Source organism: Leptodactylus fuscus, chromosome 1 (genome assembly GCF_031893055.1).
Source record: "Leptodactylus fuscus isolate aLepFus1 chromosome 1, aLepFus1.hap2, whole genome shotgun sequence".
Taxonomy (NCBI): domain Eukaryota; kingdom Metazoa; phylum Chordata; class Amphibia; order Anura; family Leptodactylidae; genus Leptodactylus; species Leptodactylus fuscus.
The window spans coordinates 198,924,536-198,994,615 of NC_134265.1; the positions used below are offsets into that span (position 1 = coordinate 198,924,536).

At 43.6% G+C, this 70,080-nt stretch overlaps 2 protein-coding genes across 2 annotated transcripts; both read right to left on the bottom strand.

The window, feature by feature from the left end:
* Positions 1 to 9,917: 9,917 nt before the first annotated feature.
* On the bottom strand, positions 9,918 to 22,052 carry YJU2 (YJU2 splicing factor homolog). The gene is made up of 8 exons (XM_075264308.1): positions 21,983 to 22,052; positions 19,020 to 19,120; positions 18,786 to 18,930; positions 18,274 to 18,408; positions 16,781 to 16,962; positions 16,558 to 16,678; positions 15,384 to 15,648; positions 9,918 to 10,526 (listed from the first exon to the last, which is right to left on the bottom strand). Exons 1-8 carry the CDS (start codon positions 22,004 to 22,006, stop codon positions 10,432 to 10,434), a joined length of 1,068 nt encoding a protein of 355 aa, XP_075120409.1. The 5' UTR covers positions 22,007 to 22,052; the 3' UTR covers positions 9,918 to 10,431.
* A 9,574-nt stretch (positions 22,053 to 31,626) lies between these two features.
* On the bottom strand, positions 31,627 to 54,969 carry MYDGF (myeloid derived growth factor). Its single transcript, XM_075281842.1, has 6 exons — positions 54,802 to 54,969; positions 45,228 to 45,278; positions 44,190 to 44,251; positions 43,994 to 44,075; positions 36,669 to 36,723; positions 31,627 to 31,788 (listed from the first exon to the last, which is right to left on the bottom strand). The coding sequence occupies exons 1-6, from the start codon at positions 54,934 to 54,936 to the stop codon at positions 31,709 to 31,711; spliced, it is 465 nt and encodes a 154-aa protein (XP_075137943.1). The 5' UTR covers positions 54,937 to 54,969; the 3' UTR covers positions 31,627 to 31,708.
* Positions 54,970 to 70,080: the final 15,111 nt, after the last annotated feature.

Here is a 70,080-nt window from a genome sequence, read left to right on the forward strand (position 1 = left end):
TCAAAAGATAATGTTCCCCAGACAAGGGCATACTAGAGGAAGTGCAACAGTCGCACCTGCCCTGGACCCTGATTCCACATAACATATACCACTATTGTAAATGGCAAAATAGGGATCATAGATTGTGCAATGGGCCTAGAAGCTTCCAGTTACGCTTCTGTCCCAGAGCTGTGTTTTCAGTATTCAGAAGTGGTACCTGACTGATATTATAAAGTGAATGGAGCAAATGAGTAGTTAGAGGTGGAATCAGCAGGCATGAATCTGTGAGAAATTTTTCTCTTTATATTAAATCACCTTGGAAAACACCTAGAAAATCTGTGTTTTGAAGCATCTGAAAAACTATTTGGTCTCAGAGGAGACAGAAGGATATTCAGGTGCAAACTTGAGTTTTTGCATCATCACGTAGTGGTTGGAGACTGGCGGTGCTCATTCTGTACTTCGATCTGCTCGTTCTTTTGGCAGGAACATTCTAGCTCGACATCTAGAGTACAAAGAAAACAGTTTGTAAATGCAGGAACACTCTGCAGGGACTTACAGCCAGACAGGGACAACTGCAGAACCATCTGCAGGAAAATAATAGCCAAACGTACGTGTAACTAAATGAGAGTTACAGAGGCAGGAACACATTCTGCAATTTAAAGTACTCTCTTTCCACCCTGTCCTTACAAAGTAGACTTACCATGAAGCACTCAGGGAGCAACTGTCTGACAGAGGAGCAGAGCACACTTTGAGTGAATGCTGGCATTAGAAGGGAGGAGGTATCACAGGGTCCAGAAGTCTTGCAGATGTGCAGGATGCCTAACAGGGCACAGCCATTTTGGAAATTGGCAAAGGAGAATAGGCCAGCACCAGGTATAGGAACTTACTGGAACTAGTGTGCTTAGTGGTGTCCTGCATGCCAGCTGACTGAAAGATATACAAGCGATGATTCCGGGGGATGAGCTCAAAGATCTACAGGTATTCCTGTATTCAACAGAGGATTACCCTCAGTGAGACAAACAGGATGACAATACCCTACAGCAAGGCACACGCCAGGAGTTAGAGGTAAATCTGCTAAATGTAAAATGCCATAAGAGATGATATGTAGGTCCTCTAGGATAGAAGAAAAGACATATTGTATATACCCGAGTATAAGCCAACGCGAATATAAGCCAAGGCCCCTAATTTTACCTAAAAAAACTGGGAAAACTTATTGACTCGAGTATAAGCCGAGGGGGAAAAATCCACCATTGCAGATAAAAAGTCTGGTCATGTGCTTTGCAGATCAGTAACTCCATGGGGATCATAGTAATAGCAGTTAACTCCATCATGTCTCTCACATTAACCCCCTGTGTGCCTCACATAAGAGTTACTGATATGTGGGACATATGGAGGTAATAATTAGGTATCTTCATAATTAAGGTCCTTCATTAGTACCCACATGTGTCTCACATATTAGTAACCCTTATATGGGGCACACGGGGGTTAATATGAGGGACATGATGGGGGGTAACTGCTATTAATGTGAGGCACATGGAGTTACTGAAACTAAATTAATAACCCCAAATGCCTGATATTAATAGAAATAGTAACTAAAGGAAGGTACCTGTGTGTTTTACTTACACTTAATTCTAGCTTCCTCTCCTCGATACGACAGACATCTCTGAGACACAATGAATCCTGGCCACTGACTTATCTGAAGATGTTACATACCACTGGCTATAGGACCTTTGATGACATCACAGTCACATGACCTAATGACAAGCCAATCACAGAGCAGTAGCACTAAAGGACCTCCCCCTTCGTTTAATTCATACAGGTCCTTCCGGTTTTCTGTGCTCCGTGGACCCTGACTCAAGTATAAGCCGAGGGGGGCATTTTCCAGCAGGAAAATGTGCTGAAGAGTCGGCTTATACTCGAGTATATACAGTATGTAGTTACTGTCTCAGGGGTGCTTGTATGTCAGCTCAAGCAGGAATTGATTGTTGTTACTTGCTTACTGGTCACTCACATGTTTTTCTTGTGTCCTAGTTGGGGTGAGGAAGAGGCAAGGCTAACCATTTGTTTTCATGCTGCCTGAGTATATTAAGGAAAGAAATGAATTACACAAGTGCAAAGAGAACAACATGCTAAAGTTCGCTGTTAATACACAAAAAGCAGAACTTTATGTGTTGACACAAAAAATCTCTAGATAAAATGCAAATAACCTCTCAGTCAATGTATAAACTAGCAACATGTCTCTTTGTGTTTGTCACAATTTATACATTGGATTTTTTTGCTTTTGTTTTGATATACACTTTGCATTTTACCTATAAACATTTATTCCCAGTGATTTTTGGCATATCATTCTCTTAATGTTTGAGGTGTTCATTTTATTATACTTTTGTTATTTTAATTGACAAATAAAATATTTTATTGTGTCATTTTTATTGTTTTCATTTTAGCTTGTTTTTCACTCATTTGTTAAGTAGGATATGCGGTAATGATTATGTTTTTATCAAATAGTTTTTATTAACAATTTTACAGTTTTTGTTTTGTTTTTTTTTAAAGTACTGAGGGTTATTTACCTAGGTATACATAATTTCTTTCTTCTTTTTCTTTCTGCTGTTTTTTGTTGCTTGCAATTTATAATAATTTTGTTTCTACTGTAAAACCTTATTCAGATTGCTGTTTCACAGCTCATTGTTTACAAAATACTGGATTGTGTCTAGACCGATTAAACGTGAAATAACTTTACCAAAACCTTTTGCGAATACTTTTTCAACATTTACAACATGTACTTCATTCTGTTTTATCAAACAGTCATCATTGACACCAAAAAAAATACCAACATTTTTTCATGTTGGTGAATAACTGAAAAAATTATTAAAAAATAACGATTCTATTTTTTCTATTATTTGATCAATTTTTTTGTTATTATTCGTAAACATGAAAAAATGTTGGCATGTTTTTCGTTCTCTGTGTCATATTTGGTTAAGGGATATAATATTTCCCATTGACTATTGGTTGTCATTACATTTATATTTAATAATTATTATTTAGTGCATTAAAATGTCTACGGCGGTTTAGGGATGACATTTGTGCATTAGAGGTGCTCTATGGAGAGAAGAATACATACCAAGTGGACTCCCCGAACAGAATACCGAAAACAGATGTGAACCAGGCCTGAGTGACTAATGATGATATCCAGAGGTGATTACAATATTGCGACCAAAGGAGAAGGTTATTGAGTGAATGAGAACTAGAAAGATGGGTGCTGAGGGTGTAGTGGGCAGGCTAGGGGAACAGGGAGAGGGTGTTTGTGAGAAAGGGAGGGGGAGGGACTGAGAGAGGAAGGTGGTGTGAAGCATCATTGTAGTTGTAGGAAAACAGAACAGAAAACTACTTATGTAAAAAAATGCAGAAGATGCCAGGAGCTCACAGAGAAACCCAGAAATCACTCAAAACACTGCTAAAGGTATTTGGGTGCACTTATTAACCTATTAATAGAACTAACAGACCTTTTTTGAATACTTATTTTTTTGCCCGGAAAACCCTTTTAATTCAGATGTTTTGTTCAAGCCCTTTTGAAGAAGCACCAAGAATCAGGCAACCTTGAGAGCTGTAGACTGGGAAGTATATACGAAATATAGGCATCTGGAAACCAACATAAAGACTTGACAATACTATAGCCTCAATTCTCCAATAAAAGAAGTTAATGAGATAAATTCATTAAAGGGATTCAATCAATAAAAAGCAATTTTTTGTCCCTAACATGTAGGAATAGCCTTAAGAAAGGCTATTCTTCTCCTACCTTTAGATGTCTTCTCTACGCCGCCGTTCAGTAGAAATCCCGTTTTTCTTCTGTATGCAAATGGGATCTCTCGCAGCACTGGGGGCGTTCCCAGTGCTGCAAGAGAAATCTCCAGCGACACCTCTATCTTTGCCTGGAACGGCCTCTGCCTGCGTCTTCTTCCAGCGCTGGCTTCAAACTTCTAGCTATGCGCAGTCAGCTCTGCCGTTGGGCCTCGGGCACAACCGACTGCCCATGCCCACAGCAATTTTCTTGTGGCAGCTTAAACCAGTTTACTGTGTAAGCAGCCACAGGAAAATTGCCGCGGGCAAGAGTTCTACTGGGAGGCTTTTTTTGGAGGCTGATTTTGAGACTGATTCCTGACCGAAAAGCTCTGTGAACTCAGCCTAAGGGTGGACTCACATGGGGTATTTTGGACCGGAATTTGACACGGAGGCTGCCTCAGGTTCCGGTCCAAAATACGAGTAGCTGCGATTGGATGACAGTCCTTTTTTTGTTTAGATTGTGAGCCCCATATAGGGATCACAATGTACTTTTTTTTTTTTTCCTATCAGTATGTCTTTGTAGAATGGGAGGAAATCCACACAAACACGGGGAGCACATGCATACTCCTTGCAGATGTTGTTCCTGGCGAGATTCAAATTCAGGACCCCAGTGCTGCAAGGCTGCAGTGCTTACTAGAGATGAGCGAGTACTGTTCGGATCAGCCGATCCGAACAGCACGTTCCATAGAAATGAATGGATGCACCTGGTACTTCCGCTTTGACGGCGGCCGGCCGCTTAACCCCCCGCGTGCCGGCTACGTCCATTCATTTCTATGCGAGCGTGCTGTTTGGATCGGCTGATCCGAACAGTACTCGCTCATTTCTAGTGCTTACCACTGAGCTGTGTTGCCCAAGGAGCCGTCTTTTTGGTCAGGATTTTGAAATGGATTCGGCCTCAAAATCCTGATCAAAATCACCCGTGGTCTCATTTCCAGTCAGTCTTCTGCAAATAAATGTTAGGTCAATATTGTTTAAGGTGAGTAAGTGCCCTATGTTTGATTGCAGTAGTAAGGCCCGCCACATTCTATGAGAAGAGGTTGAGGTCAGAGGGTGTGGTAAATGCCTCACCTAATCAATGTGCTTTGGGCGCCATCTTGGGGTTCCATAACTTCCCCACCCCAATCGTCCCAGCAATCAACTCGGAATATTTCTCCCTCCTGCATTCCTGAACGGCCTATTCTATGACTCTGTTCAACACACTTTGTGTATGTACAAGTTGCTCTGAATTGAGGGCTCTAGGAAGATCCTGCCAGAAGGGTGATTCGATTTGATATTGCGATCCATGACAGATTCTGGTTTGCCACAATTTTGTAACTTTTTACAGTCACTGTTTTCCAATTGCTTTGTTCACTATCTTTCTGGGTATTCTTTATCCGAGGAAATGGAGAGAAACATAAATAGCTTTGCCTAGCCAGTTAATCGATAGTCCACCTATGGGTCAAGGGTGACCCAGCCGAGCTAGGAAGCAAAATTTCTTTCATGTCGCAGGGTCTTAGGTGACCGTGGTTTGTTCTGGTGGAAGTCCCTGCCGCAAGTGACCGCTGAGGCGACACATGACTGACGTTCCATATCCCTTCCTTAGGCAAATCACTGTGACTTCCAGTAAAATAAGACCCGGACTGTACAACGGCCTGGGATGGGTATTTTATTATTATTATTATTCACCTCCACAGAAAAAAAAAAAAATCTTGGACAACCCCTTTAAGATTTTAAGATCATGAGACAGCTAATGTTAGCTCAGCTTCCTCATAACTGTACATAGATTGCTTGCTGACTAAGTAACTACAGAAAAACTGCCATGCAGGGGCGTAGAGGCGGCGGAGGCAGCTGCCACAGGGCCCGGGCTACCGCTGCGTTTTTTTTCTTTTACTAGGCCGTTACGGGCCCTATTCACTTGCCGATCCTGGCTAGGCCGGGATCGGTAAGTGACACCTCGGGCCCCACAAATACTATCATTATACTCAGGGGTCTTTGCAGACCCCCGAGTATAATGATCGGAGGCCTGGGAGAGGTAAGGGAACGTAACAAACACTGTTACTTACCTCTCCACGATCCTGCCAGGCCTCCTTCCTGACGTCCTTTCTGATGTCTGCGTCCGGGTCATGTGTCGACGAAATTTCAGAAGGACGGTAGTGGAGAAGACAGCGAAGGAGCCGGGGGACAGGTATGAAACAGTAATTTTTTATGTTTTTATTCCCCCGGGTCTCCGATTATTATACTCTGGGGTCTGAAAAGACCCCAGAGTATAATAATTGTTTATGGGTGTCCACTAAGGGGTATAATACTGTGTGCAGGGGCCACTATGGGGGATAATACTGTGTGCAGGGGACACTATTGGGGATGATACTGTGTGTAGGGGCCAGTAAGGGACAAAATACTGGGTGCAGGGGCCAGTAAGGGACATAACACTGTTTGCAGGGGCCACTAAGGGACATAATACTGTGTGCAGGGGCCACTATGGGGGATAATACTATGTGCAGGGGCCACTAAGGGACATAATACTGTGTGCAGGGGCCACTAAGGGACATAATACTGTGTGCAGGGACCAGTGAGGGATAAAATACTGTGTGCAGGGGCCAGTAAGGGACATAATACTGTGTGCAGGGGCCACTATGGGGGATAATACTGTGTGCAGGGGCCACTAAGAGACATAATATGGTGTGCAGGGGCCACTAAGGGACATTATACTGTGTGCAGGGGTCACTAAGGGACATAATACTGTGTGCAGGGGCCACTAATGGACATAATACTGTGTGCAGGGGCCACTATGGGGGATAATACTGTGTGCAGGGGCCACTAAGGGACATAATAGAGTGGAGGAGGGGGCCGGTCGAGGTCTTTGACGTCAGTTTTGTTTGGGGGGTGGGGGGGCATGTCAAAAGTTTGCCACGGGGCCCCGCCATTCCTAGTTACGCCACTGCTGCCATGGATGTAGATAAAGCTTTAATGATGGCTAAGGGATGGGATAGTCAGTGGTGTGATTCATCCATGGTAGAATTTCCTCTCTGAAGAAACCATCTTGCAAACCTTGTGTTAGCTGGCTGAGCCGTATTCTCACAATTTGACACTGGAAAATAGATTCTAGAAACTAAATGTCAATCGACTTGAACCTTTCACCAATATCAGTTTATCTGATATAGGCCAATCTTGATGTAGATATTCAGCAAACAGAGAATGACCTATAAAGCTCACTCTTGAATTTTAAGAAAATAATAGTCCCTCTTTATTAGGTTATTTGTTGAATTCTTTAAAAAATATCATCATCATATTCTTCTTCCTCTGACCATATTCCACAGGTCAAGAGCAAGACTGCATAATACAGGTGTGGCCTAGCCAACCTTACATAGGTAGTAATAGATTTATTGTTCTTAATTACTGCTTATTAACCTGTCTCTTCTACTGCTACTCAGGTAGTTATTAACCCATTGGTGTGCTGCCTATGGATAATCAGAAATTCCATTATCGTTAATAAAAGCAAAGGCCTGCCTCATTATCCAACACCTCCATTTTCAGTGACGTCCTTGTGCAATGGTTTCCAGCCAAAGCTGATGATGGCTGGTAAGAAATGGATCACTCTGTGACTGCAAGATTTCAGCAACTCACTGTTTCAGCTACCCTGCAAAATCAGCTGTTTCCAAGAGGTGTTGGGAAAGGTCCTTGGGCAATGAGCACCCTGGAGGCTGCTTTTTGAAATTGTGCTTATTTTCTCCTTTTTTGAGACAACCATTTAATCCTCTCAATGCCAGGGGTTTTCAGACTCCAAGGCAATTCTCATAGTTTTGATAGACAAATAAAACCTAAATTGCAACATAAAAAAATAAATAAACATATTAACCCACCCTCCCCCATACCTATATGTTTTCTTAAAGGGGCTCTATCATTAGATTTAAGGCTATTCAGGTGCTGCTAATCATTTTTAAAAAGACTCCCCCCCCCTGTTTTTGTTAATTACCTTTGAAATGGTTATGTAAATCAGTCTCTTTGTGCACGGTGGGCGTTCCGTACACCCCTCGAGCATCATCTTGCTTTTGCTGCATAACTCCGCCTGCTCCTTCTTAGTCACCGCCTACAGCACTATCCTTCCCGGCGGTTTCTATTGAAATTTTGCATGTGCACAGTAGCGCTCTCTCTGGAGCGCTACTGCGCACACTCCAGCGCCAGCTCGCAATGTTCTCTACAGGAAAATGGCGCTGAAGCGTGCGCAGTAGTGCTCTGGAGGGATAGCCCCACCCCGGAGAACTGGAGGGAACAAAAATTTGATATGGAGCTGGAAATGTAAAAAAAAAATAAAGTATCACCCTATAAAATGCAAGTGCACCCCTAAACCCTATATATTTCTTGAAAGTAGACAGCCTGAAGATTACATATGTCTCAAAACCTTCATGCAACTTTGTGACAGACACAAATCATTTTTTGAAAAAATGCACTAAAACCTATATTTGTACCTAGAACTCCTATTTAATTTTACATTCACACACAAAACACATATAAAATAATACATCAAGGTGTACGAAATTTATATATATACTGCAAATATCAACTACCATCCATAGGATAGGATAGGTTATAAGTTACTGATCCTTAGAATGAGGTCCTGTCCCCCATCCATGTAAATGGAGTAGCTAGTCATGTGTGCACATTTCTGTTGCATTCATTCTCAGTGGGACTGCTGAAGATTGCCTAATGCGACTTGGAGCGCCCTTCCACATGGAAGACTGGACCCCCTCTTTAGGATCAGCGGCGTCCATCAGTTAAAACCCAACCGATCAGCAAGTTACAACATATTCTGTGGATCATAACTCGCTTTCGTGCACAACCCCTGTGGTTCCACAATTAGGGGTTTTTACAGAATAAAACGGAAAAGCTCTATAATGTATTTTTTTTGTTTGTTATTTATTGTCAGTACAAAAATACCAAGGTTAAATCTAAAGGTAAGTTCACACAGTTTTTTATAGGAGGATTTTGAAGCAGAATCCGCCTCAAATAACATCTCCCTATTCATTTCAATGAGAGTCATAAGCAGAAAAAAAATGCGACTTGACTTATCTTCAGGCATATTCCATCTTGAAATTGAAATCAATGGGAGGTAGAAAAAAATGTGACACTGTTTTTTGCAAAAACCAGGGACTTTTTTAAGCAGAGTATCCAGGTCCATATAGACCGCATTGTGTTATAATGTTCTAAAAAGAAACAACAACTTTTCAGACTTCAAACACTCTTAGGTTGAGGCCCCACGTTGCGGAAACTCAGCTTTTTTTTTTTTTTTTTTTTGCAGATTTTGCTGTGGTTTTATGAGCCAAAGCCAAGAATACCTACAAAAGAAATGGGACATATATAGGAAGTACTTATACTTCTAGTTCAAGTAGCTCAACTGGCTCCAGTCTTTTCATAATTTAGACTTACTTTCATGTGCCAAAATTAAAATCTATACTGGTCAGGAACTTGCGTAGATTTTGAGTATAACTCAGGCCAGCTTTCTGGTTTGAGTTACAGTATTTGTTGGGCCCGATCCCGACCTATCTTTTACTCTGGTTACTTTCGTAAAAAGTGGCAAGCACAGTGACAACAATATAGAGCATCCTTAGTGCAAGAAAGGGTCGTAATCCAAAGGTATGCAACACTTATTCTGATCTACACAAGAGAACGGTGCAGATGGGTTAGTTATATTCCCCAAATGTATAAAAAAAAAAAAAAGTCTCAGAAGCGCTTGAAATAGTAAATACATTATAAGGTTAATACTACAAAGTTACTCATGTCAGATTTGGAAAATGGGCTATGTACTAAAGGCCAAAAAAAGGATGCAGCAAGGGGTTAACACAGAAGATAACAATGCCTCAATTATAGAAACAGTGGTTTCTGCTTATCCGACTATTAACCAAGCAGAACATTTATGTATTATATTAGGGTATATACAATTATATATTATGGATGATTTGGAAATAGTTGTCAACTGAAACGAGAAGAAATTAATTTTGGAATGGAACAGAAATTACAAAGATTTCAAAACATGTTTATTAATAAAGTGGACCCTGCTTTAAGAAAAGCTTACATATTTAATTCTCAGAAGGATGTTGAATAAAAATCTATTGTAATGCAGAATATAATAAACACCAAACAAAAAGCTGTTTTAAAATATAAGAATATTAGAACAATTAGAGCACAAATGACTCAAGACAACTGAACACATAGGGGATGATGGATAAAAAAAAAAAAAAAAAAAAAAACATACAAAGAAAGATGGAGCAGACTGACACAGTAACCCATGAATTTTCAGTTATTTCTATAGCATACTAGAAAATATGAAAGCAGGGAGGATGCGCCTCATTTATGACAAGATGAACACCTCATCATAAATGGCGCACACTCTCCAACAGCTCTTTGCTGGTGCACGTTGCCCTCTGACATTTGACATAAATGCCGAAATCCCCTTTTTGCAGAAGTGGTGAAAGTGGTGAAAGGGGTGCAAAAGTAAAGAAAAAAAAAAAAGTTGTCAGTTACCACAAACCATTTCAACTTTTTATGCCTTGTATGCCAGACATAAATAAATATGTCCCATACTCTCTGCATCCAATGATTCTGGAACCCCGATAACTTTTCTTTGTCATCTGCTCTTCTCTACTCGCTGTCTTCACTGTCAGAATACGCGCCCAACAAAGATAAGGAAGATGCTCCTTTATTTAATGTAGCACTAGGGGTGTGAGTGGCGTTTCCTGTAAAAGAGGAATAAATTGCAATTACTAAACACTTTTACGGCACCAAGGAAAGCAGGAATTTGAAATGTAATAGGCAAGTATCAGCAGATTGTAAATGTCTTCTAATCTCAGACAAAGGGGTTTTGTAGCTACTTCTTTCCTCTGCCCAAACTAACACTAGGCAATGACAGACGCTGATGAACACCAAGCAGGACAGTCACTGAGGCAACTATTTGATGCTCACCAAGTATTGTGCACCTCTTCAGCAATTGTACTGCCCAGCATGCTACAGAGCCGCTCAATGACCAAAGTCAGATCAAGAGGAAGAGAAAGACTGCACAATTGCTTCAGTATGAGGTAAATGTCTGAGATATCTGGTCTTACTGGCAGAATTGATGAGCTAAGCAGGAAAATCCAAATGTAGCAAGTCCAAATGCCAAGGACATGGAAAACCACTTTATAAAACAAGCAGAAAAGTGGTCTTTTATAGGAGTAGTCCTCTCAAAGAAAGTATAGAGAATGCAAGTTGAAGTGTCTAATAGGGTAGGTAGACATATACAGGCCCCCCTCCCCAAACAATTACAAAAGAGCCAACATCATGTACTTTATGCTTAGGCAATTTACACAGAACCAGGTATCACAACAGTTTATTACATAGAACAAGCTTTCACATCAGCATATTACACAAACTCAGGGTTTGACTGGGTGTAATAAAACCACCATGATAGCAAACCCATACACATAATCATAGGGGGCCCCAACTCTGTCTATTCACCCCTCCCCCCATTTTCTATTTGAAGATAGACCCATAATTCTTCGTCCCCAGAACTGAATTTTTCTAAATCTTGGTCCCCAGCATGGCTCACCTTCTCATTTTTAATTTCCAGCATGGTATCCCCTTATTTATTTTTTTTATTCAAGATTTATTGATTTGATTTTTATTGTACAAAAGCAGGAAATACATGTAACAATCTGGTATAAACACATGGGTTTTTTTGGTCAGGATTTTGAGGCTGTATCCGCCTCAAAGTCCTGACCAAAAAGATGCTCATTCTTCAGGCAGAGTCGCTTCACGATTCGGCCTGTAGACACTCCCTCCTCCCGACTAGGCCCATTCATTGGACCTAATCCGAAGTGGAGTGCACGACAGGATGCTGGTGCAGTGCACCATTATTCAGCCGCGGCTACCCATTTTTTGGTCTGGAACCTGAGGCAGCCTCCGCCTCAGGTTCCGGACCAAAGAACCCCATGTGAACTTACCCTTAGTTTTGTTAAAAGGAGGGGGGTCCCCTTTACATCTTGGTCCTTGACATGGTCCCCCTTCTAGACCCCAACATTGATATCCCTCGCATTTCCTGATCCCAACATAGCTCCCCTTTTCCACTTGCACGGCCACTATACAATGTATGGCTCTTTGGCAGGGGTCCCATACAGAACCCCCCCGATTTTTAACTGATGACCTACCATAAAAATAGATCATCATTTATACATGTTGGACAATATTTTTAAAGCTCACCTTGGAGCACCCCAAGAATGCCCATTTTGATATGATATCATATCTTTGCTTATGTGTAATACTTGTTCTTTTACACTGGAATGTTATAACCGCTCAACCCATTTGGCTCAAATTTTCAACATAGTTCCTAGGCAGGATTGAACGATAGGCTACTTTTCGTCACAATCGCAGACATACGTTTTTGCCAGGACCCCCACAAAACCACAACTCATACCACCAGCTCTGCAATCCCACACACTTTTTAGCATAGCAAGCCACAAACTCCCTATTGCCCTCTCGGGCCTACCTCCTAACCCCAGGCAGGGGAGGAGGCCGAGGTAGCGGGGGTGGGTGCAAAGGGGTCGGGGGGTGGAGGAAGTTTAGAAAGGGGACGCAATGACACCTAGATGGGCAAACGGATTTGGCTGAAATTGCGCACATACATACCTTGGGTCCCGGATTGAACGATAGGCTACATGGAATTCCCGTACCCCACCGCAATTCACTCCCGTGACCGATGCTTTTCACTTTTGAATTCGCTGCAGGACCTGGGACGCTGTAGGACCTGGGATGATGTCATCCCAGCCCCATCAGCAGCTCACCGGGATGGGTGACGCTTCTCTATGTGGGCGGAGCTATCGGCCGGCCGGCGTCCACAAGAACATGGCGGCTCTCAGAGGTCCAGAGCATCCTGAACCAGCGCCCGTACAATGGGGCAGCGAGAAGTGCGTACGCTGCCCCGCCTGTGTGGGCTTACCACAGAACCGCAGTGCTCTGCCGCGGCTGGACAGGGGGGTCGCCTGCGCCGCGGTCTGGAATGCCGGTTCGGCCTGCTGCTGTTGGGAGTGAGGAGGTTGCCGGTCCAGTGGGGGACGCGGGAATGGGGGGACCTGGGCATGTAAACCCGGGGGCCACTGGAAGGGGGATGGGGACAAGGCCGCCACAGCGCCCACAGATGGAATGGGGGCACATGCCTTGCCGCGGGAGGGGGGCCCTCATAGGCACCCCTGTAACATCGGTGCACGGGGAGCCCAGGCTTTGGTGAGGCCGTGGGCACACGTTGGTGGGGGGGAAAGGTGACACAGGGTCTGGGGGGGGAAAGGGGTCACTGGGTAGATAAGACAGGGAAGGGGGCATGGGGTAGGTAACACGGGGGTAGGGGGCATGGGGTTGGGGGGGGGGGAGGGGACATATCAATGAAACTTTTTAATGCCTTTACTGTTAAGCTGGGTTCACACTAGCGTAGGTGACCGACAGCTAGTGTCCGCACAAGATTTTAGCATCGGACACTAGCTGTGTCCGTTTACAATTTCCATTATTTTAAATGGGATATCATGTTGTGTCATTTAGTGTCCGTGTGTGTCCGTTCACAAAGATGTCTGATTTTTCAAGTGGACAACAAAATCCTACATGTCTGGATAAAATCTGGATAAAAAAGTGGTTACCTTAGGAAACCCGTGGAGCCCATAGACCATAGTGGGGTCCATCCGGTTTCCGCCCCAAAAAAGGCGAAAAATGCAGAGCAGAAAGCTCTGCTTGCAGTGTTTTTCTCTCTGCATTTTTCATGCGGAGAGGAGAATGGAATCCCCAAACAGAGAGACAGCACTGGTGTGAACCCATTCTAAGGGATATATTAAACAGTGTATCCAGGCAATGAGCCTTGCCCTAGTCTACATCATCCTGATGAAGTGCAATAGTGTATGGTGCATTTTCTTTTATGTGAAGTTTTCACCATCAGTACTTCAGATTGAATTACCCTGGCTAGTTACTGTTCCAAGGGTTGGGAAACAACCTCACATCCCGCAAAATTTGTATCCAAGGCGTATCAGTTATTGTGTCCCACACAGCAATCTAAGGTACAGTCCTACCCACAGGGGAAAGATTTTTGGATATACCGTATATACTCGAGTAAAAGCCGACCGGAATATAAGCCGAGGCCCCTAATTTTACCACAAAAAACTGGGAAAACTTATTGACTTGAGTATAAGCCGAGGGGGGGAAATGCAGCATCTACTGGAAAATTTCAAAAATTAAAATGGTCAGAGTTTTTGGGTGCAGTAGATGCTGGGTGCTGGGGAAAGGGAGGGGTGTTTTGGTTGTCTGCCTGCCCCTTCCCTGAGCTTGAGGACTGCTTTTTCTTCCCCCACTTGGAATTCGGTCTGGCTGAATATAGGGTATCTGCAGTGCTCCTGTTCTGTCGGGAAGGGGTTAATAGGAGCACTGCAGATACCCTATATTCAGCCAGACTGAATTCCAAGTGGGGGAAGAAAAAGCAGTTGTCAAGCTCAGGGAAGGGGCAGAGAGACAACCAAAACACCCCCTCAGCAACCCCCACCTTCCCCAGCAACTACTGCACCCAAAAACTCTGACCATTTTGCACCCGATACCCTATATTCAGTAGACTGGGCACTTTCAGAGACAGGGATACCTAATGTGTATGTGTTCCACAGTCATTTTCTACTTTCGTATTTTTTGCTGACTCGAGTATAAGCCGAGGGGGGCTTTTTCAGCACAAAAACTGGGCTGAAAGATTCGGCTTATACTGGAGTATATACGGTACATCAATTTGAATATTAGTAAGGTTCTACACTAGAGAGCACCCAGTGTTAAATTCTACTTTTTAAGCCTCACTGTGCCATGCATCTAATAAATTTATGTTTAATCAATGTGTATTAGAAGCTTTTCATAAGTAAACAAGTACAAAGTGTAACATACAATCAGAGAACAATAAGTAGGCAAAGGAAGCTGCAAAGCAAGGTGAAGACGACAATAACAAGCTGCACTTGGAGGCAAACACCATAGATTAGTGCAGAGGTGGACTAGTACACAATATGCCTCATACTAAAGACAACTGGCACAGTTCTGTTAAACAAAATACAATGGGTAAAGTACACAGTGAGGACCCAGCTCATGATACACGACCTTAAAAATGGGCAAAGGGCCTACACCGAGGCCCCACCGTTCAAGCCATGGGTGGTGACAGTAAGCAGGAATGGAAAGAGATGGACAAGAAGAGGGCAAGGTGACATGGGCATGGGTTGACCTTAAAATTGCTCACATGACCGAATCGATGGAACTCACGCAAAAAGGACAGAAAGGAAATGCGAGTTTGGGTAACATAAAGCAATAGGTCGTTAGCATAGAACACAGTCTTGACCTGTCGGCTTCCCATCTGGAGATTGCGCGCATTATGGTACCCCCGTACCCACAAAGACCAATATAGAAAAACGTTATTACTTCCAAATCAATAACAAAAAAAAAATACATTTGCTGAAATGTAAATACTCTTTCAACTACTCTTACTGGCAGAGAAAGATTATGGCACCCCAAGATGAAGCTAGCACAGTGAGAGAAAAAAATACATGAGTTGAGACTGTTACCTGTGTTATAAGATGTTTTTTCACACTGATTTTTAAAATTTGTGCAAGGAGCGACATCGGTCTGATGGGACTGTGCTTGTTTTCCCTTATCAGAATCAGTTTTCTTTCCAGCCATAACAGGTTCCTGGCTAACACTGGACTCTGAATCTTCTCTGGTTTCAGGACCTTTCCTTCTTATAAGTCCAGAAAGTAGACTACGGCTCCTGAGTTTGCTACCATCATTATCTGACTTTTCACCACAGTGCTTCTTGTTAGGATATGATGTCTAGAGTAAACAGCACAAAGGTAATAAATGCAGCACAAGTAATATATGCAATATATATATTTATATCTATCTATGTATATATAAAACCTGGACCTAACAAAAAAGTCAGCATTAAAGGGAGAATGTCACCAGGGGGAAGCATATTAAGCCAGCAATACAGTTAGATAGGTCAGGCTCACCAGTATGTAACACCTTTTTCCCATGAAAACTTGTGTCTCAGTTGCCAAGATATTCACGTATTTCACAATACACAAATGGGCAATCTGGTGCTCCGAGGCAGCTCCATTTGCTCCAAACTGCTATAACTCACGCTGCTGTAATATGCTGGTGCAAATGGGAGAACACAAAGGCCAAGTGTGATTTCAAAATAGCTCCCTGGCCCAGACACTTAAAGGATCTTTCCAGGCAAAAATGGAAACCCTTTTAAAGTTTAAATAAGCTGGGAGCAATGAAAAAAAAAAAAAAAGCATACTAGCCTGTCCCCGTTGCTCCGGTGTCCTCCTGTACCTCACGGTTCTTCTGCTCCCAAAGCGTCCTCCAGCATTGTGCTGAAGCCACTGATTCAGCAAAGGGCCTGAATGTCACTACCTGTGACATCACGTGTCCTCCTCCTGAGACCTGCTGAGGCCAATGAACAGCTTCAATGCTAGAAGAGACCCTGGAGAGCAGACAAATCGGGAGGCGCGGGACGGCAGCGGAGCAATGGGGACAGCTGAATATGCATTGAATTTAGTTCAGAAACAGCAAAAAGATGCGCAGACACAATTTCAGCAAAACAATTCCTTTTAAGGAAATCGAGCGAGTAGCAGTGAAAACATACGTACAACCAATTCAAATGGCTGACCTGAAGCTCTGAAGTATGTGAAATTTTCCTAGAGGAGATAATAAATATGGAGTAAAGTTAGTCACCTTAGTCAGAATATCAGTTGGTTTCATGTTCTGAACTCTCTTAGGTACATCAGAGGTAATTTCTTCTTCAGAGTCAGAGTCTTCAACTAGATGCCTTTTTTGAGCCTCAGCCAACATTTCCCTAAAGATATTAATGTTATATAATAAAAGTCTTCTATATCATGAATTCACACAAGGACAAAAAGGTGCCACTCAGACAGGAAATGTTCATAGTGTCAATTACCTGATCTGCTTTTCATCTTCATCTTTTTCCCTCTTCTTCATTTCTTCTTCTGTCTCTCTGTAGACACCTAACATAGACTCAAAGTCTACATTGGCTTGACGCTGGTTCAGCTCTTTCAACTCTTGCAAGTTTTCCAAGATATCCATTTCCATTTTTGAATCCTTTGTTCGGTTTTCAAGAACCTATTTTTTTTATATATATATATAATTGAGAATTTAAAAGGTTGTTTGTAAAATTATATTTAATCTGGGTTAAGCGAGGTGAAAGAAGGGGGGGGGGGGGAAAGCAGAAAAACTTTCATGTATAAATGAACTAGAGCAAAACTACAGTTTGTTAACAATGTTTTGGTTCTTGTACACAAATAAATGAGCTGCGTGAACTACCCGTTTTTATTTTCTAATTGTAGATTTTTTCTATTCTGTACATAATTACAGGAGCAGCCCATATAAGACTAGAAGAAGCGCTATTATAGCACGAAACGGTCATTGCCTGGCCTATCCTTGTGCATTACTCTCCCTCTCTACATTATTATAGGGGCTGCCATCTGGCCTGAGCTTCTCCACAGCTTTACAGCGCTATCATGGCCATAGGAGACAAAAGGCTGGAGTAGACTCATTGAGATCCTCTAGACATCCTCTGTTCAGGGAAGGAAAGTACATATACTGTAATATTATTAGTAGCGGATGCAATGATGGGCTAGTGATATTATTTATAGAGGTGTTATTCCCTATTGTAATCCTGTGATGTAAATTAGGTGACTGCTGCAAAGAAAATATATAGAACTGACAACTGTCAGTCTATTACTAGGCTTAGTGGTCAGAATAAAAATGTAAAAATTAAGATGACATCGAAAATTCAAAATAAAGACATTCGAAATTCTCATAAAATATGTTTAACACAAAAACTTGCTTCAAAAAGAGTGGTCATTTTCTGGTAACGCATTCCCTTTAGGACTCTAAAACCCAGGGTTAATTTTTTTAAGGCATTGCACCTTTGGGTCCAATTATCCTTTTAAAAGAGTGTCAACTGTTTCGGCGTTCAAAACGGCTGACAGTGCTATACAGGTTATAGGTATAGCTAGATGTATAGGTAATAGAAGGTAAGGAAGAGGACTCTTTCTTTTGATGAATGCAGTTGCAAAGTTTCACATATTTACACATATTACTGCACCCACCCATGTATTACCCTTTCTTGGAATTATAATGTATAAATCATTATGGTTCACTATAAACATCTTAATAATGTAGTTATACTTTTCTTGATAGTTCTGTTTTCTTAGCTACTTTAGATCTTTGTCTCTGGCTATTTTTCTATTACATTAGTAAGTATATAGTAACTGCTGACTCATCATCATTATCATCCAAATACCAAGTATTTAGTATATGGGCTAGAGTCAATGTCAGTTCAGTAAGGCTAAGCAGAGGCTGCTACTGGCCTATACTAGTCTATTGATGATGTAAAAATAGTTTCATTGACAAGCAGCCATTTTGTACCTTCATGGGATTATTTAACTCCTCCTCTTCACGTTCCTTCTGAAACCGTTTTTCTTCTTCCTCAATGAGCTTTTCTGCTTGGAAGTTCCGTGTAGCACCATGTTCCATGGCGTAGTCTGTATTTTCTGGATCTGTCTGGTAAAACAGCAGGTGATGAAACAGTTACATCAAGTAATTAACAAAACTAAAATGAGCACATAAAAAACTGTGAAAAAGTAGTCTGGAAAGTATATAGGGTTAATCATAATTTCAATTATTTGGCAAATGCTGCTCAATAAGGTCCAGATATTTTTACATACGGGTTTCACACATTGAGATATTGAGTATTGGGTTAATTTTTTTCCCCGGTTGGAATATTCCAAATTGTGCTCCTGACAACTATTAATGCCATATGTCTCATAATCATTTCATTTTTTGCTTAGTATATATTAGAATCAGAAGAAATGTACTATTTCAAATAAATACAAAGTTTGCATTTAAAAGGTTTGTGACTTTTTCCCCGCCTCTCATACCTTAAAAGTGATTTCGGCCAAGCATCGTGTACATTTGATATAAAAGCGAAAGATAGGGAGTCCCAAATATTGCTCATTTTGCACAGTTTCCTTCCTTGCGTTGAATTTTTTTCCTTTATATATATACTCTCCACATGTTTTACACCTATAATAAAATAAAAAAAGGTCAGTTAAAGATCATAACATGGGATGGGGATTGTAGTTCAACTCTCTGTTTACAATGTTGAAGGTTACCTCATGTTGAACGGAGCCATCAGACGCACCACATACTGACGGTCTTTTGGAAGTTTTAATTTAGGGATTTTAGATGGATCAAAGTCCGGTGGATAATATTTCTGAAGGTGGAGAAAAAAAGAAAAAAAAAAAAAAAAAAGAGGAAAAGATGAATGAAGGAGTTATTTTTTAGTCTTATTTAAAGATCTCATTTGAAATACAGCTTTATGTTGTTGTACAAGGTACTATAGGTAACAAAAGGAAATTATTTTATCCTACGTTTGTACGTACATAATTATGAGGTCAAGCTGTCTCATCACAGAAACAATTGGAGTTGGATTTTACACCTGGGTTTTCTAAAAATTCTAAAGCCACAGAACTGGTGGCATTGTTACCAACCCAGGAGAGTGGCATAAACAAAACTAGGTGAGGTTCAATCATGCTAATACAGTTCTACATTTCTACATATATCACTGAGAAAAAGCAAATGCAACAAAAGTACCGTACCAGCAGTGGTGCTGCAGGCAAAAAGGGATGAAATACCTAACACCAAAAACACTTTTAGGGCTAGTTCACACGAGCACAGAGGGGGCGGATTATGGCGCGGAATCCACGTCATAACCCGTCCCTTCACAATGGTGGTCTATGTTATGGCATGTTGCCGCTAGCAGAAAAAAGAAGCAAGCTGCACTTTCTTCAGGCGGATTCTGGGGCTCCTTGAGCCGCGGAGTCCGCCTCGCGGCTGCAACCTCTGGAGTTGGCCCATTCATTTGAGTCTACTCCGGAGGGGGAAGCTGTGACTTTCGGAAGCCGCGACAGTCGTGGCAGGCGGATTTTGACCAGAGAGTGACGCGGCTCCCCACATCACTCTCGGTGCCAAAATCCACCCTTCCGCTCTCTGTGTGAACGGGGCCTAAAGCCACTTATATGCTGCTTTAGGGGCTGTTAGTTGCATAGGGAACATACCTTTCTTGTATCGAAGTGCAATCTTTTACAAATGAGCTGTTCAATGCATCAAGGGCAGGTTCACCTGTCCAGCCACCCATTTTCTTTGACACAAGAAATGTATGTTCACTATGTCACTAAATGACCCTGCGTCAGCATATAAGTGGTTTAGAAGTGATTTTACTGGTGGCAGAAAACCATCAGAACGGATTAAAAAAAAACCAACAAAAAAACAACCCACACTGAAATGCTATTTAGGTTTCTACTGTCAGGAAGGAGGAGGCAAGGGGTGTGATTCAGAGCGCCAATCAGAAGCAGCCAGTGTCAGAATCATACTACCCTCCTGACAGTACAGAGACTAAATAACACATCAGGCACCAAAACTAACCACATTGATCACTCTGGAAAGGTGGCGGCTTGAGAAAAAAAATTACGCCAGAATCTGTGGAGCAGAGCTTATTAAATGAAGTAGAGCTGGACTTGGCAAAGGTAGTGAAAGGTCCTCTTTAAAGTGTATGTTAAGTGCATTAAAGGGGCTCTATCAGCAAAATCATGCTGATAGAGCCCCACATAAAAGTGAATAGCCTTTAAAAAGGCTATTCAGGCACCGTAAATGTTATATTAAACTACCCCCCAGTTTTAAAATAATACCCTAGAAAAGAATGTTATCTACTTACGCATCGTGCACTGTGGGCGGGCATTCAGGGTGTGTCTTCTTCTTCATCCACGCATCCTCTTCCTCCGATGTCCTCTAGTCCCGTCCTCTACCGGCGCTCGCAAACTGACACTGATATTAAAAAAAATGGCCTGGGCGCCTGCGCCGTAGCATGCGGCTTCTACTACGGCTACAGCGCAGGCGCCCAGGCCATTTTTTTTAATCAGTGTCAGTTCACGAGCGCCAGAGGAGGACGGGACCGGAGGAAATCGGAGGAAGAAGAGGCATGGATGAAGAAGACGACACACCCTGAATGCCCGCCCAGCGTGCACAATCCGTAAGTAGATAACATTCTTTTTTAGGGTTTTATTTTAAAACGGGGGCATAGTTTAATATAACATTTACGGTGCCTGAATAGCCTTTTTAAAGGCTATTCACGCATATGTGGGGCTCTATCAGCATGATTTTGCTGATAGAGCCCCTTTAATACTTCAGAATTAGTCACAGAGGGAAAAAAATAGAAGACTTCGTAAAAGGGTAATGTAACTTGTGTGCTACTTTCCTCATCCCACCATAACAGTTAAACTGCTATACAAAGAATGATTGCGGCAATCTAATGTGGGTGCTGAAGTAGGGTTCCAATCTGGAATATAGTAAAGTAAATCACACTTCTCAGATTCTTAAAGGGGTCATCCAGGGTACTTTAATACTGGGGCTGGAGGCAGGGGAAAGTGAAACATAAAAAAAATAAATTAAAAAAAGGTGATCGCTGAGTCCAATCAGGAGAGGACGAGGGATGTTACCAGTGACGTATACGAGTCATGTCCTGGGCCCTCTCCTGGGCATCAGCGGTCACATGTGGCGAGGACAAGCCCCTGAGGGCTGGGGGCAGCTTTTACCTGTCCAGTCTCCTGCCCCAATACTAAAATCTCCTGGACAACCTGTTTAACAGGCCAGTTTATTGAGAGCAGTAAATAAATGGTGACGTTTCCGTCTACATGACCTTAGGAGACATTATAGCTGGTGTAAAAGGCAAGGCAACTTGGTGCTAAAAAAGTGCAGCAAAGCTGCCAAGGCATTGAGCTCTGGAGGCTTCACCAAAGTCATATAGACTGAAACGTCACCATTTACTGACTGCTTTCAATAAACCGAGGAGTGTGAATTGTAGACTAGCATTTACACTGCAGGTACAAGTGACTAAAGGCTCTCGAAAAACCTAATTTACTGTCCTAAGAGGTTATTTTACATATCACAACAACCCATATGGAAGTCCTGATGCTTATGACACAGTGCCGCGAGCGCTCTGACCGTACGCCTGCGCAGTAGAGTTCGCACTACGGCTATACACTCTGAAGCGATATGATGTCCCCCATACGAAGCTTACATTTAGAACTTTACGCTCCGACATGATTACTCCTCCAAGCTCTTCCTCGTCACACGGAAAACACCTCACAATCCGGCGACCTTCGTCATCATAAGGGTATGTTACCAGAGCTGTAACACTCAACTCTATCACGCTGCCATGGATGTCTTCAATTCGGTAAGGGAGGCGGCCATTTTCTTGTAGATTGTGTCACACTTAATAGTGAAAAGATTAAAAGTACCGCTGAGAAGAAATACGGCAAAAATGTGTTCTCTATGGATCTCGTTGTCTTTATGCTTTTTAAAGCAGAAATTTCCACTAAAACACAGGCATATTAGTATTGCATTAGTCTTTGTCATCCTGGTGGAATTACAGTGACACCATATTAGAAATCTGGATCTTTCAGTCATGATTTGTATATTTATTGGTGGGGATTTTTTCTTATTAAGCTAAAAATCAGGTATGGATCTTTAAAGGAACAAAAATACAGATGACATGCTGCTTCTCCATGGTTTTTTGGCTGCCCAATCCTCCCCAAAATGGCAGATTTGACTGAGGCATCAGAAGGGTTAATGCACATGATCAGTATAATAGAGGGAAGACTCACAATTTTGGAAACTAAACCCTTCACAGAATTTATCAAGAGATATAATGAGCATTTTGGTACCACACCATTTCACAGATTTTCATTGTCAAGCTGGGATGTGTAGGGCCCACCAGTGGAATTGATTCTAGGGACCCACTCCATACCAACCAACTTTTGAAGAACAGAAAGAGGGACAAAATTTGTGGTGCACGTAGTGTGCCGTGGCAAATTTAGCTCCGCCCACTTTTATGTTGACTCCACCCATTTTTATTCATTTTTCATGTGCTCCCACACAGTATAATCCTCCTACAGTCACCCTTACATTATATGTCCCCACATTATAATGTTCCCTTCCAACTGCCCCACAGTATTAAGTCCCTCTCCTGGTGCCCCAGTTTAAACATGAAACTGGAGCAGCTGGAGGAGGACATTAACAGTGGGGGAAGTTGGAGGGGGACAATAAATTAATGGCAGCTGAAATAGGACATGAAACTGGGGGCAACTAGAGGAGGACATTAAACTCGGGCAGCTAGATGCAGGTATTAAACCGTAGGGGTAGCTGGAGGGTGACATTAAACTGGGGGCAGTGGCGTAACTAGGAATGGCGGGGCCCCGTGGCGAACTTTTGACATGGGGCCCCCCCAACACCGAAGATCTCGACCGAGTCCCTCCTACGCATTCCTGCGCGCTCTATTATGTTCCATAGTGGCCCCTGCACACAGTATTATGTCCCTTAGTGGCCCCTGCACACAGTATTATGTCCCATAGTGGCCCCTGCACACAGTATTATGTCCCTTAGAGGCCCCTGCACACAGTATTATGTCCCTTAGTGGCCCCTGCACACAGTATTATACCCAATAGTGGCCCCCTGCACACAGTATTATGTCCCTTAGTGGCCCCTACAGGACTAAATACTGTCACCGCTGACCGCTATACCAGGACAAATTGTGGATAAAAAAAATCTGGTCCTGTGCATTACAATTTAGTAACTCCATGTGCCTCATATTAATAACAGTTAACCCCATCATCTCCCTCACATTAACCCCTGTGTGCCTCACCATAAGAGTTACTGATATGTGAGAGACATGGAGGTAATAATAAAGTATCTTCATCACTATTACCCCCATATGTCTCACATATCAGTAACTCTTATGGTGAGGCAAACAGGGGTTAATGTGAGGGAGATGATGGGGTTAACTGCTATTAATATGAGGCACATGGAGTTACTAAAACACAAGTAATCCCCCCAAATGCCTGATAGTAATAAGTATAGTAACCCCAGTACGTACCTGTGTATCTTCAGTTTCATTTTCCTGGAGCAGCTTCTTCCTCTTCTGCTCTTGCAGGATGGCAGGGATAAGCCCCGCCTCCTCCTCTCATTGGTGGGCAGAGGACAGCAGAGAAAGGGAGGGGGGAGAGAGGGGGAGCGTCCTGAAGCGCTGACAGGAGCCAGAGCTGCAACTCCTGTGTCTCAGCCGTTGCTGCAGCTTCGGGCCCCCTGTTGGTGGAAAGTATTCCACCAACAGGGGGCCCCGATCATTATACTCGGGGGTCCGAAAAGACCTCCGAGCATAATGATAGCAGCGGTAGCAGCTGTCACCGGGCCCCTAATGTCCCGGGCCCTGTGGCAGCTGCTACCGCTGCTATGGTGGTAGTTGCGCCACTGACTGGGGGCAACAAGAGGCAGACAGGTCCCCCTCCAGTTACCTCCATGGTTTAATGCCCCCTCCAGTTGTTCCCAGTTTAATCTCCCCCCAGCTTCATGTCCCCCCTCCATTTCTCCCCCAGTTTCATATCCCCATCCATCTGCCCCCAGTTTCATGTCCCCCTCCATCTGCCCCAGTTTCATGTCCCCCCTACATTTCTCCCCCAGTTTCATGTCCCCCCTACATTTCTCCCCCAGTTTCATATTCCCCTTCATCTGCCCCCAGTTTCATGTCCCCCTCCATCTGCCCCCAGTTTCATGTCCCCCCTCCATCTGCCCCCAGTTTCATGTCCCCCTCCATCTCTGCCCCCAGTATAACGTTCCCACTCCATCTCTGCCCCTAAGTTACTGAGAGACACACAGACACACATTTCTCCCCCAGTTTCATATCCCCCTTCATCTGCCCCCAGTTTCATATCCCCCTCCATCTGCCCCAGTTTCATGTCCCCCCTCCATCTGCCCCCAGTTTCATGTCCCCCCTACATTTCTCCCCCAGTTTCATGTCCCCCCTACATTTCTCCCCCAGTTTCATGTCCCCCCTACATTTCTCCCCCAGTTTCATGTCCCCCCTACATTTCTCCCCCAGTTTCATATCCCCCTTCATCTGCCCCCAGTTTCATGTCCCCCCTCCATCTGCCCCCAATTTCATGTCCCCCTCCATCTCTGCCCCCAGTATAACGTTCCCACTCCATCTCTGCCCCTAAGTTACTGAGAGACACACAGACACACACTCTCCACCCTGGTTCTCACATCCCCCTCCCCTCTCAGTACCTTAGAGCACACATCTCTCTGTCTTCTTGCACTGTCGGCATACTAAGACACACCTCCCTAGTCACGTGACGTCTGACGTCACACAGGTCCTTCGGAGTACAGTAGTGAAACTTTCCTATGATCACCCCCGCTCTTATAAGATTGGGGGTGATAGGGGGAAAGTTTATTAAGTAAAACACTTTAGGGGCATAGCGGTAGATGGCTGAATTAGGGACGCTCGGGAGCTATGCCGCTCTACTGTTACTGCTAAACAAGCCACGCCATTTCCCTGGCCCCATGTTTCCTGATACAGATGATGCCTGAATTTTGTGGTTGCGAGTGTGGCGTTTTGCTTAGGCACATGGACTCCGGAGCCAGGCCCCCTGAAAGCCTGGTTTCACTGGTACCCCGGTGGGTTAGTCCGAGCCTCACTCTCCGGGTGCTGTGTGTTCCTTTTTGGTCTTTCACCAAACTAGTCGAACTGTACGATATCCTCAATCACTGTCTGCATCCATACCTCCCAACTTTTGAAGAACTGAAAGAGGGACAAAATGTGCGGCGCGCGTAGCGTGCCACTGCAAATTTAGCCCCGCCCACTTTTGTGTTGACAGTATAATCCTCCTACAGTCACCCGTAAATTATATGTTCCCCCTCTATCTCACCCCCAGTTTCATATACACCCTTCATCTGCCCCCAGTTTCATGTCCCCTCCATCTCTGTCCCCAGATTCATGTCCTCACATCTCTGCCCCCAGATTCACGTCCCCACATCTCTGCCCCCAGATTCACGTCCCCCCCATCTCTGCCCCCAGATTCACGTCCCCCATCTCTGCCCCCAGATTCATGTCCTCTCCATCTCTGCCCCCAGATTCATGTCCTCTCCATCTCTGCCCCCAGATTCATGTCCTCTCCATCTCTGCCCCCAGATTCATGTCCCTTCCATCTCTGCCCCCAGATTCATGTCCCCTCCATCTCTGCCCCCAGATTCATGTCTCTGCGCGCCTCTCTCTCACACAGTTGTAGACACGATGTGACGTCATCACATCCCGTCTACACAGCCAGTAGGCGACGTGCAGTGGCGAAGCAAGGAGCTGAACTGTGACAGCTCCTTGCTTTAGCCGCATATGTGTTCAACTCAGAACTGCGTCCTCTGGACGCAGATCTGAGTTGAAATCGGGACATACCTCCCTCCAACCGGGACCGCGGGACACATCACCGAAATCGTGAATGTCCCGTGGAAATTGGGACGGTTGGCTTGTTTTCAATCCTAGTCTCTTCTTAGTTGTATTTTGTTCCTGTATACCTGTACCTGGAAGTGATATATTTCAAACGACACACAGAAGTCAAATTTGTATGATGTCCATGGGTAGATACCCTGGGTCTTCATTTTGCACATATGAGGAGAACCCCGTTTGATGGAGAAAGCCAAGTGCTACCTGAACTAGTGCCCTATTGAGCCTGTTGTGGTCCCAAGGGTTATATATCCCCTCCTCCTCCCTTCCCTCCTCTCCAAACTGATTGTTAGTAATGCGATTTCTGATACGTGGTATTATTACCTCTGTATCTCTCTGAATGTGGAGGTTCTATGGCGATCTTTGTGTTTTTTTTGTTTTTTTGTGTGAGAGGGATGGGTAGGTGAGACGGTTTTTTCTCTGTTGTACCCTACTCTGTTTTGTAAAGCAAAAAAGTTTTTTGAACTAATGAGTGGCAGAATCAGAGCAGGAGGGTTAGTTATTGTGGGGGTACTATTACCTTGATGGGGGCTACAAACTAGCTTTAGATTATTTAATGTCCAGAAAATAGAAAAAACTGGGCACTCACCGTTGGAAGAGTATAAAAATATTTCAAACCTTTATTTCAAACATCCATGTAAAATACAATACGGGAGGAGGCACGCCTGGGAGAGGAGAGTGACAGCCATTTCATGCTGGTAGCACTTTTTCAAGCTCAACATTATTTAATGATGACACCTATGATCTAAAGAGAGCAACAAGTGACAAATGATCACAGGCAATGCTGCCAGGTCCCTGCTGTATGAGACAGCACAGACCCAGCGGCTAGTGCAGCCACTCTGTTTCAGAGCAGCCGCCATGTTTATTCATGCGCACAAGGACATTACTGCACGTCCTGGTGTGTCTAATTAACTTTGAGGTTAGATACTGTGCCCACTGCTCACAGGGTAGATGATATTGCCTACAAGTTTGGTTTTTTTAACCCTCTGCAGCAAAATGTCCAAGTCCCCATCTTTCTCTGTAACCAGAAAGTTTTCCATACTGCTAGTCCTCTGCCATTGGGCTAGCTCTATCTATAATTCTCTCTCAGCCTGACACTTACTGGACTCTTTCAGCCTGATGATACTGAAGAATCAACTGTAAGTTCACATTCGCATCACTGGCACCTAGCTGTTGTAAGGACAGTTGCAAAGAAAAGTCTATATTTCCCACAAGACAAGGGTTCTAATCCATTTGGACTTTCTTAGGCCCTGGTTAACATCAGGGGTCTGCTGGTTCCCTAAGGTAACAGCATTTTTATGTGGATTAGTTTTCCATTCAGGGGGTCCCTAAGCGGACTCCCCGAACAGAAACTAATGTGCAGATGTGAACCGGGCCTTAAGGTAGTAATGGTTCCTTGCTTGGTCTTGCTAGTGGTGTCATTTCTTCTCTGCTCACAAAGATGGACAAAAGCCTCCTTGCTCGGCCTTCTGTAAAAAGCTGCCACATCTGCCAGCAGCCTTTGCCAAATAAAAGATAGAAAAAAAAAATCGGGAAGGGAAAATGGTTTGGAAGTATGTCTCAAAAACAAGCACTGAGTTATTTTGTTTAGAACTGTCGTACTTCTTGCAATGGTTAATCCAAGGACTTACTGCTTTAGTCACACATGGACAGTTCTAGCATGTGATGTGGGTGCGACTATGTATTTTCTTAATTCATAAAAAACCAAGATTATGCTAGGTTCACACTAGCATCGGCTATCTGTTTGGGTCTATCGGAGGACATAAACAATGGATAAGTGGAAAAATAGGTGTCTATTGTTTTTTAACTGAAAGCAGTGGTCAATAAAGTTGTACGTGCAGGATTTCAGACAGAGACTCTATGCACATGTGAAGGTAGAGTTACTACTCTAAAGAGGAATAGGATGGTCTAAAGCTAACTTCAATGCAGAGAAACACCTATGTTCATTAGTTTTAGTATTTAAATCTGTTTTCCCTTAGTAAGGTCAGAACTACAAGGATCCCTCCTTAGGCTGCGTTGTGGGGTAGCGAGAACCAAATTTACCCACCAAAGATATGCCCATTATAATACAGAGGCATTTTCCTGAATACTTGTGCTTTTCACTTCAGTCCCAGGGAGGAAAATCGCCATACACTGTGCTGCTGACTGGCCAATCCCAGCCTTGAATCACGTTAAGGCTGGGATGGAGCAAGTTACAGTTACTGCAAAGTGAATGGGATTCTGGATACTCCCATCCACACATTACAGAAAAATATCTGGAGCGGAAACCCTGCAATTTCCAAAAATGTGGCATTTTTGTAAATCACAGCATGTCAATTATAGCTACAGAAATGCTGGCATTTTCTGTATAGGTGTAATAGGGACAGAAAGTCCGCAGAGGAAAACACTTTGTAGTTTCTATGAAAAGCACTGCAGAAAAAACTCTGATACTTTTTTCAGCAGCACTTTTTGGCTGTGGCTCATTTCGTGGGGCCTTAGCCTAAATGGTCATGCAAGCAACCATATTCCATCTGGTAGGTGTGTGGGCTGCCACCAGACCGACCACAACCATGTGCATACAATTCAGTTATGATGCTGTGAGCTCTTGAAAAGCTCAATCGCAACTGTACTAAACTGACAGTTTTATGCCACTTGCATACTGCCGTGGTCAGTATGGAAAAAATGGCCCACTTGGTCTAAGGCCACATGTAGCAAAAGCAGTGCCCCACAAATGCATACACTTTACACTGCATTCTGTATTTTGCTTCCCACCCATAAAAATATATAGTGAAACATAGCAAAACCCCAGACTCTACCTATCATATACTTGTGCTCTATCCTGTGACTTTTTTTGTGCTATAACCCCATTAAATAGAGGTGCATGTTCGAGATCTAACATGGAAAGCGTAAGGATGTAATAAAAGATACAAAACCAAAAACTATTTATTTCATCTTTTTCAAATCTCAATTATCTAAAATGAATGATTCACAAAGTCTGCAAAGACAGACGTTTTTCCAGGGTCAACTTTAAAAAAATAAAATAAAATAAATGCATCTGTGATCATTGTTAAGCTGGAGGAGATATTTTAGTTAACACAATTGATGCTAATGTCTTAATACTAGGATCTTAAAGTGTAACTCCCATTTTATAGTAATTTCTGTCATAACAGGGGTTGTTTGGTGAACATTTTTGTAATATACTTAAATTAACCTAACGTCATTTTAATATAAAAAAAACCCCCAAAACACTCAACATTCTATCTAGCAATCCTCTAACTGAGCTGTTACTATTGCTGTATTGCCTGTATGCAGAGCTGTATATGATTGTGGGGATAACGTCTTTCCTTAGGGAGAGACCACCTTCTCAGGAGACTTATACAGCCATAGTTGCTCCACTGCAAGGGAACATGGGAAGAATATGCAAATCTGTCTCCCAAGATGTACACAGGGAGACAGTGCCTCTGTTATGCTGCCCTCTATAGCAAGCACCCTGAACAACATGCCCGACTTCCCAGAAGCCTTTGCTGCATGATGCGAGGTTATAACCAAATAAATTTTCTGAGCTGTATATGCAGAGCTGTAGCATTTTCCATAGAAGGGATGGACAATTCAAACTTTATACATTCTAGAAAAATGGTTTTGGTATCACATGAAAACTGAGCTTGCAGTACTATAAAATAACCTATATATTATGTATATATTAACTATGTATCACTAGTTGGAAATTAAAGCTTTATATGCAGCAGTTCTTGACAACCCGGACATATGGCCATTTAAAGTGACTCCCCTTAGGCAAATACTACAGCTCTGCTTACTGCATTGAGTGCAGGTATATGGGAAAGACTCCCCGGCAATACTTTGAGCATTTCTAGTGACAAATTTACAGCTGGTTTTCTATTAAAAGGAAGCTAGATAAGGTTAATTATGTTACAAAAGCCTTCCCCATCTGACAAAACAGCACAAAAATAAATAAATAAATGGAAGTTACACTTTAACCCCTTAAGGACCAGGCCATTTTTTGGTTTCGCATTTTCGTTTTTCCCTCATCACATTTCAAGAGCCATAACTTTTTCATTTTTCAGTTCACAGAGTCACATGATGGCTTATTGTTTGCGGGACAAATTGTACTTTGTAATGGCACCATTCAATATGCTGTGCAATGTACTGGGAAGCTGGAAAAAAATTCAGAATGAGGTGCAATTGGAGAAAAAATGCATTTGCGCCATTTTCTTATGGGTTTAATTTTTACAGCGTTCACTGTTTGGTACAAATGACATGTTACCTGTGTTCTACGTGTCAGTACGAACGCGGTGATACCAAATTTATATAGTATTTGAAATGTTTTGATACTTTTAAAAAAATGATAAACTTTGCAAAATAGAAAAAAAAAATTGTGTCATCATGTTCTAACACCTGTAACTTTTTCATATTTCCATGTATGGAGCTGGTTGTGGTGTCTTTTTATGCGGGACAAGATGACGTTTCTATTGATACCATTTGGGGAAAGATCTGATGGTTTGATCACTTTTTATTCAATTTTTTTATAAGAGGCAAAGTGTTGAAAAAAAACGCTTTTTGGCTGTTATTTTTTTTGCCGCTACGTTGCTCGCAGTACGGGATAAATGTTTTAATATTCTAATAGTTCGGGCATTTTGGAGCGCGGGGATACCTAATATGTTTATGTTTAATGTTCTTTAATTACTTTTATAGCTAATCTAGGGAAAGGGGGGTGATTTGAACTTTTATATTTTTTTTTATTTTTTTAATACTTTTAAAAACTTTTTTTTTTTCTTCTGTTACATTTATGATCAGACCCCTTAGGTACCTTGAAACCTAGGGGGTCTGATCGCCCATACTATTCACTGCAATACTACAGTATTGCAGTGAATAGCAAAATCCCAGCACTTCTATTAGACGATGCCTCTGGCATCGTCTAATAGATCTAGTGCAGAGACAAGCCTGGAAGCCTTCAATAGGCTTCCGGCTGTCATAGCAACCGATCACCGCCCTCATGTGACGTTCAGGAGGGCGGCGATCGGGGAAACATGGCGGCGCCCATGCCGCCTGCGCTGTTTACACGCTGCGGTCGCGTTTGACCGCAGTGTGTAAAGGGTTAACAGCAGCGATCGGCTCGGGCACCGACCGCTGCTGTTATTGGCAGGTCCTGGCTGTATGATACAGCCGGCATCTGCCGTGTATGGAGCGAGCTCAGCGTGTGAGCTCGCTCCATACATCCCCATGCGACCCATGACGTACAGTTACGTCAAGGGTCGCTAAGGGGTTAAGCTATATACACATTACTTATAATCACCCTGCCGAAGAACAAAAAAGTAAGAAGGGCAACCCAAATAGTGCTAAGAAATTGGCATAATGAAAATTTCATAATAAAAAGTTATTAAAAAAAAAAGTTCTTTAGTTCTTTTCTTGTATACATAAGACATAGGAATCCTATTTTCACTGTTTGGGTAGAAAGTTTCCACGATTCTGATGGCTCCATCACAAATCTTCATGATTCAAACTAGCCTCGATTGTTATCTTAGATACAGATGATTTGAACGAACCTGGATTATCTGACACTGAAAAGAAAAAGGAAGACAAAACTTAGAGATGAACCCTTTTACAATGATGTATTATGGCAGGTGTATTTAAAGAGAAGCTCTCACCACCTGGGGCACACGCGGTTTTATATTCTGCTAGAAAGCCGACAGTGCGCTGAATTCAGTGCACTATTGGCTTTCACGTTCTGTGCCCCTGGTGAAGAGCTATTGGTCCCGGTACCGTAGCTCTTCACCGTCAGAAAGGCGTTTCTGACAGTGTGTCAGGAACACCCTTCCTCATAGCAGCGCCTATAGCGCTTTACTGTGAGAGCAGCGAGGAACAGCCACCCAATGCTCGTCTATGCATGAGTACTATCAGGAGGGGAGGGAGGCTTTCCTCACCACTCTCACAGTACAGCACTATAGGTGCTACTATGAGGAAGGGTGTCTGACTGCCAGAAACGCCTTTCTAACGGTGAAGAGTACCAGCACCGATAGCTCTTCACTGGGGGCACAGAATGTGAAAGCCAATAGTGCGCTTAATTCAGCCCACTGTCAGCTTTCTAGCGGTATATAAAACCGCGTGTGCCCCAAATATTGAAAGGTCCTCTTTAAGTGTGAATTTTAGGGTAAGGGCATAAAAAGCAGCCACAATTTGGCACTAATGCAGACATGCAGCTTTACTTCAAATTATTGTGGTTATGAAATGTTTGTAAAAACTACATGTTAGCGGGTTTTTTTCTCTTATCTTGGTCAAATGGCAGTTACTTTTTCATTCATTTACTTTTTCAATAGCACAATCACAATCAAGAATTAAATCATTGCCTCGTCTTTGTCCTCCCATGTTCAGCAACGATTACTGGGACGGAATTGTGCCAAAGGGTGAGAGAATGGCCTCCTCCTCAGTTACAAGTATGGTAAGGACAAGTCAAGTGAAGTAAAGCTTTGGGAGTCTCCCTCCTGGCAAAATATGAAATATTAGCAATATTGCTGGGTATTGTAGGACGAATCTCACTTTCGTGCTGAGTATTAGTGCACTTGTCTGAGAAGGCCCTGAGCTGCGTTGTCACTTCCGAAGGGTATTCTCCAAAGATTAATATTCGGGTGTTGTACAATTACAATGGTAGGGTTCTAGAATTAAAGGCACAAAATTCCTTTTTTCATCAGTAAAGTCCAGATAACGCACTATTACTTGTCTAGAGCTCAGACGATCTCTCTGTGCCAATACCTGAGACTCTGTTCTTTCATCTCATGCTGAACCCTCTACACTTTACAAGGTGCCTGAAGCCCTAACATTCTTGGTGTAGTCATTTTATACAGTGTAAAGTTCAGAGGGAATGACACTCTGGCATATTTAGGATCTGCAATTTATTTCTATGTGACCTAATTTCAAGGTGTTCAACCTGATGCAAAGAATTTTGTTATCTCGGTAAGATCTCTCAATTGCATGTGCGTTCTTACCATATCTTTCTCCAAGGATTAAAATCCTCTCCTATACGATTCCAATGTCAGGAGCTATTTGGGTTTTTTTGTTTTGCATCCGCTATTATATACTGCTCGATACCGGTTTTTATAATTTGAGGCTTCATGCTACAAGGTCTGTTTTTTTTCAGTCTGTCTTCAGTCTGTGCAGCATTGCTCTCCTCCACAGATATCCGTAATAAACCACTCCCATGGGTTGCTTAAAGGAGCAATAATGACCACAATGGGATGGCCGCTTAAACCTGAGGCTCTTCAACAACTGACAGCTTACTGCGGCTCACAGCTTGCACCAACCTGAATACTGTTGTGTTCTGCTGAACAACTTGTCTGACCTGCCTCCGGTCGTCACCCATAAAAGTGGCTGGGCCACATGGGTGGGTGCATCCTTCCTTCCACCATTTTGTTGACTTGTTCTCTCAGGCAACGGATTTACGGTCCACAGAGTATGGACCCTCTAGTCCAGACCTGGGCAAAGTCCGGCCCCCGGGCCATATCCGGCCCTCTGACTGATTCAGTCCGGCCCGCACAGCTTTGACTAGGGAGGCGTGTCTAGGGGGCGTGTCTTAGTGCCGGCCGAAGATGGAGATGTGGAGCGTGTCATAAAGTACTGAGAGATGTAAGGTGAGATGCAGGGGGAGAGTGTGTGTCTATATGTGTGTGTCTATATGTGTGTCTGTCTATATGTGTCTGTATGTGTGCCTGTCTATATGTGTGCCTGTCTATATGTGTGCCTGTCTATATGTGTGCCTGTCTATATGTGTGCCTGTCTATATGTGTGCCTGTCTATATGTGTGCCTGTCTATATGTGTGCCTGTCTATATGTGTGCCTGTCTATATGTGTGCCTGTCTATATGTGTGCCTGTCTATATGTGTGCCTGTCTATATGTGTGCCTGTCTATATGTGTGCCTGTCTATATGTGTGCCTGTCTATATGTGTCTATATGTGTGCCTGTCTACATGTGTGCCTGTCTACATGTGTGCCTGTCTACATGTGTGCCTGTCTACATGTGTGCCTGTCTACATGTGTGCCTGTCTACATGTGTGCCTGTCTACATGTGTGCCTGTCTACATGTGTGCCTGTCTACATGTGTGCCTGTCTACATGTGTGCCTGTCTATATGTGTATCTGTCTGTCTGTCTATATGTGTCTATCTGTGTGTGTGTGTCTCAGTAAACTAGGGGCAGAGATGGAAGGGGAATGTTATACTAGGGCAGAGATGGCAGATGGAGGGGGGACATGAAACTGGGGGAGAGATGGAGGGGGGGGGGACATGAAATGGGGAAAATAAAGGGGGATATGAAACTGAGGGAGAAATGGAGGGGGGGGGACATGAAACTGGGGGTAGATGAAGAGGGCACTTAGACTGGGGGGACATTAAACCATGGAGGAAGCTGTAGGGGGACCTGTCTGCCTCTAGTTGCCCCCAGTTTAATGTCACTCTCCAGCTACCCCTACGGTTTATTGTCTGCTTCCAGCTTCCCGATTTTAATGTCCCCCTCTAGTTGCCCCCAGTTTCATGTCCCGCTCCAGCTGTCAATTTATTGCCGCCCTCCAACTACCCCCACTGTTTAATGTCCCCCTCCAGCTGCTCCAGTTTCATGTCCCCTCTAGTTTCCCCCAGTTTATACTGGGGCACCAGGAGATGGGCTTAATACTGTGGGGCAGTTGGAAGGGAACATTACAATGTGGGGGCATATAATGTACGGGTGACTGTAGGAGGATTATACTGTGTGGGAGCACATGGAAAGATGATTGGGAATGGGCGGAGTCAACGTAGAAGTGGGTGGAGCTAAATTTGCTGTGGCACGGCCCTCTAGCATAGTTTCAATTTCTTATACGGCCCCATGGGAAAATTAATTGCCCACCCCTGCTCTAGTCAGTTTATCTTTCACCTGCCCCCTCTATTCGCACTCCCCTAATAACTCTCCCTCCTCCCCCCCCCTCTTTATTTTTTTTCCCCCTTCTTTTCTCCTTCTAACCCTCTCCCTTGGCGCTTCTCCTCTTTTTTTTTCTGTCTCTTCCATTTCTTCTGCCATTCAGCACCTTCCATCCTGGGACCTCCTGGTGGTCCAAAACCATTTTGTTTTGTTGATATTGTTTGTATATTTGTGTATCCCTTTTTTTGTGTTTTGGGTCTATTTCAGGCCATGTTGTATTGTTAAAAATTTGCAATAAAAATTTTAATTGAAGAAAAAAAAAAAAGGAGCAGGGCTCTATAGCTACCTGTTGCTAATGTCTCATGGTGCATACATTTAAAGGGGCTCTATCAGCAAAATCATGCTGATAGAGCCCCACATATGCGTGAATAGCCTTTAAAAAGGCTATTCAGTCACTGTAAATGTTATATTAAACTACCCCCCAGTTTTAAAATAATACCCTAAAAAAGAATGTGATCTACTTACGCATCGTGCACGCTGAGCGGGCATTCAGGGTGCGCCGTCTTCTTCATCCACGCCTCTTCTTCCTCCGATCCCGTCCTCCTCCGGCGCTCACGAACTGATACTGATATAAAAAAAATGGCCTGGGTGCCTGCGCAGTAGCCGTAGTAGAAGCTAGTAGTAGGCCATTTTTTTATATCAGTGTCAGTTCGCGAGCGCCGGAGTAGGATGGGACCGGAGGACATCGGAGGAAGAGGAGGCGTGGATGAAGAAGACACACCCTGAATGCCCGCCCAGCGTGCACGATGCGTAAGTAGATCACATTCTTTTTTAGGGTATTATTTTAAAACTGGGGGGTAGTTTAATATAACATTTACAGTGACTGAATAGCCTTTTAGGGTGTGACAGCGCTCAATCCATTAGCCAATATTTTAGTAAGCAATTTATAATCAATGTTGAGAAGGGAAATAGGCCTGTATGACCCAAAGACCAACAGACCCTTGTCTGGTTTACAAAGGAAAAAAAATGTTCATATAGAAGGATTCTGGTAGGTTGCGGGTCAAGAAAGTGTCTGTAAAACAGTTTAGCAAGACCGAGAACAGGAGATCCCGATATACAGCATATACCTCTACAGAATCTACCAATCTTTAATTCTTTGAGGGAGGCATGATCTTTGTCAATAAGGCTAAGTTTGCATCTGCGCCAAATTTCTGAAAATCGTGTAAGAGAAAAGTCCTGCATGGAGGACTTTTTTCTCCACCACTTTACAGCGCACACAATCCTGCATTACACAATCCTTTCCAGAGTTGCTGACTGGTTGGGACCACAAAAACATTAAATTTCTGGTTACACAGGATGGCTCAATTTGTAAATTCATCTCTATACATTGAGCCATTCTTTGTGTATATTAGCTTCTGTGTATATCTAGCTTATTGTAGTAAAACTGACTATTCTTTAGTACAGTTGTTTTATATAATGATTCATACACCCTATATACACTTAGAAACAAAATGTTGATCATACAATTAATATTATATATGGATTAATTCTCTGACTCACCGGTATTGTCCTTTACTTCATATTCTGTCTTTTCCAATGGTTTGTCTGCCTGAGACTTAGAAATAACATATGGTTAAATTACAAATGGAATGAAAGTTAGGATGTACAGTAGAATTATATATTATACTTGGCTGCTTAAATATGAAACAGAAACAAGTTTGTACATCGGAAATGTAATGTTCCTCATGAACCACTAATGATACTATCCTCCTTTCTCTATTGGATAGGGCAACATCTGGTGGATTGGACTACTATACAAGACAAAAAAAAGTTAAATACAGCAGTGTCGCTGAAAGCAGAAATATGCCAGCTATTGGCTGATATTGCTTAGTAGTAATGGTTCACAAACATTAAAGGGGTTATCCAGGAATTACAGGTTTCTGCAAAGAGGCCAGGGAAAGAGAAACACAAAAAAACATACTCCCTTATCCCTGGTGCCCCACCGCAAGTCCAGTCTAGCATCTTCACCTTACGTGACTACCTCCGTGGCATAAAGAAAGGAACTGGGACGTCACTCACATTCGTCAGCTGTCCTGGTTCCTTTTCTTAGGCTTCTGATTGGCCTAAAATTAAAATTTAAAGCCAAAACCAGTAGTGGCCACAAAAGAAATGGGATATATATAGGAAGCTGTTATACTTCTTCCTTGTGTTCAATCCACTCCTGGCTTTGGCACACACAAAAAAAAACCCAGAAAATCTGCAACAAAAAAAGCAGCTTTTTCTGTAATACGGGGCCTTAACCTGAAAATTGTTTTAGCAGATGAGTGGGGCAATAAACAGTCTAATAGGAGCAGAAAGAGGAATTTATCTGTGATGAAATATATTACCAAGTTCCTTACAATTGCCTGTACTATTTATTGTATATTCTATTTATTGTGTGTATATATAAAAATTATATAATTCTTTACACATCCTTACAGTGTAAAGTAGCTGCACAAAATCATGCAACTGCAAACACACGGAGCTGGTTGTTAGGGCTCGTTCACATCTGCGTCGCCCTCTCCGTACTGCAGGTTTCCGTTTCCTGCCTAAAACAGAGGCAGGAGACGGAAACCTGCAGGAGTCTCTCTCACCCATTCATTTGAATGGGTGAGAGAGATGTGCGGCGGTGAGCGTTTTGCGCTCTCCGCCGCGAAACCGGGTTTTATAATCCGGACACAGAGTCGGACATGCAGTACTCTGTGTCTGGATAAAAAAATCCGGTTTCGCGGCGGAGAGCATAAAACGCTCACCACCGCTCACGGCCGGACCCGGTCTGTGCTTTCCGTCTTCTGGCATGCAGAAGACGGAAAGCACAGAACGGAAAGAAGAACGCAGGTGTGAACCTAGCGTCACTATAGCCAGAGTTCCTTAAAGGGGTTGGCCACTTTCAGACCAATATTGAGAGACATGTTATGGTTTGTATAATACAGAGTTATACAATTTTCCAATATACTTTCTGTATCAATTCCTCACGGTTTTCTAGATTTCGGCTTGCTGTCATTCATTCTGTTACTTCTAGAGGATAAAAGTCTGACCATAGTCATGTGATTTACGGTCCATGGTCATGTGATGAGTACACAGGTGTACAGCTCGTTATAGTCACAGCACAATAATCAGACATCTGCCTGGTAATCAGCTGTGCACCTGTGTCCTCATCACATGACCATGGACCGTATATCACATGACCATGGTCAGAGTTTTATCCTCTAGAAGTAACAGAATGAATGAGAGCAAGAAAACTGTGAGGAATTGATATAGAAAGTATAATGCAGAATTGTACTTTTTATTATACAAATCATAACATTTGTCTCTCAATACTGATCTGAAAGTGGCCAACCCCTTTAAGGGAAGGCAAGGATAGTTTATTACTGCCCCTGCCTTCCGGATTACTATGCATACCATGCTCAATAAGCGATGCGCACACAGCTATGGGAGCCACCATAATACTGCTCCATTTCTAGTCCCGTGGTCATAGGACCCAGATCAGCTCTGGAGTACAACAAAGGGCTGCATTCCTTCTGTAAGAGAAGCTAACTTATGAGCTCCAGTTACAGGAGAAATAAGCAAAAAATTAAACAAAAAAATTAAAGTTATAATACCCCCACTAAAAGTGTATTATGATCTTATGTGGAGCACAATGTGTGTGGGGAGTGGAGAAAAGAAGGTGTGAAAAAAAAACCAAAATACCAGCCACTACAACACCCACATCACGGGTTCTAGCTCTGCCCTCAGTGATACAATAAATGTCACCAACAAAAAAAGGCAAACTAAAATTTTGCTATCAAAAAAACAACATGAAAAATGTCATAAGTTTTTCTATTTTTCTATCTATATAGCTTTGTGAGGGCTATGTACTTTCATTTGCCACTATTTTTGGGAGAATGTTTTCCTTAGCTTTTATTTACGTTTTTTGTAATTCCATGTGAAATAACACACAATTCTATCATTTCCTGCATTTTATTTTTAAGGCATTCACTCTGCATTAAAACTGACATGGCAGCTCTTTCTGGCGGGTCATTACGATTATGGCAATACTATATTTACACTACCGTTCAAAAATTTAGGGCCTCTTAGAAATTTCCTTATTTTTGAAAGAAAAGCACAGTTTTTCTCAATGAATCAGAAATACACTCTATACATTGATAATGTGATAAATGACTAATGTGGAGGTAATGTGATGGTCTGGGATTGCTTTGGTAAAGTGGGAGATTTGTACAAGGTAAAAGGGATTTTGAATAAGGAAGGTTATCACTCCATTTTACAACGCCATGCCATACCCTGTGGACAGCGCTTAATTGGAGCCAATTTCATCCTACAACAGCTCAATGACCCAAAGCCACCTCCAAATTATACAAGAACTATTTAGGGAAGAAGCAGGCAGCTTCTTCAGCACAGTCACCAGATCTCAACCCCATCGAGCTGTTGTGGGAGCAGCTTGACCATATGGTACGAAAAAGGTGTCCATCAAGCCAATCCAACTTGTGGGAGGAGCTTCTGGAAGCATGGGGTGAAATTTCTCCAGATTACCTCAGCAAATTAACAGCTAGAATGCCAAAGGTCTGCAATGCTGTAATTACTGCAAATGGAGCATTCTTTGACGAAAGCAAGGTTTGATGAAGAACATTAATATTTGAAATAAAAATACCGTATTTTTCGGACTATAAGACGCACTTTTTACCCCCAAATTTTTGGGGAAAAGAAGGGTGCGTCTTATAGTCCGAATGTGGCGCCTGGCATCCGCTGTAATAGAGAGGCGGATGCCGGCGAGGGATAGACGCCGGGGCCTGAGACATCGTTGCGCTCCTCTGCCCTGCATGAAGCCAGCAGCGGCAATGCTATTCAGTTCCTCCGTCCCCCCGCCGCTGGCTTCATGCAGGGTAGAGGAGCGTAGCGATGTCTCAGGCCCCGGCACCTGTGCCAGCGTCTATCCCTCGCCGGCATCCGCCTCTCTAGTACAGCGGATGCCGGGTCTGTATTGGCGGCCCCTTTTCCCCACCGGCCCCATACCTGTGAAGTTGCAGGCCGGCTCCTGTGCGGCGATATCGCAGGAGCCGACCTGTTCGGGTGAGAGCCGGGAGCCTAATGAGGCTCCCTGGCCTGTCACTGCTATATATTAGTATCGCGGCTGGGTCTATGACCAGCCGTAATACTAATATACAGAATGTCCCATAGACGGCAATACAGTTGTATTGCCGTCTATGGGACTTGCAATCAAGTGACCGCAGGTTCAAGCCCCCCGGGGGGGGGGGGGAATAAAATATTTAAAAAAAAAAAAAAAAAAAAAGCTTTAAAAATATATAATAAAAAAATGAAATAAATAAAAGTTCTAAATCACCTCCTGTCCCTAGAATATATATATAAAAGTAGAAAATCATATATCATAAACCACCGGGGTTTTTTTTCAATACAAGGTGATCTAAGCAATAGATATTTCCCAAAATGGTATAACTAAAAAGTACTTCTGGCCCCGCAAAAAAAAAAAAAAACATTCTATGCGTCCCCGTACAGCTGCAGGGTCACCTGTCAATGTGGCCTTGCAGCTGTTGCAAAACTACAACTCCCATATATTAAATATTTTACCATTTTTTGCTTCAAATTTTTTTTCCCCTATTTTCCTCCTCTAAAACCTTAATAACCCTAAACATTTCTAACCTTGTTAATGTCTTGACTATATTTACTATTCCTATTGCAACTCATTTGATAAATAAAACTGAGTTTTCATGGAAAACACAAAATTGTCTGGGTGACCCCAAACTTTTGAACGGTATTGTATATTGGGTTTTGTTATGTTTTACCACTTTTAAAAATAAAACTTTTTTTTTTTTTTTTTTATAACCCCTTCCCGCCGATGGCACTTTTTGACTTCCTGACCAAGCTCGATTTTTCAAAACTGACATGTGTCACTTTATGTGGCAATAACTTTGGAACGCTTTAACTTACCAAAGTGATTTTAAGATTGTTTTTTGTAACACATTGTACTTCATGTTACTAGTAAATTTTGGTTGATATGTTTTGTGTTTAATTATGAAAAAATTGGAAATTTGGTGGAAATTTTGAAAAATATGCATTTTATAAAGTTTGAAATGATGTACATTACATACAGATAGTCAGCCCGCCAAAATTATATCATAAATCTCATGTCCCAGATCTCTGCTTTATGTCGGCATCAAACTTTAGTCACCCTTTTAATTTTTACGGACATTATAAGATTTACAAGTGAAACAACAATATTCAAAATTTTCAAGAAATTTCCAAAACCCATTTTTTAAAGGGACTAATCCAGTTATGAAGGGGTTTTGAAAGACCCTTGTATTAGAAACCCCCATAAATCACCCCATTTTCAAAACTGCACCCCTTAAATAAGCCAAAACAACATATACGTAGTAGTTTAACCCTATAAGTGCTTATCAGGAATTAATACAAAATGGAGGTGAAATTTTCAAATTTGATTTTACTAATATTTTCGTTTAGCCCTAGAATTTGCACATTCACAAGGGGTTAAAGGAGAAAACGCATCCCACAATTTGTTAGGCAAGTTCTCCCGACTACCATAGTACCCCACTTGTGGGGTTAAACTAATATATGGACGCACAGCGAGACGCAGGAGGGAAGGTGCGCCAAGGAGCTTTTAGAGGGCAGATCTGGCTGTGATCAGTTTCAGGCACCCTGTCACATTTACAAAGCCCTTGAGGAGTCAAAACAGTGGAAACCTCTAGAAAGTGACCCCATTTTGAAAACCGCACCCCTCAAAGAATTTATCAAATGATGTAGTGAGCATTAGTAACCCCGAAGTGAATATGTAAGCTGTGCGGAGTAAATTGGGTACACCATTTCCCATCAGCTCCTATGACACTGACAGGGAAGAGGGGCATTCTGGGGGATCAGCGCTGGTGTATTATCTCTCATAAGCTCTAAATATGGGGAGTCCCCTGTAAACACTCGCACAGCTTATACATTTCCTTCTAGTCGCAGCCACTTATTTCCTAATGATTTGGCGACTTTTGGGGTTTTTGTCTTCACATTGTACAAGCTAGATTTTTATTTTCTGGCAATGTGGCCTTATTTCTGGCTTGGTGTTTGCAGTATAAGGGTGTATTCACACTACGGAACGCCAGCGTGTATCACAGCCGTACACGCCGGCGTTACAGCAGGGCTGCCGGACACTTCCCATTCATTTCTATGGGAGCCGGCATGCGAGCGCTCCCCATAGAAATGAATGGACTGCTTTTTTCCATTCATTTCTATGGGGAGCGCTCGCATGCCGGCTCCCATAGAAATGAATGGGAAGTGTCCGGCAGCCCTGCTGTAACGCCGGCGTGTACGGCTGTGATACACGCTGGCGTTCCGTAGTGTGAATGCACCCTTAGATGTACTTTTCAATGCCACCATTTTAGGGTGCCTGTAACTTATTGACTACATTTTATTAACTCTTTCTGGGTGGGATGTAAAAGGAAACATCAATTCTGGCATTGCTTTTTAGCATTTATTTTTATTCCCAGGCAGAATACAGCATAAGTAACATGATACCTTTATTCTGCGGGTTGGTACGGTTACGACGATACCTCATTTATATTATTTTTTAATGCGTTGCTATTTGTGCAGAATAAAATTCAATTTAGGGGAAAAAAATTAATTATTTTTGCATCCCCATCTTCTGAAAGGCATAACATTTTTATTTTTCGCTAGACAGAGCTGGTTGAGGGCTTATTTTTTGCGGGATGACCTCTGCTTTTTATTGGTACCATTTTGGTTTTCATATGACCATTTGATTACTTTTTATTGAACATTTTGTAAGCAAAGGTGGTGAATAGTCATTTGTGTGGTTTTCTACGTTTTCTTTTTATGCCGTTCGGGTTAAATAATGTTTTCATTTTATTGTTCAGGTTATTACGGACGCGGTGATACCAAATATGTAATTTTTTTTCTCTTTTTCTTTATTTTACATAATAAAACATTTTATATGGGAAAATGGGATTTTGGGGGCTTTATTTATTTCTAATTTATTTTAAACTTTATTATTTTTACTTTTTTTTTTCTGTCCCCATGGGGGATTGAAGCAGTGATCTGCTGATCACTGCTTCACTAGATATACGCTGCTATACACGTGTTACACGTGTATTGCAGTGTAGAGGAAGCTGTCAGCCTGTGCAGACGCACAAGGCTGACAGCTTCCTTTTGGGCAGGATAAACCAGGTACGTGGAGGGGGTAAGTGATGGGGCAGACCCGGGTTCACTGATCAGACCCCAGGCTTCCCCCTACGAACATCGGCACCCCCCGAAACCGATGCGGGGGGGAGGGGGGGTGCCGATCGGCAGCATAGTATACTGAAACCCTAGAGATGCCGGCGGTCATGTTTGACCACCGCCATCTCAGGGGTTAACACCCGCGATCGGACCCAGTTCCGACCGCGGGTGTTACAGGGCATGTTACGGCTGACACCCGCAGTTTATGGTGCGCACACAGTTTAAGCCTACAATTTTTTCCTATACAGTCGGGTAACACAAAAACGTATTTTGTGATATAAATTTACTATATACACAGTTTCATCTGTCAGAGGTAAACTTGACATTTTTCCCAACATCTATGTCAAACCGATGACACAAATGTAAACACAGTTGTTGGCTTCTTGCTCCATTCTTGGTGTATCAGTTACTATGAATAGCTGATTGTTGAGGTCCCAGGTGCCAGACCCCTACCAATCTGATATAGATGATCTGTCCTTAGCATTTGTCATCAACAGCTCATAAAACCTCTTTAATATGCAGTCATACATATGAAAACACTCACACTTTCACACCACTACAGTTTCAACTCCTATTACTAAACAGAATTATACACTTACATAAACATCACAGAATTCTATTTTTCCTCCGGACACTTTAACGTTGACATTTAGGAAATACAAATAAGATTTTCCAGACGGCCTAAGAAAAATAAGTAAGTAAAGAAATAAAAATCAGAAACAAAATGTTTTTATGACATATAAGAACATAGTTGATGGCTGGAATATATAAAAAAGAAACATTGTTATACTATACCGCCATATCATGCAAGAGCCATATCTCTTTTTCTTATCTACTCCAATACTCATAAGCCATTTCTGTAGGGAACAAGTAAACAACAAAGCAGATCCTGATGATTAGTCTATTTGTATGCATGTGTCATATTGTTTCTTTCGTTTGGGTTATATGATTATTAATGTTACATACACTTCAACATTAAAATTACAACACTAAGAAGGAAAAGTCTTAGGCTAAGTTCACATCTGCACCGGGGGGTGTCCATTGGCGACTCTACCGCGGAAACTGCCAAAAATTGGCGGAGAGAAAAGTCCTGCATGGAGGAATTTTCTCTTTGCCTGTTTCAGAATAAAAATGATAGACTCCATTATAGTCTATGGGGCCTGAGGGTAACCACTATTTTAGTGGTCGGTCTCTCTGACAGATCACAGGATCAATAAACATTTTAATGATATGCAAGTATAAAAAGGAAACAAAATATTAAATATCTCAAAATAAATTCATTCAGTATTGAAAATGTGCTCCACGTTATGCCATACTGAATGCACTTGGGCATGAACCTGAATGTCAACCGGGTAGGCTCAAACCCCCCAAAAAAAACAGAGAAGTCCATACGGGGTAAGTTATGCAAGTGCATGTGGGGTACCAAAGGGAGTAGATAGGCCTATGGAAGCCAAATATAAACAAGGGGTGGGGGAAATTAGGTAGATCTACGAGTGTGTAGGTACCAAGGTTCGCAAGTGCATTAGTTTTGAAATGTAATGCATAATTGAAATGCGACTAAGTTGTGAAAAGTTAGTGACCATTTAGGAGGTCATGTTCAGGAGGATTCCCAGGTGTCATTAGAATAGATCATCAATAAAAATGTAAAAATGAGATTGACAACCCCTTTACAGTAACAAGACTGAAACATGCAGCCACTTTTTTTTAGGACCGTCCAGACCAAAAAAAAAAACAAAAACCCTACAGTATATTCATGTAGAATGTCATTCATATAAACGTCCCACAACACATTTAATCCAAAAGTATACAGTGAAATGTAATCTATTATCTTACCTCATTAGTACCTCCCTGAGCTGCGTAAGAAAAACTGCAGGAGAAATCACCCTATGATGAATACAAAAAATACAGAAAAATGAAAAATATGAAGATATTGAGATATCCGGTGTTTCAAAGAAGAGTACAATAAATAGTCAGGTTCTTAAAAGATACACAATCTAGAATAGTTATAATATACGTGCCAGTAAGGATACGGTTCAGAAATAGATGAGTGGTCTATTATAACGGATATATTAAAAATTATATCTTTACTAATATTTAAAAGATAGGGTTAAATACCAAAACATACACCCAAGTGATAAGCACAAAAACAACGTTTCAAAAACCCATTCAATACCCTGGAATTTCAACAGAGACAAGTCTCCATCATGTAATGTACAAAAATGAAGTGCGATTGGTGTATCTGCATCATGGCTAATATCCAAGATATGATCTCTAATCCTCCTGTGGAACTCACGTATGGTCTTTCCTACATACTGAGTCCCGCAGGAGGTACCAGTGGCCAGGTAAACTACCCCTGTAGTTTTGGAATTAATGAAATCTCTATTAGTATAGGTTTTCCTTGTACTGTGGCTCTGAAATGTTTTTCTTCTCTTTATCGAATCACATGCACGACACGACCCGTAGCTATAAGTGCCAACCAATCTGTTAGCCTGGCTACCCAGCCAAGTGTCATTACTCAGTGGCACCAAATGATTCTTAACTAGTTTGTCCTTAAAATTCTGGCCCTTGCAATATGTGACTAGGGGATGATCTCCTACCAAAGGGCTAATATCTGAATTAGAGCGGAGAATATTCCATGTGTTCCTCAGGACTTTCATAACCGCTCTATTGGCCATATCATAAATTGCTATAATTCTTGTTTCCCCAATCTCATCACGTTTACTCGACTGTAGTAGCGATCTCCGGTCTCTTGAAAGGGCTTCCTGATGTGCTCTATGCAGAACCCCATCCGAGTATCCACATTTCTGAAACCTCTCTCTCAGATCTCGAGCTGCCACCTCATAATCTGCTAGGTGGGTACAATTTCTGCAAAGGCACAGAAATTGCCCCTTTGGAATCCCACGGCATAAAGATGGTGGATGCCAGCTATTCCATTGTAAAAGGCAATTGGTTACCGTGGCTTTGCGGAAAATCGTTGTGCTCAGTGTACCCGAATTAGATTTATGAATTTTGAGGTCAAGGAAGGTGATGGAGTCCTCCCTGAGCTCTGATGTAAAGAACAACCCTAATTCGTTGATGTGTAAGGCACGTACAAATTCATGGTATTGATCAATTCCCCCCCCCCAAATGAGGAGGATGTCATCGATATACCTCACCCAAAACAGTATGTACAATGTCCAGGGTTCCATACTGTCCCCAAAGACCACCTCCCTCTCCCACCAGCCCAGATATAAATTTGCAAAAGTTGGTGCCCATAGCAACTCCTCTGAGCTGGCGGAAGAGGAGGCAGTCAAACATAAAGGTGTTATGGGTGAGGATGAATCGAAGAAGGTCCAGAACAAAGGAATTATGGGCTACAAAATGATTACCTCTAGATTTTAAGAATCCCCCTACAGCCCCACACCCCTGATTATGGGGTATGGAACGGTAGAGGACCTCCACATCCAAACTCACCAAATATGCCCCTGGTGGTAATGAGAAGTCTTCAATTCTCCTAAATACATCCGTCATGTCTTTTACAAATGGCAGGGCTGTTACAAAAGGACGCAAAACTTCATCAACATAGTAAGACACGTTTTGCGTCACGCTATTTATGCCAGCCACTATAGGGCGGCCTTTTAAGGGGACCAGCCCTTTATGCACTTTAGGCAATGAATAAAAAGTTGGTTTAACTGGATGTTTGGCAGTAAAAATTGAAATTCAGCCTCACTAATTAACCTCTGTTCCTTCCCTTTCATCAAAATGTCTCTCAGTTCGGTAAGGTATACATCTGTTGGATCTTGGTGGAGGACCTTATAACATCCTCGATCACTAAGAATATTCTTACACATAGCAATGTACTTAGAGCGATCAAGGATGACCAAGTTGCCCCCCTTGTCCGACGGCTTAATCACTATCGATTCATCCCTTTCCAAGTTATCAATCAAATCTTTTTCTTCACATGAAAGATCAAACTTATTAGGTTGGTATACTAATCGTTTATCCAATCTAGACAACTGGTCCGTAGTAGAGATGAGCGAACAGTGTTCTATCGAACACATGTTCGATCGGATATCAGGGTGTTCGCCATGTTCGAATCGAATCGAACACCACGTGGTAAAGTGCGCCAAAATTCGATTCCCCTCCCACCTTCCCTGGCGCCTTTTTTGCACCAATAACAGCGCAGGGGAGGTGGGACAGGAACTACGACACTGGGGGCATTGAAAAAAATTGGAAAAAGTCATTGGCTGCCGAAATCAGGTGACCTCCATTTTAGACGAATAGTGGATTTCAAATCCGGGTCATATGAGAATGTGAACTTTGTGACTATGAGACAGGGATAGCTGTACAGGCAGGGATAGCTAGGGATAACCTTTATTTAGGGGGGAATGTTATTAAAAATAACTTTTTGGGGCTCTATCGGGTGTGTAATTGTGATTTTTGTGAGATAAACTTTTTCCCATAGGGATGCATTGGCCAGCGCTGATTGGCCGAATTCCGTACTCTGGCCAATCAGTGCTGGCCAATGCATTCTATTAGCTTGATGAAGCAGAGTGTGCACAAGGGTTCAAGCGCACCCTCGGCTCTGATGTAGCAGAGCCGAGGCTGCACAAGGGTTCAAGCGCACCCTCGGCTCTGATGTAGGAGAGCCGAGGGTGCACTTGAACCCTTGTGCACCCTCAGCTCTGCTACATCAGAGCCGAGGGTGCGCTTGAACCCTTGTGCACACTCTGCTTCATCAAGCTAATAGAATGCATTGGCCAGCGCTGATTGGCCAATGTATTCTATTAGCCTGATGAAGTAGAGCTGAATGTGTGTGCTAAGCACACACATTCAGCTCTACTTCATCGGGCTAATAGAATGCATTGGCCAGTGCTGATTGGCCAGAGTACGGAACTCGACCAATCAGCGCTGGCTCTGCTGGAGGAGGCGGAGTCTAAGATCGCTCCACACCAGTCTCCATTCAGGTCCGACCTTAGACTCCGCCTCCTCCGGCAGAGCCAGCGCTGATTGGCCGAAGGCTGGCCAATGCATTCCTATGCGAATGCAGAGACTTAGCAGTGCTGAGTCAGTTTTGCTCAACTACACATCTGATGCACACTCGGCACTGCTACATCAGATGTAGCAATCTGATGTAGCAGAGCCGAGGGTGCACTAGAACCCCTGTGCAAACTCAGTTCACGCTAATAGAATGCATTGGCCAGCGCTGATTGGCCAATGCATTCTATTAGCCCGATGAAGTAGAGCTGAATGTGTGTGCTAAGCACACACATTCAGCACTGCTTCATCACGCCAATACAATGCATTAGCCAGTGCTGATTGGCCAGAGTACGGAATTCGGCCAATCAGCGCTGGCTCTGCTGGAGGAGGCGGAGTCTAAGATCGCTCCACACCAGTCTCCATTCAGGTCCGACCTTAGACTCCGCCTCCTCCAGCAGAGCCAGCGCTGATTGGCCGAATTCCGTACTCTGGCCAATCAGCACTGGCTAATGCATTGTATTGGCTTGATGAAGCAGTGCTGAATGTGTGTGCTTAGCACACACATTCAGCTCTACTTCATCGGGCTAATAGAATGCATTGGCCAGCGCTGATTGGCCGAATTCCGTACTCTGGCCAATCAGCACTGGCTAATGCATTGTATTGGCTTGATGAAGCAGTGCTGAATGTGTGTGCTTAGCACACACATTCAGCTCTACTTCATCGGGCTAATAGAATGCATTGGCCAATCAGCGCTGGGGAAAAGTTAGCTTGCGAAAATCGCAAACTGACAGGGATTTCCATGAAATAAAGTGACTTTTATGCCCCCAGACATGCTTCCCCTGCTGTCCCAGTGTCATTCCAGGGTGTTGGTATCATTTCCTGGGGTGTCATAGTGGACTTGGTGACCCTCCAGACACGAATTTGGGTTTCCCCCTTAACGAGTTTATGTTCCCCATAGACTATAATGGGGTTCGAAACCCATTCGAACACTCGAACAGTGAGCGGCTGTTCGAATCGAATTTCGAACCTCGAACATTTTAGTGTTCGCTCATCTCTAGTCCGTAGTTACTATCAGGAAAGTATCAATCGCCGTATCATCGGACAAAGGGGGGAACCTTGTGGATGGACAATGTAATTTCGTAAATGGCCCTTCTCCCAGTTCTCTCTGTCCCTCTTCCCAAAGACCACCCAATAATTGAATAGAAGGGAGGTCTTCTTCTGCAATGCCTAGGGACTCACAAGTTCTATCATTAATTTTAAAAAACTTGCGCCACTTTAGTTTGCGACAAAATAAGTGTAAGTCCTTTATCCAGGTAAATAAATCGAAGTTTGGGGTGGGGACAAAGGAAAGACCTCTTTTTAGTATACTAATTTCCTCAGGTGACAATACTCTGGAGGACAAGTTGATAATCTGCAACTCATCCCTTTGATGATCCTGACCCATCCTCATTTTCTGTTCCGTAAAGGATAATCCGATATTGAGGGGGCTGCTGATAACCCCCCCCCCACCACCACCACCACCCGAGTTAGACCTCCCTTGACTCTTACCCTTACTAGGGCTAGAACTTCTTTGTGAGCCTCCTCTCTGGTTAAACTTGCCTTTATCACGTTTTCCCCTAGTACCAGATGTCTCACTATCAGAGGCTTCGTACTCGGACGAAGATGGCTCAGTATCACAATCCCGTTTTGAATTTGTTCCCTTTGTGAAATCCAAAATCCTCCCCTCCCTAAAATTCTCAATATCGCGTCTATACTGATAGTGTTTATGTTCTTTCATAAACACAATTAATTTTTCTACTGTTTGTTGCAGGGAGCTCTCTCTGCATTCAAAATCGCTGCTGCTAGAGAACTTTTTAATAGAATCAATTTGTTGTTTAAGATCTTGACTAGTTTTAGCTAGTACTGTTTTTCCTTCTTCTAGCAAAACTTTCATTAACCTAAGTGATGACTCAATAGATTCTTTCTCCCACTTATCCAAAGATGCTTGCAATCTGAGGCGTAGTGCCGGGAGGATGTTAATCTCAAACCCCTCGGGACTATATTACTTTTAATGTAAGCCTCGAGGGATTGGACTTCCCAAAAGGACCTAAGATGATCTTTATATGTACGTGTCAGTCTACGAAAAGAGACTGAGGTAGAAAAATTAGCTGACTGAGTAGGCAGATCCACCTCAGAGAACGCCTCCCTAGTATCTGACAGCCATTTTTCAGTGTCCAAAGTAGATGTCAAAAAACCTGCCATTCCCTACCAAGAACTCAATATAGAATAGTTATAATATACGTGCCGCTAAGGATACGGTTCAGAAATAGATGAGTGGTCTATTATAATGGACGTATTAAAAATTATATCTTTATTAATATCACTGAAAAGATAGGGTTTAACACCAAAACCCAAGTGATAACCACAGAAACCAAATTTCAAAAACTGGAGTATAATCTGTATATAGTGGTGTTTTGTCTACAGGATTTGTATACCTCAAAAGTAACTTCCAAAATAAACCATCTATTAAAACCAGAATGGTCTAAAAAGGAGGAGTATACACCACTTAGAAGGAGATCATAACCCATCCAGGTCAGTCACCTCTATACCATAACAGTGGCTCAACTACTTAGCTAGTTAATATGACTCGACACTCTGTAACTTTTAGTTTTGTATATTCAGAGCAATCACAGGCAAAGCTATCATATAGGGGGCGGGACCTCTAATACAAATTCCTCAGGCTCCCATAATAGCTCTATCCCCTCAACGCGTCAGGAAATTATGTATTTGACAGCTTCAGGCAGTCTTCTAATAGCCAGTTTTTACATATAGGCGGCTAATCAAAGAATTTAGGGGATAGAGCTATTATGGGAGCCTGTGGAATTTGTATTAGAGGTCCCGCCCCCTACATGATAGCTTTGCCTGTGATTTCTCTGAATATACAACACGATGATTTTGGAAATCGCAGCGTGTCCGTGCTGTGATTTTTTCCGCAAAGTGGGCAGGGGATTCGCATGAATCCCATCCACTTTTCAAGTACTGTAAAACGCCGCGATTTTTCAGCCACGGGCAAATCGTGGCATTTCCGGCCCGTGGGGCCCCGGCCTTAAAGAGTACCTGAGTTTTTATAAAAAGTTACAATATATTCAGGATCTTGCTGGGCAGTCTGTTGTATGATTGTATAAGACTTCATATATGATGCACTATTGGCTTTTCTGCTGCTAATAATCACATTATGGTTGAAGAACATTTTACATTTTTCTCTGAGGTCATTGGGTGTGTACAATAATGAGTTTGCCCCCTCCCTATACATTATAACTACTGTTGGTTTAACCATTTTGCTGCGAGGGGTTTCCGGATATTTTGCACCTCGGGTAGCCGAAGCACTTATCACAGTTTTGAAGCGAACAAATAAAACCTAAATTGCAACATTAAAAAATCATCCAACCCCCTCTCCATACTTATATATTTCATTAAAGTAGACACCTGCAGCATTGTCAAAATGCCACTTGGTATTGTATACGAACAGGCACCTTCATGCAATTTTGAGTTAAAGTGTATGTTTTATTTTTTTAAAAAATGCAAATAAATATATAAAAGTTGCTAAAAACCTCTGCTACAAAAGTGCCACCCTGGGAGGCCATATAAATATATGGGTGGCAGGGAATGGGTTAACGGGGTTGTATGGGGTAAAATAAGCTAAACTAAACTCCCTCCCCCCGCCTAAGTTCTAATTTTACTTATATTAGAGAAAAAAAAAAGCTACACCATGTAAACAAGTGCAGAAGATGCCAGGACCTATCGGAGAAACCCAGAAATCACTCAAATGCTGCTAAAGGTATATGGGTGTACTTATTAACCCATTAATAGCACTAACAGATCTTTAAAGGGATTCTATCATTAAAAATTTATTTTTTCTGCCTACCACGTCGGAAAGGTTATTCTTCTCCAACCTTTAGATGTCTTCTCTGCGCCGCCGTTTGGTAGAAATCCCAGTTTTTGTCGGTATGCAAATGAATTCTCTTGCAGCACTGGGGGCAGTCCCCAGCGCTCAAACAGCACTGGGGGCGTCCCCAATGCTGCGAGAGACATCTACAGCGCCGCCTTCCTCTTCATCTGGAATGGCCTCTTCCGGAGCTGGATTCAAATTTCTAGGCCTCGGGCAAAGCAGACTGCAAGAAAATGGCTGCTTACACAGTACTACGAGAGAACTTATTTGCATACCAACGAAAACCGGGATTTCTACCGAACGGTGGCGCGAAGACATCTAAAGGTAGGAGAAGAATAGCCTTTCTTAAAGGGGTATTCCCACCTCACATACTCAGCAGTCTTCACTCTTGTAAAATCTTCTTTCTTCCTGGTTGCTTGCATCATTTGGTGGGTGGGGTTTCACAGGCAACCTGCCGTTTAGCTCCGCCCCCAAATTCGCGTGTAGCTCCGCCCACCCACATTGGACTATGAAGTACAGGCAGCAGCAACTCCATTCTGTGTTACATACAGAGACTGCCTGTCTCTGCCATAATGAACACAATTGAATTAGCTAGCCTGATAACTGGGAGAACAGAAGAAATGAAAGCAGCTCCTCTATCTGATAGCAGGACCTAGGTCACATGGTGTAGACACAGGATTAGCTAGATACACAGGCTCGCTCCCTGCACTTAGCCCCTCCTGCTCCCCCCCCCTGAGAGCAGCAGATACATCATTTGACTCAGGAGCAGCTAGGTCAGGGCTGTGGCCACAAAAAATTGAATAAAGTCAGATAGTGGACAAACAAAGCAGTTTTGCTGAAGCAGTGTATTTAGGAAAAGTCTTACATCCACATTAACAAGCAGTATAGATAGGATCCTTGTGATGGGACAACCCCTTTAAGGCTATTAAGACGTGGTAGGTAGAAAAAAAATACAATTTTAATGATAGAATCCCTTTAAAAAAAAATTTTGCCTAGAAAACCCCTGTCTATAATTCTGCCAGGAGTAACTGTACAATAGCAAACAAATAGCTCAGTGCCACACACACACACATTGGAGCCATTTGATCCTAAAATAAAAAATTTAGGAGCCAAATTAAATTTTTGCTTGCCAAATTTACACCCCCTCCCTGTATGCTTAACTAGCCTGTCCACTACTAGCCCCAACCAACTAACTCAGTCCACCCCATCATCCTTACCTATCTTCCTGTTCTGATCCTCTCACTCACTCTGGTTCTATTATGCAGGTGATGAAGGCCCCTCCCCCCAGAAGGAAGTGGTCTTCCATGCCCAGAAGACAGGTAAGTATGATGGATGACCGCCCCTTCCATCTGGGTAAATATACATTTTTTGTAAAGTAAGTTAGAAGTTAGGCGGGGGGTAGCTTGGTGTAAAAGTATAATTTTATCCCGAACAACCGATTTAACCCATTAACTGTGGGTTTTTTCTTTTTTTTAAATAATATGGGAGCTGCACCATGAAAATGACCTTTTGTGTGAAAGGCAATGCATGCACGTGATCAGTGTAGGTTTCCTATCACGGGCGGCATCCTGCTGGAGCACGTGAATGTCCTGTTTCTATTCCTCAATGATAGATGGCCTTCGTAGGCAGGTTAAAGTACCCAATTCCCAATTGGGGATCATGGTAATTAATGCTGAAAGATTATGGTGCAGATTTTCGCATTGAATTCCAGATGGAAAATATGCGTAAAATCCAGATAGGCTCACCATTCCCTACCCCTCAAAAGTAGTCACTAGATTTGATCATATGATCCTACTATTCCTCCATTACAACCCACCCACGCCCATTATGAAGTTCACCATACTCCATTACTATAGATAACGTTCATCCATTACTCCCTCTCAAACCTCCATCACAGTATTAGGCTATACACAGTATTGTCATGAGGGTTGTTCCCAGGTAGACTGCCAGGAACGCCCTTCTAACAGTGAAGAGTTTTCGGTGCCATTACCGATAGCTCTTCCCCCGGGGAACACAATGGGAAAACCAACAGTGCGCTGAATTTCACGCACTATTGGCTCTCTACCGGTATATAAAACCGCATGTGCCTCAGGACATGAAGGATCCTCTTTAACAAAGACTTTTTAATGGAAAAAAAAAAAATTAAAAAAAATCTTGCACAACCCCTTAAAACATACAATTTGTTTCTACAAAAATTGGCATCCCAAAGAAAAAAAAGTTTTGGACCTTTGATTTGGATTATAAAATGCCCTGTCCATTTAGGTAGCTGCTAGTTGTACTGATCAGAACTATATTATAATGGTTCTCTTCTGTAGTACATATAAGGGAACTCATATTGTGGGATGGATATGTAACAGTGATTGTGGCTCATCCTCCACAGCAGAACATATGGAGATTCCAGCTGATCCAGCACCAGTCATGGGCACCTGCAAGGTATTCTAGGAGAACCAATGCGCTAACCAGGGCAGGGAACCAGTCGGGCACCACATGCAGCAATAGTAACATATGAACATGTCTGACCATTGACTTTGTATAGGTGTTTTGCATCCCCCCGGGCTTCACATCGAACTCCTCAGTGTTGCTAGTGTCCTCAGCCCGGATCTGATTACTAAGGCAGAAGAAGAGCGCAGCGCTCAGCACCACGGCGGCCGCCATCTTCCTCCCCGGCTCATAGGCTCTCTGTGTTAGATGACGTGGGAACTTGTCCATGGTGGAGCGTCAGACGAGAGGAGTCACGTGACGGGTAGTGGGCGGGGCTGAAAGTTCCGAGCTGTGAATTGTACGCCCGTGAGGTGATGACATATGGACCGAGCCCATTGGTTTACTAGCAGAGGCTGTGTGATAAGACTGTGCGGGAGGGGAGTTGCTGTAGTAGCACTGTGGGACTAAAGCATGAGGACAGGCAAACTCGTTAGTCCTATTCTATGGTGTGAGAAAGTGTGCTGCCACCTGCTGACAATGCAGTGATATTATACTGAAAGCCTGGGCAGACCCCAAGAGACATAGGGGGAAGAAGCCCTGTATACAGTGGCGTAACTAGGAATGGCGGGGCCCCCTCCAAGAGGGGTACATGGGCGTGCAGGCTGTTTGTGAATAAGAGGGTGACGTGGAGTGCAGGGTGTGTATAAGCAAGAGGGGAAATGGGGTGCAAGCTGTGTGCGAGCAAGAGGGTGATCTGGAGGGGGAACTCCCCATTCCACCACACTCTTGCTCACCCACAGCCTGCACCCCCATTCCCCCTTCTTTCTTACATACAGCCTGTGCCCCCAAGTCACCCTCTTGGCTCACACACAGCCTGATTGTGAGTAGGAGGGGTACATAGGTGTGCAGGCTGTATGTGAGAAAGGAAGGAATGGGAGTGCAGACTTTCTCACAAACAGCCTGCACACTCATGTACCCCTCTTCCTCACAGCCTATAACCCATTCCCCCCATTGTACACTGACCTGTACAATTCGGGTAGCTCCGCCCACAAAAGACACTGAGTCTATGTTAGTAGATTAAAGGGGCTCTATCAGCAAAATCATGCTGATAGAGCCCCACATATGCGTGCATAGCCTTTAAAAAGGCTATTCAGGCACCGGTAAAGTTATATTAAACTAACCCCCCCCCCCCCCCCCCCCCCGTTTTAAAAAAATAACCTAAAAAAGAATGTGCTCTACTTACGGATCGTGCACGCTGGGCGGGCATTCTGGGTGTGTCTTCATCTTCTTCCCCGCCTCTTCGGGTCTGTCCTCCTCCGGCGCTCGCTCGCGGACACTGATATGAAAAAACTGCCTGGGCGCATGCGCAGTAGCATGCGGCTTCTACTACGGCTACTGCGCATGCGCCCCGGCTATCACTGGCCGTTCGCGAGCGCTGATGAAGATGAAGACACACCCTGAATGCCCACCCAGCGTGCACGTTCGGTAAGTAGAGCACATTCTTTTTTAGGTTATTATTTTAAAACGGGGGGGGTAGTTTAATATAACATTACCGATGCCTGAATAGCCTTTTTAAAGGCTATGCACGCATATGTGGGGCTCTAGCAGCATGATTTTGCTGATAGAGCCCCTTTAAAGAGGACCTTTCATCAGATCAGGCACATGCAGTTTTATATACTGCTGGAAAGCTGACAGTGCGCTGAATTCAGCGCACTGTCGGCTTTCCCGATCTGTGCCCGGTGTAAAGCGCTATCAGTCCCGGTACCGTAGGGCTTTACAGTCAGAAGGGCGTTTCTGACACTTAGCCAGGGACGCCCTTCTGCCCAGCAGCGCCTATCGCGCTGTACAGTGTGAGCGGGGAGGAACATGTGGGTATCTTGAAAGAGGATCCATGGGGTCCAGGCTTCCATATAGGCCTTTCGAGTGTCTCGGAGTGACGTGGTGAGGTCCTCCATAACCCTAATGTCCTCTACCTTACCGAGTCAGTGTCGAAGAGAAAGAGGATTAGGGGACTTCCAAAGCGCCGGGACACAGGCCTGGGCCGCATTAATCACATGTAGAAGGGAAGACTTGCAATAAGAGTGAAGGGGGAGGTCTGAGAGATGGAGCAGGAAAAGGGCTGGGGAGAAAGGGAAAATTGAAACACCTGGCACACCACCCTATGCACAACCTCCCAAAAAAGCCGGAGTACAGCACACTCCCAGAAAATATGCAAGAGGGTTCCCTCCTCCGAAGCACAACGCCAACAGAGAGGAGAAGTAGCCAGGAAAATCTTATGCAGTTTCACCGGTACATGGTATCACTGCATTAAGATTTTATAGCCCACTTCCTGGTATTTGCTGGCTGCTGAGCTTTTGTGAGCAAATTCAAGAATTCTGGCACATTGGGAGTCAGTAAAGGACACATTAAGGTCCAACTTCCATTTGGACAGGAAGCAGGGTCGATGATCCGGAGGAGGGGAGACCAAGAGCAGGTAGAACTCCGAAAGAGCGTGCCGAATGGGGTCGATGCCTTAGCAGGCCTCCTCGAAACGCGTGAGTTGTCTGTCAAAACCTGGGGAGTTAGGGAGGGAGACAAGAAAGTGTGACAGTTGAAAGGCACTCCACGGGCCCAGGGGGGGAGAGTAGGATCCGAAAGGAGATCCAGATACGATCTACAAATACCATTAGATCTGAAGTTAGTGGCTCTCAACTGGCGCAAGCCTCTCCACAATTTGAAAGGGCTGGGTGAAAGCCCTTCCGGGAAGGTCAGATTCCCCAAGATCGGGAAGGGGGGAGGGAAAAGAGAAGAGCTGGGACTTGGAGAACAGGAGCCAACAAACCCGAAGAGTGGGGTGGATGGTGAGCCGGAAGAGATGTCGGGCAGGGAACATCTAACCAGGGAAGCATGGACAGAGGAGAGCCGTGAAAATAGCTCTCAAGGGAGACCCATTGTGTGAAGGGGGAGTGGCGGCACCAATCCAGAACTCTCTGAAGCATAGCGGCTTTGTAATACCTACGGGGGTCAGGGAGTCCTAATCCTGCCCACTGTTTAGGCAGCGTCAAGACAGAGCGAGACAACCTGGAACGTTTACCCTACCAGATAAAGTTCAGCAAATCATACAACAATTTGAAGAAGCTAGGGGGGACATGGATAGGCAGAGTCTGAAGAAGATACAGCAAGCGCGGCATTATATTCATCTTGTAGATGGCGCAATGTCCAAACCAGGTGTACATACCCCTGGACCATCGTTTCAAGTGTCAGGGTCTGGAGTTGCTAGGTGGGGTGGCATACACACAAAAGTCCAGTTTCTTTAGTCCAAAACAAAGGTAGAGTTTATTTTCACTCAAAAGGGACGGGACACAAGAGACAGTGAGCCCTAAGCTGAAGCCCCCAACTGTCCCTTCCTATTGCCAGGCCCTATCCTACGTAATAGGCGTCAACCACGAAGGCAGTCCCTTCCTGTAAATGTGAGACAAAATGCAGACAAGACGGACAACAACAAAGGGAGGTCAGCAGGCCAAGGGTCAGTAACAGTCAAGCGTTGCAGTTGTCTGCTGAGAACAAACATTCCTTCTGGAGTTTTCTCATCTCACCCAGCTTTAGTAGTCTGGGTGAGATGTACACCCCCTCCATTACCTGACCAGCCATCGGCTTATACAAGTCAGCCCGGATAGCGTGATGAAGAAGCAGTTGATTATTGTTATAGAGAATGCCCAGATCACTAGAAATCCAAACCCCAGATACTTGATAGCCGAGCTGGACCACTTAACCCCTTCCCGACATGCGCCGTAATAGTACGGCGCATGTTGGGTCTGTAACTATGGCGACCACGCAGGAGCTGGGCGGCTGCCATAGCCGCCGGGTGTCTACTGCTTTAAGCAGTAGCAACCGGCTCTAATGCCTCCGATCGGTCCCCGGACCGATCGGAGGCATTAACCCCTCCGGCGCCACAGTCAAAGGCGCCGGAGGCGCCATTTTCCCGGAGGCACATGGGCGCCGCCATTTTGCCGGTGATCGCCGACTCCTGGAGCATGCTCCAGGGCCGACGTCACGTTGCCATGACAGCTGGGAGCCTTTACAAGGCTCCCAGGCTTGTCTGCAAATTCTCTCTTTTGCAGGCTGGTCTATGCAGCCTGCAAAAGAAAGGATGATTTTTTATTAGCATTGTAATGCATTGCATTAGTGACCAGACCCCTGGGGTTCAACACCCCTAGGGGGTCTAATAAATGCAAAGAAAAAAAATAAAAAAAAAAATATAAAAAAATATAAAAAGTATTAAAAGTTCAAATCACCCCCCCTTTCCCTAGAACACATATAAAAGTAGTTAAAAACTGTAAAACATATACATGTTAGGTATCCCCGCGTCCGAAATTGCCCGCTCTACAAATCTATAAAAATATTTTTCCTGTTCGGTAAACGCCGTAGCGGGAAAAATAGTCAAAAGTGCCAAACCGCCGTTTTTCACTGATTCTGATAAAAATTTGAATAAAAAGTTATCAAAGCAATAACATTTCCCGAAAATGGTAGAACTAAAAAGTACACCCGGCCCCGCAAAAACAGACGCCCTATGCATCCCCGTACACTGACGTATAAAAAAGTTACGGCCGTCGGAATATGGCGAGTTTTAGAAAAAAAATTTTAACACAGTTTTGGATTTTTTTTAAGGGGTCAAAATGTAAATAAAACCATATACATTTGGTATCCCTCGAACCGTACCGAAACACAGAATACAGGGGACATGTCATTTTGGCTGCACAATGAACGCCATAAAACCAAAGCCCGTAAGAAAGTCACAGAAATGCATTTTTTCTTCAAATCCACCCCATTCAGAATTTTTTTCCTGCTTCCCAGTACATTATATAGAATAATTAATGGCGGCATCATGAAGAAAAATTTGTGCCGCAAAAATTAAGACCTCATATGGCTCTGGGGATGGAGAAATAAAAAAGTTATGGGGTTTAGAAGGAGGGGAGTCAAAAACGAAAATCAAAAAATGCCATCGGCGGGAAGGGGTTAAAAGGGAAGGAGGCCTCCAGAGAAGACTGGAGGTCCCCTGAGAGCGAAACATTTAGCGTTTCAGATTTCTGGAAGTTAAAATTAGACAAGCGATGAAAGGTTTCCAGCTCGGACATTAAAGCCGGGAGAGAGACAGCCGGATCACGGAGGAAAAACATAAGATCATCTGCATATGGTGCGATCTTCAGACTCCGATTACCCATACACAGGCCAACTGTGTCCGAATTCTCTCGGACCCTACGCAACAGGGGCTCTAACGACAAGACAAAAATCAAAGGGGAAAGGGGGCATCCCTGTCGGGTACCGTTCCCAATCGAGAAAGGAGAAGACAGCAAGCCATTGACTCTCGTGGAGGCCGAGATGTTCGAATACAGGGAGGAAATACAGAATCACATGGACTGGCCCAAACCAATATGCTCCAACACCGCAAACAGAAAGGGCCAGCCCACCCGATTAAACGCCTTCTCGGCGTCAGTGGAGAGGAAGCATAAGGGAAGACCACGAGCATTGGGCACAATGGATGGCATTAAGTACCTTAACTGTGTTGTTCCTAGCGTCTGAAGTGGAAACAAAATCAACCTCGTCAGAGTGAACCAGACCAGGAAGGTATGTAGCTAGTCTAGATGCTAAAATTTTGGAAAAATTTTTTAGATCGACATTTAGGAGGGAGATGGGCCTATAGTTAGGGCAAGAAGCAAGATCTTTACCCTCCCTGTGGATGACCGTGATGTGGGCTCTAGTGAAATCGGGGGAGGTGGTGGGACAGGGAGTTCAAAGCTCGGACCAGAGGGGGTATCAGAGCCTGTGAATATTTCTTGTAATAAGAGGCCGGTAGGCCATCAGGACCCGGGGACTTGCTGGGTTGCATCGATTGCAATACTAGGGCCACCTCCTCACCAGTAATGGGGAGTTTGAGAGCCATCCGCACCTCGAGAGGAAAAGTAGGTAGGCCCGAGTCTTCAATATACCGTTGAAACGCAACTTGTAAAGAAGGAGCGCCAGGATCGGGGGAGAAAGAGGGAAGATTATAAAAGTTACGGTAAAAACGGACGAACTCCTCAGGGGTGCGGGTCTGACACACGTCCACCCCCAGCGTCAGAGATACTGGGAACGTAGTTACGGGTCTTCTGCTCCCTGAGGGACCTTGCTAAAGCCTGGCTACATTTGTTACGAAATTCGTAGAGATGCCTACGCCCCCTGGCCTGAAGGCACCTAGTACAAATGTCAAGGCTTTCCCTCAGCTTTTTGCGGGCTAGGAGCAGAGCGGCCTGAACGTCTGGGGCATGAGTGCGTTTGTGCACCTGTTCCAGGGAGACCACATCCGTGATCAAAGATGCGACCGCTCCTTCTTGAGTCGGGTACCATGCTGCACCAACACCCCCTGGAACACGCATTTAGTCAATGGCGAAACATCAGGGGTGTCATTCTCCCTGAAATAGTTGCCAAAAGTAGTGGACACTGCCTGAGAAGTGGCGACATCCTGGAGTAGCGACTCAATGAGCCGCCGCTGCCAGGACCGCGGTCTGGTTGCAGGGGAGACCACTACAGCATGGACCATCGCGTGATCAGCGAATGTGATGGCGTCGATTGAGGAGTCCCTCAACAGGGGGACATCCGCGTGTCTCAGGAAAAAAATAATCAAGTCTCAAATAAACATCTCGGGCATGAAAGTAGAAAGTGTAGTCCCTGTCGTTGTGATGGACCGTACGCCACACATCTAGTAACTGTTAGGAGTGGAGTAACCGATGGAGCCGTCGCAGGACACTACCACAAAAATGCGAGGAGCCCCTCGAAACATCAAGCGACGGGTCTAGTTCAAGATTAAAATCACCCCCTAATAGTAAAGTTTCCTCCGCAAAATCCGCCAACTTAGACAAAATGCCCACCAGCACAGTAATCTAGTTCAAATTGGGGAGGTATACGTTAGCCAGGGTGAATATGGTGCCCGCCAATTCCCCCTTAACAAAAAGGAATCTGCCCGAGTCATCCATGGAAGCCGCCTTAAACTTCCAGGGGATGCAGCGACTAACTAATATGCTAACTCCTCTAGATTTGGATTCAGAGTAACAGCTATGGTACGCATCTGGATATCTAGGGGACGATAGGACAGGGGCCGCGCCCTCCCGAAAATGAGTTTCTTGGATAAAGGCCACGTGGATTCTCTTACTCCATAGCAACCAAAGTAAGGAGGACCGCTTCTCCACAGTATTGAGGCCGTTAGCGTTGATAGAGGCAAACGCAATGGTGTCCATGGCCGGCACCTGGAACCCTGCAGAACAGGAGAAAGAGGAGAAAAGAAAAAAAAAGGGGGGGAGGGTCAAAGGGGGGAAGGAGGCAAGACGAACACCAAATAGAAGGACAAACACGAAGCACAAACCTAACTAATTGGGGGAGAGGCAGTCAACAATAATACGCTACCCGTACCCCAAGCAGCAACATTAAACGCCAATGAAGCAGCAGGCAAATGGAAGAGCAATAAAAAAACAAGAAAAACAGAGAACTCCGAACCGAACGACCTCCAGAGCGTCCGGGAACCTCCACACAAGCCAGACGGAGCACACCATGGTCGGGGAGCCAGAAGGAAAGCGGGGAAATGCTTAGCGCCAGATCCTCACCGCAACACCCACAAACAGCGGGGGCTGGAGGAAGATGAAAATGGAAAACCCCCAGCCACGACATGCCCTGCCCGGGAAGGAGGAGGGGGTTAGCAAGCACTTCAGGAAGCCACAGCAGGCCAAAACCGACTGCAACTACCAGCAAGGCAGGAAACAAAATCAGACAATGTAAGTAAAACAGCAATTTAGCACTAAGAAAAAACATCAGTGTGAACGAGTCTCAGATACAACAGCTGGCACAGGAGGGCCTTATGGCGGAGCCCACAAGGAGTCAAATCACTTAAAGGGCTCAACTTGCATCGGCAGAGTTTTAGGTCCTTAAAGTGAGTTGAGCCTTGCACGGGCAGAGTTTCAGGCCCTTTAAGTGATTTCATCCTTACACCAGCAGAGTATTAGGCCCTTTAAGTGAGTTGAGCCTTGCACCGCTAGAGTATTGGGCCCTTTAAGTGAGTTCAGCCTTACACCACCAGAGTATTAGGCCCTTAAAGTGAGTTGAGCCTTGCACCAGCAGAGTTTCAGGCCCTTTAAGTGAGTTTAGCCTTACACCAGCAGATTTTTAGGCCCTTTAAGTGAGTTGAGCCTTACACCATCAGAGTATTAGGCCTTTAAAATCAGTTCAGCCTTACACCAGCAGAGTATTAGGCCCTATAAGTGAGTTGAGCCTTGCATCGTCAGAGTATTGGGCCCTTTAAGTGAGTTCAGCCTTACACCAGCAAAGTATTGGGCCCTTAAAGTGAATTGATCCTTGCACCAGCAGAGTATTAGGCCCTTTAAGTGAGTTCAGCCTTACACCAGCAGGCTATTCGTCTCTTACCTTTAGACGTGGGCTCCGCTGCGCCGTTTTTTAGAAATACCAGTTTTTACCGGTATGCAAATGAGTTCTCTCGCAGCGATGGGGGTGGGTCCCAGCGCTGAAACAACGATGGGAGCTTCCCCACCGCTGCCGGAGAATTGTCTCCAGCGCCGCCTTCTTCCTCCTCCGCAGCATCATCTTCAATGTCTTCCGGCTACGGGAAACTGGCCGCTTGCACAGTATTGTTAGCAGCCATTTTCCTGTGGCCTGTGCACCTGCACAGTCTGCTGTGCTCAAGGCCCGACGCCTAGAAGTTACAAGCCTGCACCGTAAGAAGACAATGAAGATGACGCTGTAGATGAAGAAGGAGGTGGCGCTGGAGACAATTCTCTGGTAACGGTGGGGACATCCCCATCGCTGTTTGAGCGCTGGGGCCCGCCGCCACCTCTGCGAGAAAACTCATTTGCATACCGGTAAAAAATGGTATTTCTAAGGAACGGTGCAGCGGAGACCACGTCTAAAGGTATGAGACGAATAGACTTTCTAAAGGCTATTCCAACGTCTTATCCACAAAAAAAAAAGGTTTTAATGGTAGAATCCCTTTAAGTGAGTTCAGCCTTGCACCGGCAGAGTATTAGGCCCTTAAAGTGAGTTGAGCCTTGCATCGCCAGAGATTTAGCCCTTAAAGTGAGTTGAGTCTTGCACCGCCAGAGTTTCAGGCCCTTTAACCCCTTAGCGACCCTTGACGTAACTGTACGTCATGGGTCGCATGGGGATGTATAGAGCGAGCTCACACGCTGAGCTCGCTCCATACACGGCAGATGCCGGCTGTATAATACAGCCAGGACCTGCCAATAACAGCAGCGGTCGGTGCCCGAGCCGATCGCTGCTGTTAACCCTTTACACACTGCGGTCAAACGCGACCGCAGCGTGTAAACAGCGCAGGCGGCATGGGCGCCGCCATGTTTCGCTGATCGCCGCCCTCCTGAACGTCACATGAGGGCGGTGATCGGTTGCTATGACAGCCGGAAGCCTATTGAAGGCTTCCAGGCTTGTCTCTGCCCGAGATCTATTAGACGATGCCAGAGGCATCGTCTAATAGAAGTGCTGGGATTCTGCTATTCACTGCAGTACTGTATATATGCGTATTGCAGTATGTAGTATGAGCGATCAGACCCCCTAGGTTTCAAGGTACCTAAGGGGTCTGATCATAAATGTAACAGAAGAAAAAAAAAAGTTTTTAAAAGTATTAAAAAAAAAAAAATATATAAAAGTTCAAATCACCCCCCTTTCCCTAGATTAGCTATAAAAGTAATTAAAGAACATTAAACATAAACATATTAGGTATCCCCGCGCTCCAAAATGCCCGAACTATTAGAATATTAAAACATTTATCCCGTACTGCGAACGGCGTAGCGGCAAAAAAAATAAAAACAGCCAAAAAGCGTTTTTTTCAACACTTTGCCTCCTATAAAAAATTGAATAAAAAGTGATCAAACCATCAGATCTTTCCCCAAATGGTATCAATAGAAACGTCATCTTGTCCCGCATAAAAAGACACCACAACCAGCTCCATACATGGAAATATGAAAAAGTTACAGGTGTTAGAACATGATGACACAAAAATTTTTTTCTATTTTGCAAAGTTTATCATTTTTTTAAAAGTATCAAAACATTTCAAATACTATATAAATTTGGTATCACCGCATTCGTACTGACACGTAGAACACAGGTAACATGTCATTTGTACCAAACAGTGAACGCTGTAAAAATTAAACCCATAAGAAAATGGCGCAAATGCATTTTTTCTCCAATTGCACCTCATTCTGAATTTTTTTCCAGCTTCCGAGTACATTGCACAGCATATTGAATGATGCCATTACAAAGTACAATTTGTCCCGCAAACAATAAGCCATCATGTGACTCTGTGAACTGAAAAATGAAAAAGTTATGGCTCTTGAAATGTGAGGAGGGAAAAACGAAAATGCGAAACCAAAAAATGGCCTGGTCCTTAAGGGGTTAAGTGAGTTCAGCCTTACACCAGCAGAGTATTAGGCCCTTTAAGTGCGTTCAGCCTCACACCAGCAGAGTATTAGGCCCTTAAAGTGAGTTGAGCCTTGCACCGCCAGAGTTTTAGGCCCTTAAAGTGAGTTGAGTCTTGCACCGCCAGAGTTTCAGGCCCTTTAAGTGAGTTCAGCCTTACAGCGGCAGAGTATTAGGCCCTTTAAGTGAGTTCAGCCTCACACCAGCAGAGTATTAGGCCCTTAAAGTGAGTTGAACCTTGCACAGGGAGATTATTAGGCCCTTTAAGTTCAGCTTTACACCAGCAGAGTATTAGGCCCTTAAAGTGAGCTGAACCTTGCATCGGCAGAGTATTGGGCCCTTTAAGTGAGTTCAGCCTTACACCGGCAGAGTATTAGGCCCTTTAAGTGAGTTCAGCCTCACACCAGCAGAGTATTAGGCCCTTAAAGTGAGTTGAACCGTACACCAGCAGAGTTTTTGGCGAGGGGGGGCCATTATGCCCACAAGTTAGCCTTTTTGGTGGGACAGAGTGTACACAAAGAACCACATCTATCACTTGCTGATTGACACTTCTACTTGTAACTTCATAATAGAACCTGCGGGTGTATGTTTTCTTTTGAGTTCAAGTTTGATTTCAGTTTCCTATCTTGTCACAATTTTTGAGAAATGAAAACTGGTAAACGATTTACTGTAGTTATATTTTCTCATGGTATGTTAGATTATCAATAGAATATAAATAGATTAGTTAGAATTAGAATATCAATAGATTTGTATTTGATTTATTGAGAGTTGCTGAAGAATGGCATGTAGAAAAGTTTTTCTTCAAAGATAATTTTGGAATTTTTAAGGACTGATGTTTTATAGTAAGTCTTCTCTTCTCAGAGCCCTTATGCCCTTGAGGTGATTTGAGCCATGTATTTGGTCCTTTACTTGAGTTGAGCCTTGCACCAGCAGAGATTTTGGCCCTTGGGGTGAGTTGAGCCTTGTACCGACAGAGTTTTTGGCCCTTGGGGTGAGTTGAGCCTTGTACCAGCTGAGTTTTTGGCCCTTGGGGTGAGTTGAGCCTTGTACCAGCAGAGTTTTTGGCCCTTAGGGTGAGTTGAGCCTTTGTACCAGCTGAGTTTTTGGCCCTTGGGGTGAGTTGAGCCTTGTACCAGCAGAGTTTTTGGCCCTTAGGGTGAGTTGAGCCTTGTACCAGCAGAGTTTTTGGCCCTTGGGGTGAGTTGAGCCTTGGAGTAGCAGAGTATTAGGCTCTTGGGATTATTTGAGGATTGTAGGAGCATAATAATTATGCTCCTACGGGATGAATTGAGCCTTTTAGGAGTATAATATTAGGCCCTTGAGGTGAGCCTTAATGGGGTGGTTAGAAATGTGTTTTTTAACGGTGATGGTGGATGAACTTGTGAGCTGGAACAGAAATATGGAACTCTGTCTCGTCATTATCACTGAGGACGGGAACTGCTGGTTGCAGGTCCACAAATACTAAATCACCAGGAGAGGCAGACTCTTGGGTATGAACACGACTGGAGGTAGTGGCTGACTGTCTAGTGGAAATGCCGCTGGAAGCAATATCCGCTAGCCATTGTATCACCTGGTCATCGTGCTTGGGCCTCGTCAGCGTTGTACCCTGTACCCTGCTTAACATTACCATCAAGCCAAGGATTGTGGATGAGCGCAATGCTGGCTGCCCCTCACCAATAGTTGGATCTGCAGTAGCTTGACCGTGGCCTGGACCCCCAGCTGGATTTCCACGCCCCTGTCCTCACCCCCATTGCGCTAGCCTTATGCATTTCGAGATGTATACAAGCATACTGTATAGCAAGTGTAGACCTTTGTTCACACCCGTATGGAACAGGTATTTTGGGTACAAGCCTAATGTTTGACGAGTATACGTGGAAGGTATATAGTTAGTGCACAGAGCAATTGAGGTATATACTCTGTGTGAATTTTAGACCTTTGTTCACACCCGTATGGAACAGGTATTTTGGGCACAAACCTAATGTTTGGTGAGTATACAGGGACAGTATATAGTTAGTACGCAGAGCAATTGAGGTATATAATCTGTGGGAATTTTAGACCTTTGTTCACACCCGTATGGAACAGGTATTTTGGGCACAAACCTAATGTTTGGTGAGTATACAGGGACAGTATATAGTTAGTACGCAGAGCAATTGAGGTATATAATCTGTGGGAATTTTTGAGCTTTGTTCACACCCGTATGGAACAGGTATTTTGGGCACAAATAGCTATGTATACAAGCCTAATGTTTAGCATGTATACAGGGACAGAATATGGTTAGTACGCAGAGCAGCTGAGGGATATACTGTGTGCGTAGTGTACACCCGTATAGGAGGAAAGGTGGTAGGGAATTTGAGCCCTAAAAAGGGCTTCTGTGCAATTTTCTGCAGGATGAGTGTATATGCTGGAGGTGTATATACACTCTTCGAGCAGTTTAGCTCTTAAAAGTGCTGTTTGAATGTTTCCTGCCTAACAGAAGCTAAATCCTCTCTGACGCTGAGCAGAATGTCTCTCCCTCTCTAAATCCAAGCCGCATCTAATATGAACATGGCTGACACTATTCTTATAAATCGGAGGTCACCTGATTTAGACAGCCAATGACTTTTTCCTATTTTTTTCCGATGCCTACGTTTTCCTACTTCCTGTCCCACCTCCCCTGCACAGTTATTGGTGCAAAAAAAGCGCCAGGGAAGGTGGGAGGGGAATCAAATTCTTACTGCGTTTAACGCGTTGTATTCAATTTCATTCTAATACCTTAGTATTCGATCGAACGGTATTCGCTCATCTCTAGTCACCAGTATTATACCTGCAGGGGTCCATCAGCTAGGTCCACTGCCAATCAGGTGTTCCTATATAGTGTGAGTACCAGTAATGTTAACATGCCAGCAGCACTACTTCCCCACTGTAGGGAACACTGCATGGATTTATGTACTGCGAGTAAGCATGGCTCCTGGCATGTTATGGCCCAGAACAGTTGATCTGCAGCGGTCCTGTCTTTTGAACCTCGGCACACGAAATCTTGATATTCTAGAACAGGCTATTAGAAGGGTGGATAATCCCTTTAACCCTTTCGCTGCCAGGCACGTACACTGTACGTGCTCCCAAGGTGGCACTTCAGTAGCGGAGGACGTAGTTAGTACGTCCTCCCTACTAATGCCGATATCTCTGGACTGCATCAACATATCTTGATTCTTTAAAATGCATTTTAAAGAAGAGACTCTCATCTTTAAAATGATACCAGGGACTTGATGATTTTACTTACAGTCTTGGAGCCATTCACTGTTGAAAACACTATTTGGCATTGAGATCCAACTGCAGATCTCAATTCCCGACAGCGTTTCAACAGTGAATTGCTCCAAAACTGTACATCCAATCATCGGGTTCTTGATATCATTTTAAAGATGAGATTCTCCTCTTTAAAATGCAATTGAAAGCATCATGATATGTTGATGCAGTCAAAAGATATAGAGCTCCAAAGTGTCCCCCCCCCTCCTGTCTAAGCAAGCAATTTGCGATCTAACAAGAAAGGAAGAGGGACACGCAGCAGTGCAGCAGAGAGACAGATAAACGATCTCACTCTCTGCATAACTTGTATGTGACAGCAGGAGGGGGGTGGCAGGGACTCTATTGTCCCTATTAAACCTTCTCCTGCCAATCAGAGCGTATACTATACATTTGTCTCTGATTGTCACATACAGTTATAATGTAATTCCCCCCTGAGCTTTACTAGTGGGGTATTCTTATGTTATACCTCCTGAACATAACCAGGAAGTTTGTTGGCACTGTGACCCAGACGTTTACCATTGTCCAGGTCGCAGAGCCAAAAAAAAAAAAATCGCACCACTTACACAACATTTCACCCAATCACTGTCCTGTCTATACCTGAGCTTTCTACAGTAAAATACGTCTCTAGTGATTTCCGTTACACACTAAAATAATAGTAATAACGATTATCACTAGAGATGAACGTATAGATTGCTAAAATTATTATAGGGGGATGGAAAATAACATTTTTATGTAAAGTCCTATTTAATTTGCATGCACAAAATGGGATGGCACATTTCTGCGATTTTGGCGATTCTTTAACACCCGCCCCTGTAAATATATACATGTGTGGTATGTATGAACTCCCCACATATTGCAGTTTTATGGACAGTATATTATGTTTGCAGAAAGGGATTGCTTGAGCCGCACTTTAGTGGCAAATTTGAATTTTTGCGCAATTTTTGCTAGCAATCTCTGTTTGCGGCAAAGTTGAATGAAGGTGGTTGTATATATAAACTATTAAATTGTGTTTTTATATACGGTATGCTGTGTACTCTGAAAAAAGTTAGATTTTGGTATCACAGTCACAGTTTGGTAGGTGCAGTATAGATTTTTAACATATTTGTGAACAGCAGCAAAATCCTGCTTGTCTTCTGTATTCGTGTTTTTGGGAATCCGAGCTCTTGTTGTAGTTGATGTTTGCGGTACATATAGTATATATACACATTGTATACACCATAAGCTATTATTTTAAAAGTATTTTGTATATGAATGTGAGATTGAACATGAGTTTTAGGTGCAAATATGTGTTTTAGCGTATTTTCTCAAAAAATTATTTGTTGGTCGCAAAGTTGCATGAAGGTAGATGTGGCTATCGATGACCCATTAAGACATTTGTTATCTTCAGGTTGTCTACTTTCAAAAAATATATAGGGTTTAGGGGTTCACTTACTTTTCATGGTGTGTAATCCCTAGATTTTATAGGATGATACTTTTTTAACATTTCCAGCTTCAAAGCAGAATTTTGTTCCTTCCAGTTCTAGCGATTTTCTGAAGACACGTGCATGCGGGTTCAGGCCATAGTGATATGTATGAATTCTGCACATGTTGAACTCTTATTTTTAGGAGGTTTGGGGCATTTAATTTTTTGTTTGGTTTCCGCTTTTA

Bases quoted from the DNA above. Each gene is read 5' to 3' on its own strand.
- YJU2 (XM_075264308.1), bottom strand. From the start codon at position 22,006: ATGTCGGAGCGTAAAGTTCTAAAT. The intron at 16,963-18,273 runs GTACAAAATGGC...TAAAAAAAATAG, and splicing joins AGTTAAATAATCCCATGAAG to GTTCTTGAAAACCGAACAAA. The intron at 15,649-16,557 runs GTGACTAACTTT...TGTTTACTCTAG, and splicing joins CAACTGATATTCTGACTAAG to ACATCATATCCTAACAAGAA.
- MYDGF (XM_075281842.1), bottom strand. From the start codon at position 54,936: ATGGCGGCCGCCGTGGTGCTGAGCGCTGCGCTCTTCTTCTGCCTTAGT. The intron at 44,076-44,189 runs GTATAGTATAAC...TATTTTTCTTAG, and splicing joins GGCTCTTGCATGATATGGCG to GCCGTCTGGAAAATCTTATT. The intron at 36,724-43,993 runs GTAAGTGTATAA...GTTATTTCTAAG, and splicing joins TAGAATTCTGTGATGTTTAT to TCTCAGGCAGACAAACCATT.